Source organism: Schistocerca serialis, chromosome 9, assembly GCF_023864345.2.
Source record: "Schistocerca serialis cubense isolate TAMUIC-IGC-003099 chromosome 9, iqSchSeri2.2, whole genome shotgun sequence".
Lineage (NCBI taxonomy): Eukaryota > Metazoa > Arthropoda > Insecta > Orthoptera > Acrididae > Schistocerca > Schistocerca serialis.
Window position 1 is genome coordinate 285,120,148 of NC_064646.1, and position 72,089 is coordinate 285,192,236.

Consider the following 72,089-nt stretch of genomic DNA (forward strand, 5'->3'; position numbering starts at 1 on the left):
TAAACTGTTCTCGAAAACGCCTCTGAGTCACAACAAGGCTTTTCGTTTCATGAAAAAGTAACAAAACTGCCGATCGTTGCTGTGTCGTCAGTCTTCCGTTGTCAGCCATTGCTGCTTACTAGTCTCCTAGCGGCAGTATCATGAATTACACGTCATTTCGTAACTCATTTGTTTTTCCAAGCTCTGTTGGTACTGCTGTAGAGATCCCAGCGGGATATCTAATGTGTGTCGTAAACTGTGAAAGAAACAATTGGTAACACATTTCGTGCGCCACCCTGTACATCACTGATTCTGTGTATAAGGGATCCAACAGTTAGTTGGTAGGTTTTGGACGTATTAGATGTCTACGCATAGGTCACGCCACTGATTATTTGCGTATCCGGTGATGCACCCCCTCCCCCCCCCCCCCCCCTATGGGTTCCGTAGGATTACATCAGGTGAATTTGGTCTCCGACACATCAACGTGAGTTCACTGTAGTGTTCCTCAAACCAATGTAGTACAGTTCTGGCCTCGAGACATGGCCAATTATACTGCTGAAAGATGACATCACTGTTGGGACACATAAAATGAAGGAATGCTTGTGGTTCGTAGCTGTCAGCGTGTCTTTGATTAATACAACAGGTCCCATGCAAGCGCAGGAGAATGTCTCACATAGCACAATACTGCTCCAACAGGCCTGCGTCCATGGCGCACTGCACATTACGAGCCGCCATTCACCTCGATTGCGGTGTTTCTGACATTGACTTACAGTAATAAATATGTGGTCCGCAGCTCGTGGTCGTGCGGTAGCGTTCTCGCTTCCCGCGCCCGGGTTCCCGGGTTCGATTCCAGGCGGGGTCAGGGATTTTCTCTGCCTCGTGATGACTGGGTGTTGTGTGCTGTCCTTAGGTTAGTTAGGTTTAAGTAGTTCTAAGTTCCAGGGGACTGATGACCATAGAGGTTAAGTCTCATAGTGCTCAGAGCCATTTGACCCGAGGAGCCTACAAGTTTCCATTGGTCTACGGTCGAATCCCGATGGTACTGAGGCCACTGCAACCGTAATTGACAACTTCGTTTGGTCAAGGTGTGAACATGTAGGGTTGGCCTACCGCTGAGCTTCATATTCAGCAATGTACGATGTATGGTGTGCCCTTTGGGTAGAGGCGCGGAAGATCACCATCTGCCCTATTTTACAGAGCAGACAAGACTCCGATCTCCACATTCTGTGAAGAGTCATGGATGTCCAACCATTTAGCAACTAGTGGTGGTTTCACTGTCCTTCTGCCTCTTCCCGTAGATACTTAATACAGTAGCACGTGAACATTCGACCTTCGCCGTTTCCGAGATACTGGTTCACGGGCTCGGGATAATAATGATCAGTCCTTTGTCAGAGTTGCTTATCTCAATGGATTTTCCCATTTGCAACGCATGTCTTCGTAGCGTAACTGTCTGTCCGAGTGCTACGCTTGCATAATTTTGTTGCCGCGTCACGCCCCCGCAACGAGACCAACAACATCCAACGTACGGTGGACACTAGTCATAATGTTTTGGCTTATAAGTGTAGGTTGGCTCTCGGCACTTATTTAGTTCCGTCGAGGACAAAACAAGAGAGGGAAAGAAAGTAAAATTGTTAGAACTAGAGAAGAAGGTGGACAATTCCACTCGATATTTTACAGTTTTTACAAAATCAGGCAATCCACTTTCCAGATTGCTGTATAAAACAACATCGGACTTTTTGCCGTCTCGGTTCAGGGTAAAACCTTGAGCTTTCAAAATGGTTCAAATGGCTCTGAGCACTATGGGACTCAACTGCTGAGGTCATTAGTCCCCTAGAACTTAGAACTAGTTAAACCTAACTAACCTAAGGACACCACAAACATCCATGCCCGAGGCAGGATTCGAACCTGCGACCGTAGCGGTCTTGCGGTTCCAGACTGCAGCGCCTTTAACCGCACGGCCGGTCCTTGAGCTTTCGTCGATTACCTGCATCGTCTTCGTCACGAGCAACTGACTGTCAAAACTGTTTCTGTAATGACTTTATATAGCCCAAAGACGGTCTCTGATTGGTCGGCAATTACGTCACGCTATCGTAGGTGGAGTCAAGATTTGCGCTAGTGGCGTCAACGCTCCCAACGTAACATTAATAGTGCGACGAATATCTCTGGCTCTTCCCTGCAACAGTAGCTCGCTTCCGCGCACCGCTAAGATTTTATCCGCTGCCACAGTTGAAGGTACACACATTCTTACTGACACAGCCTCTTTAATTGCAGACTACCGGTTTATAGGAGCCTGTGAAAAATGTTTTGTTTACTCAACCAGTATTTTATGTCTGTTTGTGAGGCTGTGCTCAGCGACTGCAAATTCGGCCAGTTCTCGATTTTTAATATGCCGTTGACGTTCCGCACAGCGGTCGGAAACGGTGCTGATGGACTGAGCGATGTAATCACAAAGGATGTTGTAAATCCCAGGGATCCTGAGGCCGTCGCTCTCCGTAAGAAGCAGTAGCTTCTCCTTTGTCTCCTGAGGAGGTCGGAAAATGCATCTGATACTTCGTCTTCGCAGAACTGTACCTATTTTTGTGGATGTAGCTCGTCAGAATCAGTTTTGACGTCGATGAAGGGAATCACCGAAAGCTCGAGATTTTACCCTAAAGTGACGCGGCTAGAAGTCCGAGAATGTTTTATACGTTAGTGCCGTCGCGAAAGACTTCATTCTCATATTCTAGATTTTTATTAGCGCTTCCATGCGATATCAAAGACCCTTGCCTTCTTTTTATCCAGCCAGCACACCTTAGTGTTGTAGAACTTGTAGGAGAGAATTACTGCGATCCACAGAGGATGGACTCACCTCAACATGTTTTCTTCTCTGTTTACAACATTGTCTAGGGAAGTTTGAATGTTGGTGAAATTTTCATGGCTTAGAAGACACTGAATTTCATCTTCGAGTCTCCATTTCTAACAGTCTGGCCGGATGTCGTTTTCAGTCCAGTACGAGCTCGAATAAAATATGACTTCAGTAGCGCCATTTGCTTGTGCATTCACCACCTGCAAGTAAGTAAAATTGCAGCTGTATGCGAAAGATGTTGTCACTGTTATCTTCAGGGAGTAAAACAAAAATCTATCAAAGAAAGGAAAACAAAACCTACACTTCCTGGATTTGTTAAGCTTCTCTCCAATGTCCCTCGATATATTGTCTTGGACAAGAGATTTTCTGTAATAATTATGCGACAAATGGCAGAGTTCCGGGTGCTGCTGAACGGGTATTACAGGCTCCTCGTCCATGTCTATAAAAAATGCGGAGCCTAGTATGAGGGCGGACAGTCGAGGCGTGTTTAAGAGACAATCGTAGCAGTTCGGGGAAAGCTGGAAAGAGCCGAACACCGAATGACTTCCAACAGGCCATGTACCGGCGTCATGATGTCATTTCGACACGACGTACTGTATTCACGCTCCACGCATGTCACCTGTCGTGAAATAGGTCTTCCGACGGATAGCCCACAGCACGACAGGCTTACGCCATGGACACAACAACGACACAGCAATCTATGTGGAAGCGTGGTACTAGACTCTTATACAGTGTGAATAGGACGAGCTCAGTCGGGATCACATGCTTCGTGATACAATCGATGCAGAGTCGAAACACATTCTTAACACTGTACCTTATGTGGAAACCGGCACTTGGACTGTCGCCTCACTGCTAGCTGAAATGATGAATAATTCTCATTGCCTCTTAGCGGCCCATTTAACCGTACCTACACGACCCTCTGTTCGCTAACATCATCGCCAAGTGATGACATCAAACTGGTTTGTGTTTCACGCAGCTGCCATCACCTAGTGATGAGAAAAGCCTAATGAAAACAATCGATTCAGTCGGTTATTGGAAAGCAATCGACTCATTCGGTTGTAACTTTACTTATCGGTTAAATTATTCGTTGGTTCTTTTCAGTGAAACCCGTCTATAAAAGCAACCGAATGGAAAAAACAGAATCAGTCGATTGTAGTTTTACATATAGGTGGGACTTTTGTTCAGGTATTTCTTTTACTTAAAATCAGTCTCAGGGAGCAAACGAATGAAAACAGTCGACACAGTCCAGGGCATTTGCGTGCTACTATTCATTGCTTCCTCTTCAAGAGATGGCAGTATTTAGTTTTGCTGGCGTTTGGAGCTTGTATTCATTCGTTCAATCAACTGGAAGGACTTTTTGGCGGTTTATCAGACCGAGTTATCCACTTATTCTTCTGAGTGAAATCAGTCCATAGTGCTTTTATTAGGTAAGGTACAGCAGTGGTATACAAAAATAGTGAAATTGCATGCTTATAAAATATCGTGTCAGTTATGTGACTGGATTAGTGATTTCCTGTCAGAGAGGTCACACTTCGTAGTAACTGATGGAAAGTCGTCTAGTAAAACAGAAGTAATTTCTAGCGTTCCCCAAGGTACTGTTATAGGCCCTTTGCTGTTCCTTATCTATATAAACGATTTGGATCTGAGCAGCCGTCTTAGGTTGTTTGCAAATGACGCTGTCGTTTATCGAGTAATAAAGTCACCAGGAGATCAAAACAAACTGCAAAACGATTTAGAAAAGATATCTGAATGGTGCGAAAATTGGCAGTTGACCCTAAATAACGAAAAGTGTGAGAACATCCACAGTATTGCTGAAAGGAATCCGTTGAATTTCGGTTACACGGTAAATCAGTCAAATATAAAGGCCGCAAATTCAATTAGATATCTAGGAATTACAATTACGAACAACTCAAACTGGAAGGAACATATAGGGAATGTTGTGGGGAACGCTAACCAAAGACTGTGTTTTATTGGCAGGACACTTACAAAATGTAACAGATCTACTAAGGAGACTGCTTACACTACGCTTGCCCGTCCTCTTTTGGAATACTACTGCGCGGTGTGAGATCCTTACCAGATAGCATTGACGGAGTACATCTAAAAAGTTCAAAGAAGGGGCAGCACATTTTGTAGTATCGCGAAATAGCGGGAAGAATGTTACTGAAATGATACATGATTTGGGCTGGATATCATTAAAAGAAAGGCGTTTTTCGTTGTGCGAAATCTTCTCAAGAAATTCCAATCACCAAGTTTCACCTCAGTATGCGAAAATATTTTGTTGACACCAAACTACATAGGGAGAAACGATCACCACGATAAAATAAGAGAAATCAGAGCTCATACGGAAATATATAGGTGTTCGTTCTTTCCACGTGCTATACGAGATTGGAATAATAGAGAATTGTGAAGGTGGTTCGATGATCCTTCTACCAGGCACTTAAATGTGATTTGCATAGTATCCATGTTGGTGTTGATGTAGATGAATACAAACTGGGGTGTACGTACTGCGGCGGCGCGGTTCTTTCCGTCCCTTAACGACGAACCTACACCTACCTGCGAACATTGTCTCAGCAGATCATGAATAGGAATGCCGAGTGAAACCTATTGTACTTCGAGGTGAACCAGGTTGCAATTAAAGCCACTAATCTACGTTTCGGGAGAAACAAGAAATGAAAGGTTGGAAATTTTGTCCTCAATTAATATATTCTGAAACATAGGTGAACAAGTATCACTGCCAAGCCCGTGCTAGTCTTAACACAGTCACACATAATCCCTTTCACCAGCGTTAGCTAGTTTATGGTGTTGCATTTCCCGAAAACGTAATAGCTACAAAATACTGATTGTTTTTGATTGATAATGCTCGCCAACTATTAAGTCTGTCGGTGCCAAATGCAGTCACAGTTTTTAGCCACCGACTTGCTCAATACGCCAAGCGGAATATATGTCTTTTCTCGTCACAAAATTCACTTAAAAATTCCGAAATTTCTACACACACATCGGAATAATTATGCCGTCACTTTTCAACACTTTTGATGTATGAAACACTGCTAGAACCGGCAACTTATCGTTTCCATCGGAACGACTACTACACACGTCCAATCTGTTTCATGGCTAGGCTTCGAGTCTTCTCTAGAATACTGTAAGTCTTCTCTACCAGCAGAGAAAGGCGCGCGAAGAATATTGCTTTACCATTGGTCAGTTTACTCAACAGCCAATAGCAAAACAACACTCTCCCGCGTCAGTCCGCACTTTTCATCCATAACCAATCGCAAAATAGTTAACCTCACGACTGCACTTTTTACCGACGTAGTTATCTAATATGCTGAAGTTTTGTTTATGCATAAAGTTATTTACTATTGTTATTTATACCTGAATTAACTTTCCCTTTACCATAAACTTACTTTACAAATCTATTCTACAAAAATCCCCTTTGCCCATATCCATACTTCTTCAAAATTTTTCCACACTAAATCCTACTACGTAACTCGTTAAACAATTATCTTCATATTAACGTTAATCCACACTCAAGCATCATTCATACTGCTAAAACACATTTATAACATTTTACATACACAAAAAGACATAATAACACTTTATGAAAATACCAGAACAGTTTATGAAAAACATTCTATTATTTTAGTGCACTCTACTGGGCACAATCGAAACTAAATCATTCCCCTATCCAATACTGTCCTCTATCGGCTGATACGAGGGCAGTTCAATAAGTAATGCAACACATTTTTTTTCTCGGCCAATTTTGGTTGAAAAAACCGGAAATTTCTTGTGGAATATTTTCAAACATTCCCGCTTCGTCTCGTATAGTTTCATTGACTTCTGACAGGTGGCAGCGCTGTACGGAGCTGTTAAAATGGCGTCTGTAACGGATGTGCGTTGCAAACAACGGCCAGTGATCGAGTTTCTTTTGGCGGAAAACCAGGGCATCTCAGATATTCATAGGCGCTTGCAGAATGTCTACGGTGATCTGGCAGTGGACAAAAGCACGGTGAGTCGTTGGGCAAAGCGTGTGTCATCATCGCCGCAAGGTCAAGCAAGACTGTCTGATCTCCCGCATGCGGGCCGGCCGTGCACAGCTGTGACTCCTGCAATGGCGGAGCGTGCGAACACACTCGTTCGAGATGATCGACGGATCACCATCAAACAACTCAGTGCTCAACTTGACATCTCTGTTGGTAGTGCTGTCACAATCGTTCACCAGTTGGGATATTCAAAGGTTTGTTCCCGGTGGGTCCCTCGTTGTCTAACCGAACACCATAAAGAGCAAAGGAGAACCATCTGTGTGGAATTGCTTCCTCGTCATGTGGCTGAGGGTGACAATTTCTTGTCAAAGATTGTTACAGGCTATGAAACATGGGTTCATCACTTCGAACCTGAAACAAAACGGCAATCAATGGAGTGGCGCCACACCCACTCCCTTACCAAGAAAAAGTTTAAAGCCATACCCTCAGCCGGTAAAGTCATGGTTACAGTCTTCTGGGACGCTGAAGGGATTATTCTGTTCGATGTCCTTCCCCATGGTCAAACGATCAACTCTGAAGTGTATTGTGCTACTCTTCAGAAATTGAAGAAACGACTTCAGCGTGTTCGTAGGCACAAAAATCTGAACGAACTTCTCCTTCTTCATGACAACACAAGACCTCAACAAGTCTTCGCACCCGAGAGGAGCTCACAAAACTTCAGTGGACTGTTCTTCCTCATGCACCCTACAGCCCCGATCTCGCACCGTCGGATTTCCATATGTTTGGCCCAATGAAGGACGCAATCCGTGGGAGGCACTACGCGGATGATGAAGAAGTTATTGATGCAGTACGACGTTGGCTCCGACATCGACCAGTGGAATGGTACCGTGCAGGCATACAGGCCCTCATTTCAAGGTGGCATAAGGCCGTAGCATTGAATGGAGATTACGTTGAAAAATAGTGTTGTGTAGCTAAAAGATTGGGGAATAACCTGGTGTATTTCGATGCTGAATAAAACAACCCCTGTTTCAGAAAAAAAATGTGTTGCATTACTTATTGAACTGCCTTCGTACATAAACTACGTGCGCATCCAGTCTCACGTCACCATCTATCACTATCCAGCTCTGAGACACATCTGCGACTTAACCGCCTCCAAGGCAGGATCGGTGTACGGAGCTACGCCTCAGTATCCTCAGGTGTTCGCGAAGACGAGCAATAAACACATTCATTTCATTATACACAGAAAGAGGAAGTCTGCTTCTGACCATTTGAAACTGATAGATAAATGCAGTAAATCGTTATAGGGGCAATTGTTAGGGGTATAATACTGTGCAAGCGTAGGTGTTCTGTCACAGCTATATGAAGAAGAAAGGAACATTGACACATTTTTGCGACTGTTTGCATTTTGTTGTACCGACAAGAGATTATGTTCATTAGTGAAACTAAAAATTTGAGACAGCGCTCGTGAGGCGCTCGTTGCACGTCTGCGTTCTGCGGCTGCCAGGGAGGCGGCCCTGGCCCTGACCACCGCAGGAGGAGGCTACGGCGCCCGACCCCACGGGAAGAGGCGAACAGAACAGTGTGTTAGTAAAAACCACTCAAACCCACAGACTGAGAGGAAACATTCATATAAAGAGGCACCAACCGACAGACACTTGAGTCAGACTGAACGAAACCACTTAATAGCCAGCAGCTGTGACTGGGTGGTTTTAGGCGCTTCACTCCAGAACCGCGCTGCTGCTACGGTCGCAGGTTCGAATCCTGCCTCGGGCATGGATGTGTCTGATCTCCTTAGGTTAATTAAGTTTAAGCAGTTCTAAGTTCTAGGGAACTGATGACCTCAGATGTGAAGTCCCACAGTGCTCTGAGCCATTTGAACCTTTTTTTTTTTTTTTTTAACCACTCAAGCCTGGTCAGCGACTGGAAACATTCATTCACATAACGGCCACAAATGACGGAGGCTACGCCGGCCGCGGTGGTCTAGCGGTTCTAGGCGCTCAGTCCGGAACTGTGCGACTGCTACGGTCGCAGGTTCGAATCCTGCCTCGGGCATGGATGTGTGTGGTGTCCTTAGGTTGGTTAGGGTTAAGTAGTTCTACGTTCTAGGGGACTGATGACCACAGATGTTAAGTCCCATAGTGCTCAGAGCCATTTGAACCATTTTTGAACGGAGGCTACTTCCAATTGTATGGTTCAAATGGTTCAAATGGCTCTGAGCACTATGGGACTCAACTTCTGAGGTCATTAGTCCCCTAGAACTTAGAACTAGTTAAACCTAACGAAGCTAAGGACATCACACACATCCATGCCCGAGGCAGGATTCGAACCTGCGATGTAGCGGTCTCGCGGTTCCAGACTGCAGAGCCTAGAACCGCACGGCCACTTTTGCCGGCTCCAATTGTATGTCTGGCATTGAGTGAAGCCACTCAAAACCAGTGAATGAGGGAAAACATTCGTGTAGCTGACATGCCCGCATTCCGTTGCTTCGTTCTACTGCAAAAGCCAACTGGACGAAAAAACAATCGACTGACCAGTCGATTCTTAAAAACAGTCCGTTGTCCCTAACTACCATCGCCAAATGGACTGAAACGCGAGCCGTGATTGACTGCTTCACGATCACTATAGCAGTGCAGTGTTTCACTGTCTCTCGTTGAGGGGTTCCTTGCGCACCATACATCTACATCTCTTCCAACATCCGCACCCTATAAACTACTGTGAAATGCGTGACAGACGGCGATTCCATTGCACCACATATTAACGTTTCTTCCCGTACCGTACGCATAGTATTGTTGTTGTGGTCTTCAGTCCTGAGACTAGTTTGAGGCAGCTCTCCACGCTACTCTATCCTGTGCAAGCTTCTTCATCTCCCAGTACCTACTGTAACCTACATAATTCTGAATCTGCTTAGTGTATTCATCTCTTGGCCTCCCTCTACGTTTTTTACTCTCCACACTGCCCCCCAATGCTAAATTTGTGATTACCTGATGCCTCAGAACATGTCCTACCAACCGGTCCCTTCTTCTTGTCAAGTTGTGCTACAAACTCCTCTTCTGCCCAATTCCATTCAGTACCTCCTCATTAGTTATGTGATGTACCCATCTAATCTTCAGCATTCTTCTGTAGCACCACATTTCGAAAGCTTCTATTCTATTCTTATCCAAACTATTTATCGTCCATGTTTCACTTACATACATACAAATACTTTCAGAAACGAATTCCTGACACTTAAATCTATACTCGATGTTAACAAATTTCTCTTCTTCAGAAACACTTTCCTTGCCATTTCCAGTGTACATTTTATATCCTCTCTACTTCGAGCATCATCAGTTATTTTGCTCCCCAAATAGCAAAACTCCAAAAGTGTCTCATTTCCTAATCTAATTCCCTCAGTATCACCAGACTTTATTCGACTACAACCGTACGCATATGGAGCACATGAAAAACGATTTCTTAAATGCGTCTGTGAATACTGCAATTTACACAGTCTTGTCTTCGTGATCACTGTAGTAATGACATGCAGGAGGATCTGACATATTCTTAGATACCTCACTTGATACTGATACTTGAAACTTTGTTAGCAGACAGCTCAAGTTTTCCTGCACTGCCATAACGGCGTATCGTCAGTCAGACAACCCTTCGACCATTAGCGCCGTCCTTCTTTTTATACAGCTAATACCCTCTGATTGTCCTATTCCCTGTAGATCTCACATAGTTTATCATTATTCTAAGATTGTGTTTTGGAGGCAATTGTTTTTTCTTTTTTTTTGTATATTTGCTTCGTTTTCACAGTATGCTCTCAACGCAACCACCATACACACAGAGTATTTTTCGTTGTGATCTTATCAGATAAATTCCAGAATGAGAACTAGAAGTGACGTTTTTAATGAGACACTTATTTCGATTTTTGGAGACTTTCTTGACTTCAGGACTGGTATTCATGTTGTCCCAGTCATTTCATCTCGTCTTCATCGACACGCAAGTTGCTGAAGTGGCATCAAATAGGAAGACTTGCACTATGCAGCCAAACAACCTTTGATGGAGTCTCCCTGCCAACAACGCCATATCATAATTTCTTTTCAGTAGCTTATAATTAGACCCCATCTCATAACGCTGGAAAGGTCAATGTTGTATCGGACTATCTCAATGAAGAGCATTCGGTCGAAATTAAAACAAACGTCACAGCACGTACCAGTACACCTCATCGGTGTCGACGGCGCCACTACCAGTGCTGGATTTAATTCTAACAGAGATCAGTCTACCACACCACATTGTCGTTCGTGCAGAGAATGCTGTTACGTCAGTGATGCATGTGTGGTACCACTGGATTCATGAATACTGCAAGTAGAGCTCGGTAGTTGCTGCACTACGCAATGTAAACAACTGCAGGAATCTACTATTTTGACTTATTAGCCGTAATGACCCCCCATGAACCATGGACCTTGCCGTTGGTGGGGAGGCTTGCGCGCCTCAGCGATACAGATGGCCGTACCGTAGGTGCAACCACAACGGAGGGGTATGTGTTGAGATTCCAGACAAACGTATGGTTCCTGAAGAGGGACAGCAGTCTTTTCAGTAGTTGCAGGGGCAACAGTCTGGATGATTGACTGATCTGGCCTTGTAACACTAACCAAAACGGCCTTGCTGCGCTGGTACTGCGAATGGCTGAAAGCAAGGGGAAACTACAGCCGTAATTTTTCCTGAGGGCATGCAGATTTACTGTATGGTTAAATGATGATGGTGTACTCATGGAGCCGGCCGGGGTGGCCGAGTGGTTCTAGGCGCTGCAGTCTGGAACCGCGCGACCGCTACGGTCGCAGGTTCGAATCTTGCCTCGGGAATGGATATGTGTGATATCCTTAGGTTAGTTAGGTTTAAGTAGTTCTAAGTTCTAGGGGACTGATGACCTCAGAAGTTAAGTCCCTTAGTGCTCAGAGCCATTTTCGTCCTCTTGCATAAACTAATCCGGACGTAAAATACTCCCCCATTCGGATCTCCGGGGAGGGACTACTCAAGAGCACGTCGTTATCAGGAGAAAGGAAACTGGCGTTCTGCGGGTCGGAGCGTGGAATGTCAGATCCCTTAATCGGGCAGGTATGTTAGAAAATTTAAAAAGGGAAATGGATAGGTTAAAGTTAGATATAGTGGGAATTAGTGAACTTCGGTGGCAGGAGGAACAAGACTTTTGGTCAGGTGAATAGAGGGTTATACATACATAATCAAATAGGGGTAATGCAGGAGTAGGTTTCATAATGAATAAAAAAATTGGAGTGCGGGTAAGGTACTACTAACAGCATAGTGAACGCATTATTGTGGCCAAGATAGATACGAAGCCCACGCCCACTACAGTAGTACAAGTTTATATGCAAACTAGCTCTGCAGATGTCGAAGAAATTGATGAAATGTATGATGAGATAAAAGAAAGTATTCAGATAGTGAAGGGAGACTGGAATTCGATAGTAGGAAAAGGAAGAGAAGGAAACGTAGTAGCTGAATATGGATTGGGGGGAAGAAATGAAAGAGGAAGCCGCCTCGTAGAATTCTGTACAAAGCATAACTTAATCATAGCTAACACTTGGTTCAAGAATCATAAAAGAAGACTGTATGCATGGAAGAAACATGGACATACTGACAAGTTTCAGATATATTATATAATGGTAGGACAGAGATTTAGGAACCAGGTTTTAAATTGTAAGACATTTCCAGGGGCAAATGTGGACTCTGACCACAATCTATTGGTTATGAACTGTAGATTAAAACTGAAGAAACTGCAAAAAGGTGGGAATTTAAGGAGATGGGACCTGGATAAACTGACGAAACCAGAGGTTGTAAAGAATTTCAGGGAGACCGTAAGGGAACAATTGACAAGAATGGGGGAAAGAAATACAGTAGAAGTAGAATGGGTAGCTCTGAGGGATGAAGTACAGAGGGCAGCAGAGGATCAAGTAGGTAAAAAGACGAGGGCTAGTAGAAATCCTTGGGTGACAGAAGAAATATTGAATTTAATTGATGAAAGAAGAAAATATAGAAATGCAGTAAATGAAGCAGGCAAAAAGGAATACAAACGTCTCAAAAATGAGATCGACAGGAAGTGCAAAATGGCTAAGCAGGGATGGCTAGAGGACAAATGTAAGGATGTAGAGGCTTACCTCACTAGAGGTAAGATAGATACTGCCTACAGGAAAATTAAAGAGACCTTTGGAGATAAGAGAACCACTTGTATGAACATCAAGAGCTCAGATGGAAACCCAATTCTAAGCAAAGAAGGGAAAGCAGAAAGGTGGAAGGAGTATATATATTGTATATACAAGGGCGATGTACTTGAGGGCAATATTATGGAAATGGAAGAAGATGTAGATGAAGATGAAATGGGACATATGATACTGCAGGAAGAGTTTGACAGAGCACTAAAATATCTAAGACGAAACAAGGCCCCGGGTGTAGACAACATTCCATTAGAACTCCTGACAGCCTTGGGAGAGCCAGTCCTGACAAAACTCTACCATCTGGTGAGCAAATTGTATGGGACAGGCGAAATACCCTCAGACTTCAAGAAGAATATAATAATTCCAATCCCAAAGAAAGCGGGTGTTGACAGATGTGAAAATTGCCGAAATATCAGTTCGATAAGTCACGGCTGCAAAATACTAAATCGAATTCTTTACAGACGAATGGAAAAACTGGTAGAAGCCGACCTCGGGGGAGATCAGTTTGGATTTCGTAGAAATATTGGAACACGCGAGGCAGTACTGACCCTACGACTTATCTTAGAAGTTATATTAAGAAAAGGCAAACCTACGTTTCTAGCATTTGTAAACATAGAGAAAGCTTTTGACGATGTTGACTGGAATACCCTCTTTCAAATTCTGAAGGTGGCAGGGGTAAAATACAGGGAGCGAAAGACTATTTACAATTTGTACAGAAACCAGATGGCAGTTATAAGAGTCGAGGGGCATGAAAGGGAAGCAGTGGTTGGGAAGGGAGTGAGACGGGGTTGTAGCCTCTCCCCAATGTTATTCAATCTGTATATTGAGCAAGCACTAAAGGAAACAAAAGAGAAATTCGGAGTGGGTATTAAAATCCATGGAGAAGAAATAAAAACTTTGAGGTTCGCCGATGACATTGTAATTCTGTCAGAGACAGCAAAGGACTTGGAAGGGCAGTTGAACGGAACGGACAGTGTCTTGAAAGGAGGGTATAAGATTAACATCAACAAAAGGAAAACGGGGATAATGGAATGTAGTCGAATTAAATCGGGTGATGCTGAGAGAATTAGATTAGGAAATGAGACACCTAAAGTAGTAAAGGAGTTTTGCTATTTGGGGAGCAAAATAACTGATGATGCTCGAAGTAGAGAGGATATAAAATGTAGACTGTCAATGGCAAGGAAAGCGTTTCTGAAGAAGAGAAATCTGTTAACATCAAGTACAGATTTAAGTGTCAGGAAGTCGTATCTGAAAGTATTTGTATGGAGTGTAGCCATGTATGGAAGTGAAAGATGGACGATAAATAGTTTGGGCAAGAAGAGAATAGAAGCTTTCGAAATGTGGTGTTACAGAAGAATGCTGAAAATTATATGGGTAGATCACATAACTAATGAGGAAGTGTTGAATAGTATTGGGGAGAAGAGGAGTTTGTGGCACAACTTGACTAGAAGAAGGGATCGGTTGGTACGACATGTTCTGAGGCATCAAGGGGTCACCTGTTTAGTATTGGAGGATAAAAATCGTAGAGGGAGATCAAGAGATGAATACACTAAGCTGATTCAGAAAGATGTAGGCTGCAGTACGTACTGGGAGATGAAACAGCTTGCACAGGATAGAGTAGCATGGAGAGCTGTATCAAACCAGTCTCAGGACTGAAGACCACAACAACAGCCGTAATGAACCATATAACTTTGGCGAGGCATTCGTCTTGATGGACGACAATTTGCGCCCTTATCGTGCACATCTTGTGGATGATTTCATTCAGGATAACGACACCGCTCGACTAGAATGGTCAGCATCTACTCCGGACATGAACCCTATTGAAATACCTGGGATTGATTGAAAACACCTGTTTATGGACGACGGGACTCATCAACCACTCCGAGGGATCTAAGCCGAATCGCCGTTGAGGAGTGGGACAATCTGGACCAACAGTGCCTTGATGAACTTGTGGACAGTATGCCATGACGAATACAGGCATGCATCAATGAAAGAGGACGTGCTACTGGGTACTAGATGTAAGAGTGTGTACAGCAATCGGAACCACCACCTCTGAAGGTCTCGCTGTATGGTGGTAGAACATGCAATGTGTTATTTTCATGAGCAATAAAAAGGGCGGAAATGATGTTTATGTTGATCTTTATTCCAATTTTCTATTCAGGTTCCGAAACTCTCAGAACCGAGGTGATGGAATTTTTTTTTTATGTGTGTATAATGTTAGTAATTAACTAAAAGATGTCAATGAAAAAGTCCAAGACTGTGTGCATAAAATTAAAAAGCAAACTTCTGTAAGAAAGCTACATTCATTTTTCTAACGAAACAAATGACCTGTAATGGAAACAAAGACTTCCGCTTCTTAAGTGTCACTTCTGTGGTAGCTTTCGAAATACTACGTGGTATCTTATCAAGGCACCTATTTAGTATATTCCTTATGGAATAATAACAGCGTTCGTTTATAAATATCGGTGTCAACAGTTACTGTAATGGACCTTTCATATTACCATATTGAACATGTTTAATCGTTTTCTATTTTGCTGGTAAATGCACCGGAAAATTGTGCAAAGTGACCGATTGTTTAACGCTTCGTGTCATTTAAATATTCTATTCTTCAGAAGTCTAACCTGAAGAGCTGCTTTTTCCGAAGTCCGATCAAATATGTACTACCATCTTTTACGTGGAAGCCGAAATAGTATTTTTATGGTCAACAAGCCTTCAAATAGTGATCACGCTCAATAACCACGTGGGCTTGATACATCGTGTGGCTTTACATTTTAAAAGTAATGTTGCTTCACTATCCTAAAATAATTTATTATACTTGGATGAGTGCAAAATTTGCAACCAAGTCGTGCCCTCTCATTTGTAAAGTGCCTTTCTTGAGATAAACTCATACTCATGCAAAGCATATTTTTATTAGTTTAAATAATTCTCTCACATTTATCTATCAGTATGTAAAGTTATGCTATAAGGGACTGAAATAGCATTTGACAACAGTAAGCATGCCAGGATCAAGTGTATTGTCGACGAGAAAAGAAAAAAACTGAAGTAACTATTCTTTTGTGTCAGAATTACTATCTTTATCACTTGTCCACATTGCCACAGTATGAAGATGAGGTCTAAAAAAATTAATGATTTAATGCATTATGTACCATTTATCGTCAATAAATTTTGTATTTAAATGTTATGCAAAGAATGTGAAAAATCGTATGAGTTAAGAAAATTATGTGTCTATCTACCAAGATCAGACATTATGGACATTGGACAAATCACGAGTAAGTAAATGTTAAAGTCATTATTTACAAAAATTTTGCACTGAACTTAAGTTCTCCCTGACATTTTAGTAATGATACTCCTGGAGAATATGAAATAATGAGAGAGTTCGCCCAAGATTGTTGTGTTTCCTGAGTTCTGTTTAAGATATATATTCCAGAATGAAATTTTCACTCTTCAGCGGAGTGTGCACTGGTATGAAACTTCTTGGCAGATTAAAACTGTGTGACGGAATGAGACTCGAACTCGGAACGTCTGCTTTTTGCGAGCAACTGCTCTTCCAGCAGAGCTACCCAAGCACGACTCACCAGCCGTCGTCACAATTTTACTTCGTCTCCTACCTTCCGTACTTCACAGAACAACTCACTCGAAACTTGCAGGACTAGCGCTTCTGGAAGAAACCGCGCGAAAGGCAGAGGTCCTGAATTCGAGTATCGATCCGGCACACAGTTTTAATTTACGAGGAAGTTTCATATCAGCGTGCCCTCTGCTGCAGGGTGAAAATTTCATTCTGGAGACATCCCCCTGGTTGTGGCTAAGCCATTTCTTCGCAATATGCTTTCTTCCAGAAGTGCTCATCTCAGAAGTTACGCAGGAGAACTTCTGTGAAGTTAGGAAGATAGGAGACCAGATACTGGCGGAAGTGAAATTGTGAGGATGGGTTATGAGTCGTGCTTGGGTAGCTCACTTATTTGTTTGCGAAGGGGGGGGGGGGAGCGAACACGCGGTCCCTAAGCAGTGGACGCTGAAGCTTCATGAAGAGCTGTCTCTTCTCTCTCAACGAATGACTATCAGTGGGGTGGAGACAGGTATCAAGCTGTCTACAGTATCTCTGACTCGTCGTTGCCAGCGGACCTTACCAGCACCACCCAAAGGTAGGCATCCGACGTCAAGAACAACACAGTGGCCTCGGCCATCCCAGACGATCACATGATGGACACTCCTCAGGATAAAAACCGGGCAATGGAGCCTCTTGCTCGTGATAACATACCATCACTGACCCCTTCCCTGCTCGGTGACTGGACTACTGAAATGGCGGCAGAAGACGCACCAGACTCCCTTGACACTCCTCTGACAGACGGGACTGGCGAGGAGTCTGACACTTGCAGGAAGGGCCTTGTTAAACATTCCTGCCAGAAAGCTGAATAGACAAGTGGCCACCATTTGCACCTACATATTCCGGCTTAACATGTACCATTCTACTGTGTTGGTATGGTCAATGTCAACGGCACACATACTCTGTGTGGCAGACCTGGATATCACCTTCCTTCAAGAAGTCAACCTACAGCTGTGACTGGACATTTATGTGGGCTACAGCATTCCATCTAGCGATGGGGCCAGTGGAACTGCCATCCTCTTACGTGACAGCACCAAGGCATTGGATGTCTCGTATCTGCCATCAGCACGAGGCCTGCCCATTACGCTGGGGGCAGTCGATATTGTCAATGTACACTGCAGCATTCATGCAGCATTACTTGAAGTTTTACACCAAGGACCCACAGACCATCTGGCAGTATAAAGAATCCTGTGCGAATTTCAAGTCCCCAGCATAGTGGCCCAGGACAACGTCCTGCTGTCTCATATAACTGCTGAAGACTTAACAGCAGCCTAGGCAAGTGCGTCTTGAACAAAACACTGGGACCAAACAGCTTACTGAACGAATTCTACCACGCCTTCTAGTTCCTGATGGACCCTCAGTGGATTCAGATATTTCAAAACCTCCTCCGCGACAATTTTACCATCCCCACACATTCCCTAAAGGCATCATGAGCCAGTTCCAAAACCGAGCGATTCACACGACTGTCACGACTATCGTCCTCTTACACGCCTGAATGCAGATTGGAAACTTTTCGCCTGTATCCTGTGCACACGTCTTCAGGCCACAGTCAGACACACGATACATCCTGACCAGACATGTTTAGGCAGTGACAACATCCAGAGGGCGCCTACTGCAACGTCGCGGTGCTGGCGGTGGTATGCCACCTACGAGGCACCCCTGTCGCCGTCGATTTTGATAACGCCTTCTAACGTATCGTTAATGGTTTCCTGCGCGCCGTACTTGAACGTATGGCCTCTCACGAGCATCAGCAAGGGTAATCTTATGGTGCGCGCTCCCAATTTATGGTCAATGGCCGCCAGACAGAACTCGTTGCCGTTGGACGGTCAGTGTTAGAGGTCTGCATTATCTCCGATTTTTACCGGCGAGTGCCGCTCGCCCCTCTGGCTCTCGGGAGTATGCGGCCGAGCGTCCTCTTCCGCCGGCTGTGGGCAGCCGATCGCCAGCGCTCGGCCGAGTGCGCAAAACGCTCGGCCGGTCGCCAGTAACCGGTGGACTCAGTGCAAGCGAGCGGCGCTTCGTCACACTCCTTGAGATCAGAGGCCACCGCTTCACATTAACCGCTCACTTATTTCTTTTACAAATGTCTTTCGTTGTTTACTACCAGTTCTATGACGTAAATAATACACTTGTGTATGTTACATTTGATGTTTGTTAATATGTTGCAGATTACTGGAGTTTCGCCTTTGAGGTTATCATGTATTCCAGTAATTGTAACGTTAAAAACTGTAATGTCTGTATTCGGTATTTTGTTCCGTTCGGTAGACAAACGGGAACACAGTAGTCTAATCATGGACTATGTGTAGCCTATCTCCAAACTCGGCCACATATACGTTGTACTAATACTGAATGCAGGATCGGGAAGGAATGACGGAGTTAAAAGTAATACTCACGAAATTTTGTTGCACAAACGTAAATTTCTGAATAAATTATGACCTGTAAATAACGCTACAAGTGAATCATGACTATACTATTCGTTTTCGTCATTGGTGCTCCCTGATACACAGGCGTCGTTTGTGTTCCTGGAGCTATTACTACAGCTGGCGGTTTGAACTTCTTCCTGTGAAGTCAATGAAAGTGGAATCATACATTTACAGAGTTTGAGGAATGTTTCCTTCCTTGTGATTACGTGGTATGTTGTGAATACTTACGTAATTGTGATGGATCAATAAGAGATCGTCCACTTTGTCTGATACCAGGCACGATCTTTTGCTGGACAGCAGGAGACCGGCCTGGCTAAAATTTCTCTCGCTGGCAGCACTAGTGGCAAGAATACAGAGCTCTTCTGACTACTACCGACAGCCTTGGAAATAACCCCGCGTGCGTCTTCCACCACTGCAAAATTTGTCCTTCGGCACAGCTACAGTCGGATTTGGAGAGCGAAAGGTGAAACGTCCCCTTCTGAAAAATTATACATGCCTGTGCTTAAACTGACACACAATATTTGTTAGCGCAACGAAATCTGACTTTCAGAAATCCTTACAAAAGAATGGCCCTGACTAACATTAACCTATACCTTTCACAAATCACTTACCTCACAAAAATCTTCGTTACTCAAGCTACTGCAATACAGCGAGCGCCATTACTGTCAGCTAAATAAAAGATTCAAACTACGGAAGGCACTAACTACTGATAGGCATAGTTAGCAAATGAAAGATTTTGATAGAGAAGAAACAATGTATTTACCTTAATAGTGTTCAAAGGTCATAATATACACTCCTGGAAATGGAAAAAAGAACACATTGACACCGGTGTGTGAGAACCACCATACTTGCTCCGGACACTGCGAGAGGGTGGTACAAGCAATGATCACACGCACGGCACAGCGGACACACCAGGAACCGCGGTGTTGGCCGTCGAATGGCGCTAGCTGCGCAGCATTTGTGCACCGCCGCCGTCAGTGTCAGCCAGTTTGCCGTGGCATACGGAGCTCCATCGCAGTCTTTAACACTGGTAGCATGCCGCGACAGCGTGGACGTGAACCGTATGTGCAGTTGACGGACTTTGAGCGAGGGCGTATAGTGGGCATGCGGGAGGCCGGGTGGACGTACCGCCGAATTCCTCAACACGTGGGGTGTGAGGTCTCCACAGTACATCAATGTTGTCGCCAGTGGTCGGCGGAAGGTGCACGGGCCCGTCGACCTGGGACCGGACCGCAGCGACGCACGGATGCACGCCAAGACCGTAGTATCCTACGCAGTGCCGTAGGGGACCGCACCGCCACTTCCCAGCAAATTAGGGATACTGTTGCTCCTGTGGTATCGGCGAGGACCATTCGCAACCGTCTCCATGAAGCTGGGCTACGGTCCCGCACACCGTTAGGCCGTCTTCCGCTCACGCCCCAACATCGTGCAGCCCGCCTCCAGTGGTGTCGCGACAGGCGTGAATGGAGGGACGAATGGAGACATGTCGTCTTGAGCGATGAGAGTCGCTTCTGCCTTGGTGCCAATGATGGTCGTATGCGTGTTTGGCGCCGTGCAGGTGAGCGCCACAATCAGGACTGCATACGACCGAGGCACACAGGGCCAACACCCGGCATCATGGTGTGGGGAGCGATCTCCTACACTGGCCGTACACCACTGGTGATCGTCGAGGGGACACTGAATAGTGCACGGTACATCCAAACCGTCATCGAACCCATCGTTCTACCATTCCTAGACCGGCAAGGGAACTTGCTGTTCCAACAGGACAATGCACGTCCGCATGTATCCCGTGCCACCCAACGTGCTCTAGAAGGTGTAAGTCAACTACCCTGGCCAGCAAGATCTCCGGATCTGTCCCCCATTGAGCATGTTTGGGACTGGATGAAGCGTCGTCTCACGCGGTCTGCACGTCCAGCACGAACGCTGGTCCAACTGAGGCGCCAGGTGGAAATGGCATGGCAAGCCGTTCCACAGTGAAACGTCCCCTTTCAACAATTTATACATACGACTGTGCTTAAACTGACACACAATATTTTGTTAGCGCAACGCAATCTGACTTTCAAAATTCCCTACAAAAGAATGGCCCTGACAAACATTAAACTATACCTTTCACAAATCACTTACCTCACAAAAATCTTCGCTGCTCAAGCTACTGCAATACAGCGAGCGCCACTACTGCCAGCTTGATATCATCATATATAAATATAGCAGTTCATGACAAATTACAAATCTCCGCCATCTCTCTCCCCACATCCACCACTGCTGGCGGCTCACCTCCAACTGCGCAACGCTACGCGCTGTTCACATCCAGCTGCCGCTGCCCAACACTACAATGGCAGACAACAATGCAAACTAGCCACAGACTGCACACAGCACAGCCAGTGATTTTCATATCAGAGGTGGCGTTACCAATAAAAAAACCTAAACAGCCTACTTACATAGAGAAAACATAAACAGCCTACTTACATAGAGAAAACATAAACAGCCTACTTACATAAGAACCTAAACAGCCTACTTACATAAAGAAAACATAAACAGCCTACTTACAACAGGACTACATCCAGCATCTCTACGTTCGTCTCCATGGGAGAATAGCAGCCTGCATTGCTGCGAAAGGTGGATATACACTGTACTAGTGCCGATATTGTGCATGCTCTGTTGCCTGTGTCTATGTGCCTGTGGTTCTGTCAGTGTGATCATGTGATGTATCTGACCCCAGGAATGTGTCAATAAAGTTTCCCCTTCCTGGGACAATGAATTCACGGTGTTCTTATTTCAATTTCCAGGAGTGTATATAGCAGTTCATGACATCCAGTCTTACAAATTTCAAAACTCCACCATTTCTCTCCTCACATCCATCACTGCTGGCGGCTCACCTCCAACTGCGCAACGCTACGCGCTGTTCACATCCAGCTGCTCAACACTACAATGGCAGACAACAATGCAAACTAGCCACAGACTGCACACAGCACAGCCAGTGATTGTCATACAGAGCGCTACGTAACGTTGCCAATATAAAAACCTAAACAGCAACTTACATAGCCCCCATGCTCCCCACAAAAAATTTTACAAATTGTTTTGGGCAGTGGCCAATAATGATTTGATAAAATTTTTCATAATTACAATAACAAAGACATCAAATGCACACACTTATTGATACAATGTTGGTCAAAAGCTAAAATTTTCTCACAGTCCATCATAAAGACAGTCCTGATCATTCATCACAGTGAAATTGCAGTGTTTTTCTCAATGTCTGAGCAGTAAAAGAAAATGCACACGGAAGTAGTGGATTTCCATGCAATCTTGAAGAAGTAGTGTTGTCCTTCCAACGGAAAGACAGTGCTGACTCTCGACATGCAGACAAGTAATGGGTCACAATAGAGCAAACCCACAACAGAGTCATTCGAAGTTCTGAAGAATATTGATAGGCAGGTCATCACAGAGTAGACCCACTGTAGGCCTGGTAGAGATTACGGTATTGGTGGGCCACCAGAGGTGCAGACCCACTGCAGTCCTTGTAGAAATAATGGTATTGGTGGGTCATCAAAGATGCAGACTCACTGTAGTCCTCGTAGAGATGGCCAGCAGCCATCTGTTGTGACTGTGCAGGTGCACAATCACCATTGAAGAGTCTTGCGGATAATATAGCAAGTCCATAACCACCACTTGTGCACTCACAAAGTTTTTGGAATTGTCCTTAGAACCAGCAATGCTGTTATCCAGCCCCTTGCTGAATTAGTAACACATGTGCAAACACTAACAGTTCCTACTTCTCACATATTGTGTGTTACTATGGCCAACAGAAACATGTGCAGTGAAATGTAACCTAATTTGAAGAACTGGTGTCTATACAATTACAACATAAGAATACAATTACAAAGGTACAAAATACATCATTAAAGAACATAACAGTACAGATAACATTTGTAGTAGCACAGACTTTACAAAATAATAGAAATAAACATATACATCAGTGTTACAGGAATTATGAAATAAGTAAATAAATAAAATAATGGGAATAGTTTTTGAAACATTAATTTCACACATGATAATTGAAACAGAACAGAATTAATAATGTCTAAACATCTTTACAAAAGAAAATAACATATTATAAATGCAAATTATATTTGAGGATAACAGTATTCCTCATCAGATTAAATGTAGCTGAGTATTAGAGAAATTCTACAACATAAATCTTATTAGCTAAACACATAAAGACAGGAAGAACACAAATACACAATGGTACACAAAAACATAGCGAAATAATACAAAAGGAAAGACAGGGTTCGTTTTCAGTGTGACATTTGGTACTTCAGTCCAACCCAAAACTTCGTTCTGTAGATCTTTCCTCTGATTTCAACATTTGTTTCCACCAAAAAAGTCCTATCCAAGCATGCTTTCTATATTCTGTTCACATCCTCTTTCAAAATTCTTTTTTGGCCAAATCATTTTCTTATAGCTTCTCAATGCATTTATTCCAGTTCATCACAACTTGTTCTCACATATAGCTTACCTCATCATAAGCTAACTTAAATCTACTGAGCTCAGATGCTAAACTAAGGAACGGGGCAAATAGCAATGACAAAAAAATGCAGAGTGCAAAGCAAGCAGCAGTAAATCTAAATCAACAGATAAAATGCAAAATTACAACTAATATGAGCCAATGTGCAGCAACAAGAAAAATAAATCAGTAGTAAAACTGGCTTAACAGAGTAATGTAAAGTGAAATTTAGTAGCACTATGCCTGGCAAACAGCAGCAGCAAATGCAATAACTTGTATCTAAACATGATATAGCTCAAGCAAAAAAAAAAAAAAAAAAAAAAAAAAAAAAATAGTACACTAAAGACAACAATGCAGATAAGGGAAATGTATATTCACATCTTAATGTCCATATAATTAAAGTGGTGCACCACAAAAACTAATTGTACAAAAAAATTACCAAGCACTTGAAAAGAAAATTATATATGCAGTTACTGTTATTGGTCCCTTCTTATTGTTCTTTCCATTCCAAGAGCTCCTTTTTCGAATAATGTGGATCAGAAAATAATTATTTAATAGATCTGTTGACAGAAAGTGTTCACATTAGCAGATGCATTTAAATTTATTTTATAAAACCAATGCTGCAACACAGCTCGAGACCAGATATTAAACAAAATGAGCAATCTCTCAACTAGAAAGACAATAGATGTAAAATGTAGCTCATCATTTCATTAGGCATTTTAGTACATGTCATAAATTAAGAGCGCCACAGTGTTATCATATATTTTCAAGTTTGAGCGTGTCGTATTTGCGATGCTTTCGACAAAGAAATGTCAATAGCGAGGATAATGGCCTCTTTTTTTTTTGCGCCTAATGGCTTTCTTTTGTCAGACGACTACCTCTCAGCTGGGCGCCCAAAACGCATTACATCAAGGTCACTTACCTTTCTTACTGAAATATTTACGACAGCAGTTTCCGCTACAGTGGCAGTCTTATAAAAAAATTCACAGGTTGAGAATTTGCGTTACAAATGTGTAGAAACAAAATAACAGTGTCCAAAAAATATTCGTCGGCATTGTGATACATTCATGCATTTAGACACATTTCATAACTTAAAGCACGATTCTTGGTTTCCAACAACCTTTTCCACAAATCAGAGTCCCTAACCACTACTCATTATTCCTTACCTTATTATACATATACATATCATCGACACTTCTACAATATTTCATCATAACTGATATGTAGCATAATCAAATTCCTCATATAGCATCAGCTTATTGATCATAAACATACCTCAACAGCATAATACACATCGTCGTCGTAATAATGTCATAACACCCCAGTCAAATCTCAAAAACGTCGTAGCTTTCTGCAATAATGTCAAAACCTAAAGAAAATTCTCTGCTCGTTTCAGTAGTGTCACCTACCTCAAACGTACTTTAAAAATCATGATCTCATACCAAATACATCATTCAACACTCTCATAGTATCACAATGATTCTGAAAAAATATGAACAGTTCACAAAGTACAGACAAAATACAATTTCGTAAGTGTGAAGTAATCCAACTGTGTAATTGCGTAAACATCTGTCACTGATGTAGTAAAAAAAATGTTTGTTTCTCTGTTAAAGAATCAGATAGCTGTGTAATTCTGTATTAGAGGAATATGGCACCGATGTGTAAAGTTGTATAAGCAAATTCCATATTAGCTAGGGCTCCTTGTGCTTGCCAAACACATGGTACACAAAGTAGGCGTGTACCCCCTGAGGATTAATGTAATTATACCCTCAGGTGTTACAGATTACAGCAATGGAATGAGATGTATCACGGAAAACTTTCCTTGTAATTTAAAAATCTTTAAAAATAAATGTTTCAAGTATAAAATTAATCAGTCAAATACGTGTACTGTAGCGCTAAACTGTTCGTCTTGTTGCAACATAATCTCTGTGGAAGTGTCGTAGTTATCGTCCTCCGAAAGCTAAGTTCTGCAGAAGTCAATGTACTTACCTCATGATAAACAAAAGTGAAATGCTTTGCGTATAGATAGCGTAGTTATTATGCTTATTGGCGTGATGAAGAAAGTACTGTACAGTAACGTATTGTTGTGCCACGAAAAAGGCTGTCTCATTGTTGCTATACCACAAAAGTTACTACTAAAACATGTTTTACGTTCCAAAATAATGCAGAAAAACTGTACAGATATAAAACAGAAACACTGCAAAAGCAACATTGTAAATTGTCACTCATTAGTAGCGTCGTGATAAAACCGTGTAGTTGTCACATAAACTAACGACTGTGTCGTCTGGTATCTCACAGAAAGTACTTTAAATCCAGAATGTATTTTCAAGTAAACCAAAATGTTGCATTAAAATCTCATTAGCAGTACCAGTATATGTTCTAAGTATGTAAGCCTTATAGTCGTTACGTAATCGTGCAACTAGCAAGCAAGAATGTACACACACAATAACACTGTGACGTCTTTTCACTATAACAATGCATTCGTAATTTCTGTTTCAATAAGTTCTCTTAGTTCTTGACTGGATATTTAACTTCAAACATTGTTGCATGTTAACGGATTCTAAGTCTGACAAGCATACTAGTAATGTAACGTGAAAAGTTATATGGCAAAGACAAAGTTAAAAAGCAGATTATCTTTCAATAAACGGATTTTCATGTGAAATGTCGTGCAATCCTTTACTCTTCCTAGTACGCAGAGTTTCAACTTCAACGCAATTATCATGTGGTATACGTCGGATTCTGTAAGGTCCATTGTAAACTAGAAAGAATTTGTGACTCAAGTGTTTCTTCTTATGTGATAATGAGTGAGCTTTAATGAGAAGTTTCTGACCAATGTATAATTTCTTTGCATTTGCTTTACCGTGTAGTTTTCTCCTTTTGTCTGCTGCAGATTTTATGTTTTTAATAGCCAAATCAATTATATCCTTGTGTCGAAGTTTACGTGTATTCGGGAAAGGTACAAGCTCTCTGATTCTGTTCGGTGTTTCTTCATTCTTCAGTACAAGAGTAGGTGGTAAAGCAGTGGAATCATGAGGCATTTCATTCAGCACATTTTGAAATAAGTGTAAATATCTGTCCCAATGCTGATGCTTTCTGTGACAATAAAGTCTGCAAAGCTTATTGATTTCTTTCATAATCCTTTCAGACGGGTTACAATGTGGTGAGTACAATGAAATAAAAACAGGTTTGATTTTATGATTCCGAAGCATGCGTGACCAAAAAAACAGCCTACTTACGAAGGTACCTGTCGAGTTCATTGATAGTACTGTGTGTCCATCTTCGTCGTCCTCATCCGAACTCCAGTCCATCCTTGACTTTTTCATGGGAAGAACTTGGTCACTGTTTGCTTGAATGGACTCTAAACGTGAATGAAAACATCCGTAAAATATTCCTGTCACACCGTAGTTAGTATTACTGGTTACTAAATGACTATGTTTACGGTGACATATTATATATCTCGCACAAATTACATCAAAACGCATTGTCGAATGTTTAAGCTGCGAAACCATTCAAAAAAATATCACATTGTAGACGTAATAAATGTTGATCTAACGAAAGATGGCAGATTAGACAAACAAACATTCGTTTACTAATTGGTTTCAGTGAATGAACATTACCATTTACGGGCAGTTCCGAGTACAATCGTCGAACTTCAGCATACGCGGCTTGCTTTTCGTCTGCTGTTGAGTTTCTTCAAATGACGCCGTGATGGCCATAGAACCGTTGCAACGTAATGGATAGCCTCAATTTTGCACTTCTCTGTGATGAAGTATGCTGCTCTCCTTTTTATTTTCGCCATGAGCTGAAAAGGAAGCCCAATATACATAACTGCACTCTGATAATTCAACAGTTCTATAAAGGATCGTAACCTATAGAAGGAGTTCTTACCTCGTTGTCACTGTCTATTGGTTCACAATGATGTAACAGTCACTTGTACCCCACGGCAGCACACGTTCCAGCGTTGTTATCTTTGCAGTTTCCAAATCCAAACTCGCTTCTTTAAAAGGGATTAGAAAAGCGACAACGTCTCGTACGCACCCTTCTTGGAAGGTTTCTAAGAGTGTCGTTTGCCCCCGGGATTCTGGTAGATCTCGAATATCGTCGATTTGACTTATGACGGAATTGAGCATTAACAGTACACTGATCCACCGAGTTACAGCTTATTGCTTCACAGAGTGCCGCAGACGCCCCGAGTGACCCCATCTCTTCAAATAGCCTACTATAGCTCTTGCTGATAGTAGACACGACAGGATTTCAGGGGCTTCGTCTTCTATAAACGTCTCTTGAAATGTGTAACGAAGCGCAGTCATCAAGCAATGATCAAAGCAAGGCAAACGGTCGTAAGATTCAAGTGCCTTCTTCATATTAGGTCCTTGGTCGGTGACAAAGTAACATTTCGTAAGAAATTCTTGTTAATTCCTAACTCAAGCATCCGCTCTTCGATTTCGTGCCGTATGTTCTCTCCTGTCTTAGGTAAGTCCGGAAACTCGGTTGTTAACAAAACAAGCGTTTCTAGCTGCCACTCATCATTCACATAATGCGACGTCACAGTCAAAACATTTCTCTTCTTGTAGTTCTCAGACCACAGATCAGCATCTAAAGCGCACGTTTTGTTCTTTAAGGCACATATTAGCTTGGTCACCATTGTCACCCGTATTTTGTCTGCCTTTTCTTTAATATGCCGCGATACAGTGGTAGGGTGCGGAAGAACATCTTCTATACTGACTTTGCCGTAAGTGGCACCAACATTGATGAGCTCCTGCAAATAATTCTTGAAGCCAATCTTACTATAAGTATTAATGGTAGCAAATCTTTTCCACTCATATCGACCAACCTATCAACAACAACTTTCTTTATGCTACTTGGTACTGCAAGTGGCCGGTGGACTTCTGCTCCGCACATTACTTTTGCAGTGCCGAATCATACCTGTTGTGCTTGACTGGTACGAAAGTATGGTATCACATGTGGTACATTGCACGAAACCAGCAGAAGCCTGCGTGACAGGGTCCACTACAAGTGCAAACGATTTCCAAGTTTCACTTTTCGCCTCCTCTTCCGACATGTCTTTCTTCTTCAGGACTAATGAGCCGCTCCTAATTCTCTCCATAATACTTCTCTTCGTTTCATGAATGGAACGTATACGACCTATACTTGGTTTATCCATAACGCTGTCTGCGCTGCTCAAAGCCAGGTCGTCAACTGCGTTTACACACGGTTTCTAATGCGATTCGGCACTGTAGAGCGCGCGGCGGCTGTACTGTCACCGGCAGAGAATGTGAGTACGCTCGAGCGCCCGGCAGTGCTCGACAGTCCAACCGATAACCGAGAGGTGGAGGGCAACCGGCCGCATGGTGCATTAGACGGCCGCAGCCGTATCGCAGCGTGGGCCTTTCCCAGCCGTCGAGCAGCGCCACTAAATGGGAAATGCTCGAGCAGTTGTTTTCATCGAAATGCAGACCTCTAGTCAGTGTGACAGAGATGTCCTCTATGAGAAATCTAATTCGCGGCAGCCCTCGAACCCACGCTACATGGCCTTACACAACAACTGGAAGGCATCTCCATTCGAAATGTGACGTCTTAATACAGTTGCTTCGCTGATGGCCTGGTGTTCTCGGAGCCGACGAAATCTAAGCGACGCTTCAGTGGTTGCGTCGCCGCGTCGCTGTATCAGGCGTGTCGTCATCATGTGCAAGACGATTTACACGAATGTCGGAAGAGGTCTTCTCCGCCCAACAGCGATTCCCTTCCAGATAGCTCCCACAATGAACTCATTGGGAGTGTAGTCCTGCAGTACATTTTGCTGAACTACTATGGCCACATACCACCGGCTACTACAATGGACACTTACGCTGTTCTGTGACAGAAAATTCCGCTACGTGGATATAATTCTCCGGATACGTTACGTCAACACTTACCTAGCGTCCAAACTTAATTATTTTGCATACGTTCTTCCGTTAATGGTCACCGTGGCCCATAGTTTCATAGTTTCCAGGTGGCTTACAGACGTTTTGTGAGTGGAGGTCCGCTACACTACTTTAACGAGGCCACAACTGGCGGGACGCCTGGGGTTCACTCGTGTCCACAACCGTGCGCAGGCGCTATACCTATGGTCTACGCGGCTCGCATGGATCGTGACTGGTATCTGTTTGATGGGGACGCTGCTTCAGACTGGCAGTCCTGAGTTCTTGATTTTTGATCGCCATGGCACATATAATCCCATCTTTCGCCCACATCCGAGATTTCTTGGTACAACTGAATTACATGACCGAGGATCTACCGACGACGAGAGCGCCGAGCACGAGAGACTATAACCGCCTCTATCAAGCAGGACAACCCCGCAGCAAGATAGAACAGCAGCACCCGACAATGCGCTGGACCAGGGTGTGGCGGGCTGTCCACACGCCCTACCTCACCAGGTACGCTCGTTCCCTGTGGTATATGGTGGTGAACGGCAAATTACCCACACGCCATCCCCTGCATTACATCCATCTCACAGTCGACCCTTTGTGGCTGCTCTGCACTGCGCAGTCGTCGAATCGGACGCACACGACTTGAGACGTCTGCAATGGGCAGCTGCTGGGATATTATATAACGTATTCTGACGCGCCTGTTGCGGTGACAGCCATACTCTGCCATGCCGGACGAACTCCTACTCCCAGATACTGTTTACTTTCCCACCGCCAGAACGGACGCCGCCAACTGGCTGACGGGCGTGGTTGTGTATTACGTTTTGCATGCCGCGCCCGATAGCTCTCTCGACTTGTGGTTTCACCTGACAACGACTCACGACTAGCGAATTATTTTGGCGCATTGTTTGAGGATCCTCCTGCCCGTTGGGGCGTTCCGAGAACTAGAAGGCACATTTGAAGAAGCCTGACGGAACATAATTGATCATTCAAGGAAACGGTTTAGAGGGAGTCCCCCTTCATTAATTTGCGTGGAAACGACTCAGCCAGTGAAAAAGAATATACGTTCATATACAAATAAATGGTTAAAATATGTTCAAACAAAGCTCTCTTGATATAGTGAGACCCCTTTCCTTTCATGACTCCGTGAGGCGAGAAAGGAGCATCGCTGCCAGGCCTCGGACCTCAACTATTGATCCGGCACACATTTTTAATCTGCCGGAGGTTTCAAGATACACATTTCACGTGGTCTTCCTAAAATGGCAAGCAAGTGGTCGAGCCATATCTCTACAGACTTTTTTCCTTTTTTTCTGTATATTGACTGGCAATTTATTATCATGATTGCGATGGACACTGCATAACATAAGTATGTGAAGACATATATAGGAAATGATGTTCAAAAGCTAATTAGAAAAGACGGACACTTTTTGTAATGGAAGAGATTGGAGAATGATTGAAAAATTGTTAAGGAATAAAATACAAATTTTTCTGCATTGACTCCATATTGAATGAATAACCTGTTTGCTTCAAAACTCGTGGAATACGAAATCAAAAAGAAACTGAGAGCCTAAACAATTTAATGTTGTCTGCTGAAATAAAAGATTAAGAAAACCAAACAAGGAAGGAATGAAAAACTGTTATTGCTGGGATGCTTTTACGTAACTTAGCAATTTGCGAGATTAATCCTTCTCATATTAACTGACGATGTTATAGCACGTAGGAAAGCCCAACTAATACAATATGGACAACTGAGAAACAGTGGAGGAGTTAGACAAAATGAATACATCCTATACAGAAATTATTTCAGCACATATTTTTCTGACTATATGCAGTTTGTTGAAGATGTCACTTATGTGCCCTTTTTACAATAACAAATGCGACTGTCTCCTGTACTTCCAGTGTGAGTCGCCAGGTGTGGTGTTACGTTGATCCGCTGTGAAATCTGAACTAACATACTTCCAGAGACTTCTAATTATCGGTGTATGATTGACTGGTAGACAGCTCACAATAAATATAAATACATTAATGGTACACAGAAGTAAATATATGTTGTGATTGTAAGCATAGTTCATAAGAGTTTCGTTTGGTAAACGTAACAGTGGAAGAAAAAACAAATGTACTATTTCAGTAAAACATGTTTTTAATAAAGATCGGTCTTAATTTATCCCAGAATCGAAACCAGACCAAATCACACAGTTAAGAATTTTTTCAATATTTCATTAAAAATGTTGTTGTTTAAAACTGTGTTATGAAAATCTAAGATTAAATGTATGTGCAGTTTTGTTTCTACCAAGCACTTGGGAGAAAGTTTGACAAAGACTTCGTTGAGAATGTGAGGTCTCATTTTGCAAGAGCTGGGAAACTGTCAGCTATTAATGTGCACTGAAAAGCTGGAATAAAGAGAACATGACGTACGCAATGAAGGTTGCAATGGAGACACTACAGTAATAAAGAAAATGTACAAAGCATGGAGTTCCCAAAATCAGAAATACCCAAAATACAAGAAAAAAGGGAAGAGGCCAGAAACAGCACTGAGTGCAAAATTGTAAAGTCGTTACAATATTTTATAGTTTGCAAATATGTCAAGGAGAATTAAGAGTAAAGTATACAAATAAATCAATTGTGATTAAGGAAAAAGTGGTTGTGTAAAACCCAGAAGAAAAATGACCAGTAAATATATATAGCAGTTTTTCAACTGGAACCTGGACCGTCTGAAAGGAAAAGCAGGTACCATAACACATGAAAAATAATATTAATCGGTATAAGTAACTTCCAGAATGTATCTCAATGTTTGTAACGCATGTAGTGTCAGTATTTCAAAAAGTGCCAACACTGAGGATCTTTTGTTAATCACGTGGGGCAAACGTGGAGAAAATATGTCCCCTTTTCCACTGAATAGTTTGTGTCGCTGTGGACCCTCATAGTCGTATCTAATGTTACGTCTTGGTAAGTGGTTAAGGCGACTGAGAATGAACTTAGTGGGCTCCAACGTGGCGCAACCTGTCCTTGTTCAGGGAATGTAGTACTGAGATCCTTGGTGACCACATACGTGTACTGACGTAGCGCTGACCACGTTTCAGCAGGCCTACCGGAGAACAGAGCTCATAAATGCGCAGTTCACTTAGAATGAAAGAAAGCAAAATAATAATTAAAATGTTAATACTGGTTCTTCCATCTTAGCCTTACTAGTCAGAAAGAGTATTTTTCTCGAGGTGCATTTTGCTTTTATCGGAAAAGCGTCTTCTGTGGTCATTCTGGAGCTATGACATAGACAATATCACACTACATTTCGATATTTACTGGTTGAAAGAGTGTTTCTTTATAATGTTACTGTACAATTTACTTATGGCATTTTCGCCTTTTGTTTACGTATTCTGAAATGCACTGCTCTTACCTTCATTGTTACCGGAAGCTGAGGTTGGGCAAAACGTTCCTTTTTCTCAGTTTTTCGTCTTTTCTTAACGCCCTTTCTCTTACGCTGCTTTTGTATTTTTGTTGCTTCCACCCACTTTTGTAAACTTCACAAAAGGAACAGCACCTTAGTGTTCTGTGTAGGTTGAGAGTAAAGCCAAACTGTTATTACAGCTATTTTTTCCCTATTAATGTGTGTGTATGTGTGTGTGTGACTGCGTGTGCGAGTACGCGTTTTGTATGCGTGTTGAATAGTTTTGTGTGTGTGTGTGTGGGTGGGGGGGGGAGGGGTGGGGAGGGGGGAGTGTCTGTCTGCCTGTCTGTCTGCGTGCGCAAATCGCTATTCCCTCGCTGCTTCCGAAATCCGATCACCGCTCTCGAGCCTCTCACCCCACACAATTTACACTTGTTGAACATCTAATACACCCTCTCCGATGCACACATGTTTTATAATTTTCATATAGTAAACCTTTTTCTCAATCTATTTTAGTCCTATCTTTGCACAGGATAAACTTTACCTATTGTACTGTTCTGCACATTAGGACATAATGGCTAGGTCCTAACTTCCCGTAATCCCAGCCATACAGCTAGCCAGTCAGATATTGTCTTGAATATCTTCAGCTGACAAATACATACAGGAAAGTATTACCTGATTAATTCTGCTGTCATTTACACTTCACCGTGGATGTTATAAAGCTTTGTCAGTCTCCATTATAAGGTAATTTTACACATACACTACTGGAAATGGAAAAAAGAACACATTGACACCGGTGTGTCAGACCCACCATACTTGCTCCGGACACTGCGAGAGGGCTGTACAAGCAATGATCACACGCACGGCACAGAGGACACACCAGGAACCGCGGTGTTGGCCGTCGAATGGCGCTAGCTGCGCAGCATTTGTGCACCGCCGCCGTCAGTGTCAGCCAGTTTGCCGTGGCGTACGGAGCTCCATCGCAGTCTTTAACACTGGTAGCATGCCGCGACAGCGTGGACGTGAACCGTATGTGCAGTTGACGGACTTTGAGCGAGGGCGTATAGTGGGTATGCAGGAGGCTGGGTGGACGTACCGCCGAATTCCTCAACACGTGGGGCGTGAGGTCTCCACAGTACATCGAAGTTGTCGCCAGTGGTCGGCGGAAGGTGCACGTGCCCGTCGACCCGGGACCGGACCGCAGCGACGCACGGATGCACGCCAAGACCGTAGGATCCTACGCAGTGCCGTAGGGGACCGCACCGCCACTTCCCAGCAAATTAGGGACACTGTTGCTCCTGGGGTATCGGCGAGGACCATTCGCAACCGTCTCCATGAAGCTGGGCTACGGTCCCGCACACCGTTAGGCCGTCTTCCGCTCACGCCCCAACATCGTGCAGCTCGCCTCCAGTGGTGTCGCGACAGGCGTGAATGGAGGGACGAATGGAGACGTGTCGTCTTGAGCGATGAGAGTCGCTTCTGCCTTGGTGCCAATGATGGTCGTATGCGTGTTTGGCGCCGTGCAGGTGAGCGCCACAATCAGGACTGCATACGACCGAGGCACACAGGGCCAACACCCGGCATCATGGTGTGGGGAGCGATCTCCTACACTGGCCGTACACCACTGGTGATCGTCGAGGGGACACTGAATAGTGCACGGTACATCCAAACCGTCATCGAACCCATCGTTCTACCATTCCTAGACCGGCAAGGGAACTTGCTGTTCCAACAGGACAATGCACGTCCGCATGTATCCCGTGCCACCCAACGTGCTCTAGAAGGTGTAAGTCAACTACCCTGGCCAGCAAGATCTCCGGATCTGTCCCCCATTGAGCATGTTTGGGACTGGATGAAGCGTCGTCTCACGCGGTCTGCACGTCCAGCACGAACGCTGGTCGAACTGAGATGGAAAGGTGGAAATGGCATGGCAAGCCGTTCCACAGGACTACATCCAGCATCTCTACGATCGTCTCCATGGGAGAATAGCAGCCTGCATTGCTGCGAAAGGTGGATATACACTGTACTAGTGTCGACATTGTGCATGCACTGTTGCCTGTGTCTATGTGCCTGTGGTTCTGTCAGTGTGATCATTTGATGTATCTGACCCCAGGAATGTGTCAATAAAGTTTCCCCTTCCTGGGACAATGAATTCACGGTGTTCTTATTTCAATTTCCATGAGTGTATATATTACGATTTATGATCTTGTTACTAACAGAAATTAGCCAGATGATGTCTATGTATTAGAAACTGGGTACTAAATAGCAATAAATCATGATTTGTACAGTTTTATGTGGAATTTATTTTTATTTTAAATAAGTTATACTGTGAAACTGATAATTAAAAAAATGCACATTTTGATCGACGAATTTCTGTTACTTATAAATTATAATTAAAAAATCTATAAATGTAAATATTTCGCTTTGTCATTCAGTACTTTCTTTTACATCATTTTTATGTCATACATCGTAGTTCGAAAGGCTGATTCAGTTAAAAGTAATGATGTAAAAAGACAATAAAATTTCCAAAGCGTATTTTCTCTAAACATTAACACCAAAAGCGCGTGCCATTACACGGTGACTGTACAGCAATGTTTACTTTTGCTTTCATCACAGAGACAGTTGTCACAAAAGTGAGTTCTGGCTTCAATAGAGGTCTAGTGAGCTCGGCCACAGTAAAAAACTAACAAACAAAATACTCATGTTTGAAATGGTTAGCCTTGTGATTGTAAACAGTGTATAATGGTGTAAAAAAACATTTGACGAGACTACATTTGCCTTCTGTCTTTCTGTAGGTCATGTCACATTTCAAGAATGCTAGGGAATAGTACATTACAGACAGTCTTTTCCCAACTACTAAACAAGACGAAACACTGCACATTGATTTGTGAGATATGACTGGGGGTTCTGTGCTTAATGGTAGGAAAAGATCACTGATCAAGCTCACTGTGACCGTTTTAGATGACCATCTTCAGTTATTAAAGTGATCAGAGAATTTTATCTTGCATACAGCAGTTCCCCGTTGCCGGTGCAATGAATGTTCAGTTTGATGAATGCAAAACGAGTGATAGATAAAAATATCATGGAGGGAAAGAGTTTTTAGTTTCATATGTTTTTGTATACTCTATGAAATGGTTTTTCAATGTATTGTATTCCACCCCTGGAATTTGTTTACTGACAGTAATATTCCTCTAAATACTGCACAACTTCGTCAGCTGAATCAGGCAAACGTTTCAGCAATTCGGACTTCAAAACAATCAGTTTTTTTCGATGTCCGAGAAGCGTTGCAGGCAGGTACATTACTTCTGGAGAGAGATAATCTTTGTTTTTTTTTTTTTTCAACTGCGACCCCTTTTCACGTATTTTTAATAATAGGAAGCACTGGCAGCAGACGTGGGTGAATGCTGATCGCGACACAACGAGAGTAAATTGCCTCCTGCCCCTCCATCACTTTACTGCGGCGTTCACCTGTCCACCCGGCGGGAAAATCAACTTTTAGTGTGGTGGGAAATCTGAATAAGCTACTTAAGAAAAAGCTTTGTGTTGAGTAATCTCTTCATTACTTTTATTTATATGATTAGCGCTGGAGGTCACACGTTTTATCTTTGCACGACTTTTCACCCAAGAGAACGAGACAAGCAAAGATATTTTAGTTATATCTAAGATTATACACATCTTTCACACCGAGAGATCATATAAAAGTTTACATTTGACGGCTTTACTGTAGCGTGTATGCAACCAAGAGCTACTCCGACGGGAGTAAACAGCCACCGACATTTAGGCAAGGGATCAGTGTGATCTTCCAACGGAAACTTTTTGATCACCCCTTATAGTTTCAACATTTGGAATTGTCATTTTCTTACTGTCGCATCCGCAAGTGTTCACCCCTCATAGCTCTGGATGAGATTTCCTAGTGGCATCCTTGCATCATTATCAGCATTTTATCACTTAGCCCCACGCAGGTGTTCCATTACTCTCACCGACCGAGACTGGACTCAAGGGGACATATTTGAGACCAAGAGACGATGTCTGTATTTTTAGCGATGGCGGGTGAACATATTGTTGAGACGATCAAAAAATGCAATTTTAAAACAAGTATTCTTTATACAACAGGCTGCTAAGGTTAGATTAAAATGCAATAATTTTCAAACGATACCAAGGACACCCATTTAGCAGACTATATAGGTGGGCTTTAGACACGTAAAGGAGGCCAAAAATGGGTACCTGGTGCTTACTGGGAGACAGGAGTGGCAAACGTGGCGCCATTATCTCGTGTCATTTAATCCTGCGCTGGATGGAAGCTGCCAGATGCTGCCAGATGCTGCCAAACGGGCTCTGCCGCTGGTGTGTCATTTCCGCCCTAGCTTGGAAGATTCCAGAAGCCGCTGTCACGCCGTGATAACCTCGGCAGCCTGTAATTTTACCCCTGACGCAAATAGCGGAAACCGCTATCGACAGCTTCAGTATTTCAGGCATGCCTTGCAAAAGACTCTGAGGGTACAGAAGTTCTATATAATGTGTTCAAAGGGACCATTTCTTATGGGTGACGAGATGCTATAGGCAACACCATTGCCATATGCGAGGTGTTGCCGTGGTTTCACACTAAAATGAAACACTGTTAATATCACCTGCACTGTGGCGCTATTATATCGACGTGTTTCCCTTGCGTTACCAAATTTCCTCTCTTAGACCTTCAATAGGCGATAATTCAATTGCCGCGAGGGATTAGCCGAGCGGTTTAAGGCGCTACAGTCATAGACTGTGCGGTTGATCCCGGCGGAGGTTCGAGTCCTCCCTCGAGCATGGGTGTGTGTGTTTATCCTTAGGATAATTTAAGTTAAGTAGTGTGTGAACTTAGGGACTGATGACCTTGGCAGTTAAGTCCCATAAGATTTTACACACATTTGAACATTTGATAATTCATTTATTCTGTTGTTGTAAGGCGTGCTATTTGCGTGCAAAAGGCTGATACCATAGTTTTTAGGATGAGTGATTTATATTTTAACAAATTGGTTTGCGGTTCTGAGCGTTCGTGTTGACACACTTCTCTTGCGACTAGCAATTTAACAATGCTGTTACTGTTGTAAATAAACTTTAACATTTCTGCGAGGCTATTGGAAATATTTCCAACATATGAAATGGGGGATAATCTGGCACCATGAGTATTTTCGAAAACTAGAGGCTATGAGAAACAGATTCAAGATTTTCGGAACATCTTTTAACAGAAAATCAATCATACAGTGTAGAATGTGACATTCTGCTCACCGTTAAGGAAAGCATAAAGATGACACTACTGAATATATTTGAAATCAAACTTTCGACACAGCATGCCATCTCAGAACACAATATCCTCTTTTGCCACTATTAAATTAAGTTTCAGTTATGCAAACGTTAGTTCACAATTGGTGAGTTCAGTTTTATTTTTCGATTTTTGTCAAATTTGGCGATTTCGACGTAACATAAAAATTGTATTTTCATTTTTATTAAATTTAATAATTGATACGTAACCAACATGACAGGAAGACTTTCCTTTGGCAATACTCGGCGTCTCACCGTTGTATGTTGCTCCTGCATCTGTATCAGTAATACATATGTAAGTTCACGTTATTCAATGTGTGGTTGCAACATTCAGTTGTCATTTGACTGTGCTCGAAGAAGATATAATCCGATGTGTGGTCAAATAAATAATGTTCTACAAACCATAAGGAAATTGTTTCTTAATACTGTTGTTATGTTCTATCAAGCACAAACGGAAAATTCAGTTAATGTTGTGGTTGTATTTAACGTCCTGTACTGTCATCACGAAATGATCCCTGCCATCCCCTTAGGTATATTACTTTTTACAAGACGTTTCCAACAGACGATAAAAAGATAACCACGTAAATGCTGTCTATTTGCTCTGTGCGTCTGGAGCCTACAGACGTTAAGCTGACTTGCATAATCAGCGTTCAACGAGGGTTCGCCGCAGGACTGGACGGGACGTTACTATTACGCAAATTCTCGTGATGAGATGTATAGGTATGAAGCTGTAAAAAACAAAATACCAGCTTCATTGAAGCAAGTGCTGAAGTACTAAGACTAATTATGCAGACAGCAGCGAAAAGCGGTCCAATTATTAAATCGAAATCTGGAGAGCTGCAACACAGTTGCAATTTCCTTACATGATCTCACAAATTCAAGACGTGATAGTTTTGAGATGAAGAGTAAATCACAAAATACTTCATTTCCTGCAGCTTCATGATCAAAGAGTGCTGCTGTATATAGTTGTCAGCTTCTGAGAGATCAGCCAATTTTCTCAAAATACAGCAACACAATGAAAGGTTATTAGTTGGCAGGCCAGTAACGTAATGTGATAATTCAAACTTTTCTGTCGGAATTTTCAGTTTCCTGCATTGTGTGCGAAGGGCGAAAGCAGACGATTTAACGCCCAGTCAGTGGCTTGATTATTAGCACGGAGCACAATTTACGATTGGACCTAGACGGAGAAATAAATTGTCTTTGTCATTTTAGGAGGAATCGTCTGATATTCATTAACCGATCTAGTGATACCACGGGAAACGTAGTTCTGGATGAGCAGAAGGAGGTAAATGCTCTCGAATACCAAAACCAGCCTGTTTTTGTATGTACGTAAGGACTTTAGGAATATAGTTAGACGTCTCATCTCACACTAAGAACATGTGCAACAGGACTGGTGCATTGTCAAGAGAGTGTAGACGCAGTTCTGCAGCGGTAGGGTAACAGGTTCATCAGAGTGAGCAACGGAAATGGAGCACCAACTGGAAACGTACTCCGAAGCTGAAGTGCGTGGGACAGCACGATTATTATGGTCAATACGTCTTAATTACAGCCAAATAAACCCCTAAATTATGGCAGTGTATGGGTCGAATGCAACGTCCCGTCCAAGCGTTGACAAATGGTGCGTACATCATGTACGCAAAAAACACGTAAATTCTGTGGAAGAAGAATATTTTGTTAATATGTCACTCCGAGTGTCTAAGTCCAATGATCAGGAGCAGGAAATCTCCTTCGCTTTAGCCTTATGTCCTTTTTACGTCACGAATTTGGTATAATTTTCTTCTGTATTGCTATGAACATCTGCTTAGGAACGTACTACAACTTTACAGAATCTTTAGCAAATTATTCCAGATTACATATTAGCAACGAAGTGCTATCGAAGTTTTGTACAAAGACATTTGTGTAGCTCGTCGTATGACGTATGCAGAAACTTTATTTATGCAGATGAACGGCAACGTCATAAATTAGAAGGTAGCAGTCTAAATTATGAACGACTAATTTATCTCGATTGGGGCGTAAAAAAATAAATGCTAGCAATTTCTTATTGTGGCAGCAATATGAAAAATTAGAATATGTTGACGCTTCCGCCATTACCACAGTGAGCATGATGCAGCAGAATCAGCGAGGTCAAGATGGAGACAGTTGCGCTATCGATCAGACTACACCGTCCTTGCGTCAGCGACGTTCTTTTTTTTTTTTTTTTTTTTTTTTTTTTTGTCCTGGGAAAGATAAATTGCAATTCCAGCAGATTATTCTTCAGGGAAATGTACATCAATGTGACATTCCCGTTAGGGGAAGTTGCCAGCAGACATCCTGAGGTTTCAGAATCTATATAACGGCGACACAAGTCTCTAATGGCTGTCTGGAAAGCCCTTAATAACTAACACAAACGCACCTATAGTGCCTTAGTTTTCATAATAAGCATTAAAATAAAATTGATCGTTGGTGCAGCTAGTTCAAAATATTTCAGTACACGAGAGTAAGCGATATTGGTCGCAATAAACAGTATGTAGAAAAGCATCTAGTTTCAACATATCAGATGTATGAGCTGCCACAATAAAGTAATGAGGCCGACGTGAAAAAAAAATGTTGTTTACCATTTTAGTCAAGGTTAGTGTTGTGTTCTTCAAAGTAGTGTAACGTTACGAGTCAAGACAGCTGTAACGGAACTTGAATAGCGTAAAGTTATCGTTAAAAACGCACGCCGCGCGATTTGTTACGATTTGGTCGGTCATAATAGTAGTAACATGCTTTTGAATACAATTAAAATATAACGGCGATACCTGTTTAGCGTTATTGGAAATAATATGTAATAAATTAATGAGTAAGGTAGCCGATCCTATAAGAAGAGGTAAAATTGGGCATATTAAGGTGTTTTGCTTTATATCGACTAAGCCGATGATACGGCTTTTTTTTCCGTTTACTCTTAGAAGAAAAAAAAAAAAAAGAAAACAAGTAACGAAGTGCTAATTGTGCGTTGTGAAAAATATAGGGGCGAATTTTAAATAGCTACAGTGTATAATCAGACTAACAAATGGACATTCAGTTACGCGAAATAGTGGACAGTGAAGTGTGGTCATTAAATTGAGTACACCTACAGGGCGGTCAATTCCGGGATAAGTCTATTCGCATCTCATGAGGGACGCGGAATTGAAACCGGTTTTTTTTTAATTATATCACGGAGAGCGGGCTTCAATTTATAAAAAGGAGAAAAACTGTATCATTATCATTGACTGTTGGTGTTAAGCAACCAAAACTGTTCATCCAAGGGTTTCGGTGAATGAGTGGTGAATGCGAAATGAAACTGTGAACGAAGTTATGTTAAATAAAGCAGAAGAGACAAGACAGTTTGGTCGTATCTGTTATTATTCCATCAACCGTAACATTTATTCTCGTTGTACGAAGCCTTTATAGACAATTTGCTTTGAAGGGATCTCGTTACGAGTTAAGTTTTGGGGACCTGGTCAACAGGGGATAGTTCGTAGATCTTAACTACTGCAGCTATTCTGGAATCAGGTGCTACCGTGACCGTTGTGTGTTGTCAATGGCTTAAGGTCATCATATCTCATGCTCTAAGATCGACGCGCCTTTCCTCTTGGTATAACGGTGTCTCACGGTAACCACGACAACGCCGACGGCGAAAGAAGATACGGTAGAGTAGTTCCATGTGATTACACACACTTTTTCCAGCGCCTCTGCCATTGATGGTAACATTTCTGGAACTTATCTTCTGTAATATTCTCCAAGACCCTCGTCACAGATTTTTGGACATCTCGTGTTATTTGAAAATCGTGTCCCTTGACCACCGTTTTGGCTCTTGGAAATAGAGAAAAGTCGCACTGAGCGATATCTGGTGAATAAGGTGATTATGGTAATACTGAAATTTGTTTTGAGGTTAAAAATTGCTGTACTGACAGAGCAGATGGAATGACGCATTATCGTGATGCAGAATCCAATTATCAGCGACGTTGGCGCAGACACGAAGAACTCCTTCACGAAGTCTTTCTAAAATTTGGTTAACTGCTTGTCCAGGAGACATCCACTCTTTATCAACAATTCCCTTGCAATCAAAGAAGCACACAAGCGTGCATTTCACTTTTGACTTTGACATGCCAGCTTTTTTTGGTCTGGGTGATCCCTTTGAGCACCATTGCGAACTTTGGCGTTTTGTCTCTGGATTTTACTTAAAAAACCAACTTCATCATCAGTGATAACAGGGCTAAACAGTTTTGGATTGATTTCCGATTGCTCTAACAGATCGGTTGCCACATTTTTCCGTGTTTCTCGCTGTTATGGTGTGAGATTTTTGGGGACCATTTTTGCACAAATCTTTCTCATAGCAAGATCTTCAGTTATTATTAGACGAACCGTTTCTCGATTGATGTTCAGTTCTTCTGCAATCATTTTCATGTATAATCTTCGATCAGATATTACGAGTTCATGCACCCTGGTCAAGTTGACATCCGTCCGTGAGGTTGATGGTCGTCCACTGCAGTCTTCAACAATCGTTCTGCCTTCACTAAATATTTTATGCCGATGAAAAACTTGAGCATTTGACATAACCTCCTCTAAAGGCCTTGTAAAGCTTACTGTAAGTTGTCGTCGCGTTTTCACTCAATTTAACGCAAAAACAAATGGCATACCATTGCGCAATATTATGCGGTTCCATTTCCGTGACGAGAGACACAAACACATGTTAAGTTATTACAACACACCTCACTACTGAGCAGCTACATCGATGTGCCTCTTAGACTAGAAGCAGCTTAAAGACCAAGGTCAAAGATATTGTGCCTATGCAAGCCTGCAGGGTTGCCACATCTTGCAAAGAAAATCAGTCTCATTACTTTATTGTCGCACCTGGTATGCATACAAACTATGAATTGCAGTTAGTCACTATAACAACACGAAAGCACAGCACATTTACACTCAATTAAGATTAATGCTAAGTGCTGATGCGACTTGAGTTTCACTGAGAAACTAGGTGGATACTGAGAAGCTCTTTCATACTCTCTCTAAAATCACACTATAACAAAAAAGTGACCTTAACATTTGGAAATGTAGAACGTATGTCCAAAGAGTAAGTACTGTTTTGGAAAAAACTCATAAAACAGTTCTTTTCAAACGGTATTTTATTTTTAAAAGAAAGATCATTTTTTAAAATTATTTTCTACATATTTGTCAATATTGTTCAGACATTTTTCATGACAGTAAAGAACTTTTCTGTGGCCTTTTCGCAAAAATCTACTGCTGAAGACAGATTTTTGCGTCGACATCGCTGTCAGAATACATTCCTCCAGAATCATGCTTCAGTTTTGAAAACAAGTGGTGGTCAGGAGGAGGTCGGGACTGTACGACCGGTGATGGAACTGCTACCAACCGAATTGTTGAATGAGATTTTGAGTGACACACGCGGAATTGGGACATGTGTCGTCATAAAGCAACGCAGTGTCTTTACTGAGCATTCCGCGCCTTTTGTTTTGACTGCGAGCCTAAGTTTTTCCAGTGCTTCACAGTATTGTACCGCATTGATGGTCTCACCTCTAGCAAGCAACTCAACAAGCAGACAACGAAGCAAGAAACTACCATCAGCAGTAGCTGTGTTCACTGTTGGCATCTATCTATGAAGTGGGCGTAGGAAAGCAGGCTTGCTTCTATGATAAAATACTTTTCAGAAGCACCACAATTGCAGCACTATTGAGAAGCAAATAGTCTCATTAAACTTATACATAAATCGGCTAACATACATAGGTTTAAAGCACACACAGATGACGACCACAGTTTCTGGAAGTAATTTACGCCTGTCAAATTTTCAGAATTTCTCTTATATGTAAGAGTGACCTTAACTTCAGGTAAGTTTATTCCCATATGAAATTATGCTACAAAGACGAAATCTGCATCCAGTGTTGACTACAATTTCATTAGAATTTTTATATTTATAACGCTACATAAAGTTATGCACAAAAACGGTCTACAATCTCATATACTTTGTTATCCAAATACAAATTTTATCATGGACATTGCAGAAATTCTAATGTTATTCGAATGGTCAGTGACAGTAAGTGAGTCAGGTCGGTGTTCTACTATTTTTTCCTGAGAGAACAGTAGTAGTACTTAATATGGAACACAGCATCAGTAATGACTAACTGGAAACAATAATAATAATAATAACAATAATAATGTTCCGTATTACGTCAGCATGGTAGTTAACATTTTGAAAATAATAGCCCATTTAGATTAATTTTATATATTTCCGACCGTCGGAAGAACACATTGGCCTTAACTCTACGTTTCAGGTACTACACATTGGTACATGGGTTTTATCTGCATGTTTTGTTCCCGTCTGCTTTGATGCGCGTTGTTATGAACATGTGCCACAATATTGCCGACTGAGGATTATTTCCAATTCCCCAATGCCCCCATCAGCCCGCCCATTCTTATTCCTGGTCGAATGACATTCGCTACAAAATTTTATTAGTACATTTGTTCTTCTTTTTGGTCGCTATATAATGCTGAAGCAGATTTTAAATACATAGTGCGCAGTCCTTGGTGGACAGTCGTGATCTGTGGCTCCTCCGTGGAATACCACAGACTGCGTATAGGCATCCACTGTGGCGCCGCCAATGTCGATGCAGCACGCCTTTATTCGTTGTCGAAAAAAAAAGCAGTCCGCTAACAGGTGCTCCACACTCATTTCTTGTTCAAGAAATATTTATTGCAACGACTCGATCATTGTCTTGAAATACTCATTTTAACATTCTCTGTCGTTTCCATAATGTTGACGCAGAAGATGTGGGACGCTCTGGTATATGTTATATTCTCGTATGACAAAATGCGATAAGCAACAAAGCAGAAAATAATGGTACATGCCAAAACTAATCGTCTTCGTGAGTCTATAGTGTATGTAAAGGTGTTTCAAAAATGACCGGTATATTTGAAACGGCAATAAAAACTGAACGAGCAGCGATAGAAATACACCGTTTGTTGCAATATGCTTGGTACAACAGTACATTCTCAGGCGGACAAACTTTCGAAATTACAGTAGTTACAATTTTCAACAACAGATGGCGCTGCAAGTGATGTGAAAGATATAGAAGACAACGCAGTCTGTGGGTGCGCCATTCTGTACGTCGTCTTTCTGCTGTAAGCGTGTGCTGTTCACAACGTGCAAGTGTGCTGTGGACAACATGGTTTATTCCTTAGAACAGAGGATTTTTCTGGTGTTGGAATTCCACCGCCTAGAACACAGTGTTGTTGCAACAAGACGAAGGTTTCAAAGGAGGTTTAATGTAACCAAAGGACCGAAAAGCGATACAATAAAGGAGCTGTTTGAAAAATTTCAACGGACTGGGAACGTGACGGATGAACGTGCTGGAAAGGTAGGGCGACCGCGTATGGCAACCACAGAGGGCAATGCGCAGGTAGTGCAGCAGGTGATCCAACAGCGGCCTCGGGTTTCCGTTCGCCGTGTTGCAGCTGCGGTCCAAATGACGCCAACGTCCACGTATCGTCTCATGCGCCAGAGTTTACACCTCTATCCATACAAAATTCAAACGCGGCAACCCCTCAGCGCCGCTACCATTGCTGCACGAGAGACATTCGCTAACGATATAGTGCATAGGATTGATGACGGCGATATGCATGTGGGCAGCATTTGGTTTACTGACGAAGCTTATTTTTACCTGGATGGCTTCGTCAATAAACAGAACTGGCGCATATGGGGAACCGAAAAGCCCCATGTTGCAGTCCCATCGTCCCTGCATCCTCAAAAAGTACTGGTCTGGGCCGCCATTTCTTCCAAAGGAATCATTGGCCCATTTTTCAGATCCGAAACGATTACTGCATCACGCTATCTGGACATTCTTCGTGAATTTGTGGCGGTACAAACTGCCTTAGACGACACTGCGAACACCTCGTGGTTTATGCAAGACGGTGCCCGGCCACATCGCACGGTCGACGTCTTTAATTTCCTGAATGAATATTTCGATGATCGTGTGATTGCTTTGGGCTATCCGAAACATACAGGAGGCGGCGTGGATTGGCCTCCCTATTCGCCAGACATGAACCCCTGTGACTTCTTTCTGTGGGGACACTTGAAAGACCAGGTGTACCGCCAGAATCCAGAAACAATTGAACAGCTGAAGCAGTACATCTCATCTGCATGTGAAGCCATTCCGCCAGACAGGTTGTCAAAGGTTTCGGGTAATTTCATTCAGAGACTACGCCATATTATTGCTACGCATGGTGGATATGTGGAAAATATCGTACTATAGAGTTTCCCAGACCGCAGCGCCATCTGTTGTTGACAATTGTAACTGCTGTAATTTCGAAAGTTTGTCTGCCTGAAAATGTACTGTTGTCCCAAGCACATTGCAACAAACGGTGTATTTCTATCGCTGCTCGTTTAGTTTTTATTGCCGTTTCAAATATACCGGTCATTTTTGAAACACCCTGTATCACACAAATGATTAAAGAGTCGAAGAAATAAGCATAAAAGGAATGCTGACGAAAAGAAAAAGTGACAGATAGTACATGGTTTGAAGCACCTATGGTAATAACTCCGAAGTGTAAAGGAATAAACAGCGTTGAAAGTTTGTGGAGGTGGAAATCAGATTTATGACAAGGGTTCTGAACTTTACTCTGATAGTCATTTACCGAAATTTGTGAGCTGCAGACATAGATCACAGTTTTGTGCTGGAAAAGACGTTCCCTCGTTTCTCCCTTGTAGTGCGCTTATCTACCAGCACAGCTGAGCATATACAGGGTGTTACAAAAAGGTACGGCCAAAGTTTCGGGAAACATTCCTCACACACAAATAAAGAAAAGATGTTATGTGGACATGTGTCCGGAAACGCTTAATTTCCATGTTAGAGCTCATTTTAGTTTCGTTCTTCCACCTACGCTCAATGGAGCACGTTGTCATGATTTGATACGGGATACTCTACCTGTGCTGCTAGAACATGTGCCTCTACAAGTACGACACAACATGTGGTTCATGCACGATGGAGCTCCTGCACATTTCAGTCGAAATGTTCGTACGCTTCTCAACAACAGATTCGGTGACCGATGGATTGCAAGAGGCGGACCAATTCCATGGCCACCACGCTCTCCTGACCTCAACCCTCTTGACTTTCATTTATGGGGGCATTTGCAAGCTCTTGTCTATGCAACCCCGGTAACAAATATAGAGACTCTTCATGCTCGTATTGTGGACGGCTGCGTTACAATACGCCATTCTCCAGGGCTGCATCAGCGCATCAGGGACTCTATGCGACGGAGGGTGGATGCATGTATCCTCGCTAACAGAGGACATTTTGAACATTTCCTGTAACAAAGTGTTTGAAGTCACGCTGGTACGCTCTGTTGCTGTGTGTTTCCATTCCATGATTAATGTGATTTAAAGAGAAGTAATAAAATGAGCTCTAACATAGAAAGTAAGCGTTTCCGAACACATGTCCACATAACATATTTTCTTTCTTTGTGTGTGAGGAATGTTTCCTGAAAGTTTGGCCGTACCTTTTTGTAGCACCCTGTATTACCTCCATACTCGAAATACTCCACTCTGCGATCAAAACAGGATACTTTGTCTATGGTTCCCTCTACTATCATCGTAACGGTGTCTCTGCCCATGTATCTGAAGAACCTTGTCTTTGTTTTTCCACTCTTATTATGCAGGGTGGCTGTAAAGTCAATAGGCGGCCGCAGTGACCAAGCGGTTCTAGGCGCTTCAGTCTGGAACCGCGCGACCGGTACAGTCGCAGGTTCGAATCCTGCCTCGGGCATGGATCAGTGTGATGTCCTTAGGTTAGTTAGGTTTAAGTGGTTCTAAGTTCTAGGGGACTGATGAACTCAGATGTTAAGTCCCATAATACTCAGACTTGAACCACTCGTAAAGGCAATACCTTTTTTTTTTAACTTTGGTTCTCCTAGAAAGCACTATCACCTCTTGCTGGTGTCTAACAACGTTCACTAACTTGAAATTCACCATTCTGATTTCAGAGGCTGATCCAATGAAAACTAAAAAAATGGCTAACCTATCCACAGTAGAAGACAGAGCTGAGATTGTTGCCAGATAAGAAGTTTGGAGGTAGGCGGTGCAAGTGCAGAGATGGTGGAGGGAAGAGCGAGGTTGGAATGCAATTCTTAGCCTTAAGACAATAAAACAAAAACATAATACTGACATAAGAAATTAATGACGACCGGTAGCGTCGAAGATGCAAGTCGATATGGAAGGCCGCCAGCATACAAATCGGAAGGCAATGTGAACAGTGTTCAGCACAACTTTGAACAGACTCCTACAAAGTCGACAAGACAAGCTGCCTAGAGAAACGGGACTGTCATGTGACATGGTAATGACGACATTAAGTGCAACAACTGTTCGAAGAGGACTCGGACAGGAGAACGAAATTTTGCGAGATCATGCTTGGTTGGCGAGATTATATCCTGATCTGCACCACAATATCCCGTGGTCTGATGAAGCATTATTTCACGTTGGAGGTTTCTTGAACCGTCACAGTTGTCATTGTTGGTAAAATCTGGATCCAAATGTAAAGGTTGAAAAATTCACTCAAGACCAATGGAACCATCTGGTGCGGGACGACTTCAAGCAGATCCTCTGGCCCATTCATGCTACGTGACACCATTAATGGTACACAGCACTTGGAGATGCTTCAAACGAGCGAATGGCGTGTGATTCAAGAATGGGAAAATGGAAGGCAATTGCTGTTTATGCAAGGTGGAGCTTTGGACACTGCGCAATTCTAGTGAGAGAATGTCTTGATGACAATTTCCCTGACGGGTGGAGTGACCGCCGGGGACCAACAGCATGGCCTAGAGGCAGCCCTGATCTAATCCCAAGCGACTTCTTCCTTTCTGGTTGTGCTAAGGAGTAAGTGGACAAGTTAAAACCAAAGAAAATTAACAGTTCGAACAAAATATCCGCGAACTGTTTGCAAATGTCTCAGTTGAGATGCTGAGTAAAGCTGTGCTTTCTTTCACTAAAAGATGGTTCAAGTGGCTCTGAGCACTATCGGACTTAACATCTGAGGTCATCAGTCCCCTAGAACTTGTAGTTGTTGTTGTGGTCTTCAGTCCTCAGACTGGTTTGATGCAGCTCTCCATGCTACTCTATCCTGTGCAAGCTTCTTCATATCCCAGTACCTACTGCAACCTACATCCTTCTGAATCTGTTTAGTGTATTCATCTCTTGGTCTACGATTTTTACCTTCCACGCTGCCCTCCAATACTAAATTGGTGATCCCTTGATGCCTCAGAACATGTCCTACCAACCGATCCCTTCTTCTAGTCGTGCCACAAACGTCTTTTCTCCCCAATCCTATTCAATACCTCCTCATTAGTTACATGATCTACCCATCTAATCTTCAGCATTCTTCTGTAGCACCACATTTCGAAAGCTTCTATTCTCTTCTTGTCATAACTAGTTATCGACCACGTTTCACTTCCATACATGGCTACACTCCATATAAATACTTTCAGAAACGACTTCCTGACACTTAAATCTGTACTCTATGTTAACAAATTTCTCTTCTTCAGAAACGCTTTCCTTGCCATTGCCAGTCTACATTTTACATCCTCTCTACTTCGACCATCATCAGTTATTTTGCTCCCCAAATAGCAAAACTCCTTTACTACTTTAAGTGTCTCATTTCCTGCTCTAATTCCCTCAGCATCAGCCGACTTAACTCGACTACATTCCATTATCCTCGTTTTGCATTTGTTGATGTTCATCTCATATCCTCCTTTCAAGACACTGTCCATTCCGTTCAACTGCTCTTCCAAGTCCTTTGCTGTCTCTGACAGAATTACAATGTCATCGGAGAACCTCAACGTTTTTATTTCTTCTCCATGGATTTTAATACCTACTCCGAATTTTTCTTTTGTTTCCTTTACTGCTCGCTCAATATACAGATTGAATAACATCGGGGATAGGCTACAACCCTGTCTCACTCCCTTCGCAACCGCTGCTTCTCTTTCATGCCCCTCGACTCTTATAACTGCCATCAGGTTTCTGTACAAATTGTAAATAGTCTTTTGCTCCCTAAATCTTACCCCTGCCACCTTCAGAATTTGAAAGAGAGTATTCCAGTCAACATGGTCAAAAGCTTTCTCTAAGTCTACAAATGCTAGAAACGTAGGTTTGTCTTTCCTTAATCTAGCTTCTAAGATAAGTCGTAGGATCAGTATTGCCTCAGGTGTTCCAACATTTCTACGGAATTCAAACTGATCTTGCCCGAGGTCGGCTTCTAGCAGTTTTTCCATTCTTCTGTAAAGAATTGGCGTTAGTATTTTGCAGCTGTGACTTATTAAACTGATTGTTCGGTAATTTTCACATATGTCGGGACCTGCTTTCTTTGGGATTGGAATTATTATATTCTTCTTAAAGTCTGAGGGTATTTCGCCTGTGTCATACATCTTGCTCACCAGATGGTAGAGTTTTGTCAGGGCTGGCTCTCCCAAGGCCGTCAGTAGTTCCAATGGAATGTTGTCTACACCCGGGGCCTTGTTTCGACTCAGGTCTTTCAGTGCTCTGTCAAACTCTTCACGCAGTATCGTATCTCCCATTTCATCTTTATCTACATCCTCTTCCATTTCCATAATATTGTCCTCAAGTACATCACCATTGTATAGATTCTCTGTATACACCTTCCACCTTTCTGCTTTCCCTTCCTTGCTTAGAACTAGGTTTTCATCTGAGCTCTTGATATTCATACAAGAGGTTATCTTTTCTCCAAAGCTCTCTTTAATTTTCCTGTAGGCAGTATCTATCTTACCACTAGTGAGATAAGCCTCTACATCCTTATATTTGTCCTCTAGTTATCCCTGCTTAGCCATTTTGCGCTTCCTGTCGATCTCATTTTTGAGACGTTTGTATTCCTTTTTGCCTGCTCCATTTACTGCATTTTTTTATTTTCTCCTTTCATCAATTAAATTCAATATTTCTTCTGTTACCCAAGGATTTCTACCAGCCCTTGTCTTTTTACCTACTTGATCCTCTGCTGCCCTCTGTACTTCATCCCTCAGAGCTACCCATTCTATTTCTACTGTATTTCTTTCCCCCATTCTTGTCAATTGTTCCCTTACGGTCTCCCTGAAACTCTTTACAACCTCTGGTTTCGTCAGTTTATCCAGGTCCCATCTCCTTAAATTTCCACCTTTTTGCAGTTTCTTCAGTTTTAATCTACAGGTCATAACCAATAGATTGTGGTCAGAGTCCAGATTTGCCCCTGGAAATGTCTTACAATTTAAAACCCGGTTCCTAAATCTCTGTCTTACCATTATACAATCTATCTGAAACCTGTCAGTATCTTCAGGCTTCTTCCATGCATACAGCCTTCTTTTATGATTCTTGAACCCAGTGTTAGCTATGATTAGGTTATGCTCTGTGCAAAGTTCTACCAGGCGGCTTCCTCTTTCATTTCTTAGCGCCAATCCATATTCACCTACTACGTTTCCTTCTCTCCCTTTGCCTACTACCGAATTCCAGTCACCCATGACTATTAAATTTTCGTCTCCCTTCACTACCTGAATAATTTATTTTATTTCTTCATACATTTCTTCAATTTCTTCGTCATCTGCAGAGCTAGTTGGCATATAAACTTGTACTACTGTAGTAGGCGTGGGCTTCGTGTTTATCTTGGCCACAATAATGCGTTCACTATGCTGCTTGTAGTAGCTTACCCGTACTCCTATTTTCTTATTCATTATTAAACCGACTTCTGCGTTACCCCTATTTGATTTTGTATTTATAACCCTGAATTCGCCTGACCAAAAGTCTTGTTCCTCCTGCAGCGAACTTCACTAATTCCTACTATATCTAACTTAAACCTATCCATTTCCATTTTTAAATTTTCTAGCCTACCTACTCGATTAAGGGCTCTGACATTCCACGCTCCGACCCGTAGAACGCCAGTTTTCTTTCTCCTGATAACGACGTCCTCCTGAGTATTCCCCGCCAGGAGATCCGAATGAGGGACTATTTTACCTCTGGAATATTTTACCCAAGAGGACGCCATCATCATTTAACCATACAGTAAAGCTGCACGCCCTCGGGAAAAATTACGGTTGTAGTTTCCCCTTGCTTTCAGCCGTTCGCAGTACCAGTTCAGCAAGGCCGTTTTGGTTAGTGTTACAAGGCCAGATCAGTCAATCATCCAGACTGTTGCACCTGCAACTATTGAAAAGGCTGCTGCCCCTCCTCAGGAACCACACGTTTGTCTGGCCTCTCAACAGATACCCCTCCGTTGTGGTTGTACCTACGGTACGGCTATCTGAATCGCTGAGGCATGCAAACCTCCCCACCAACGGCAAGGTCCATGATTCTTGGAGAGGGGGGGGGGGGGCTAGAACTTAGAACTACTTAAACCTAACTAACCTATGGACATCACACACATCCATGCCGAAGGCAGGATTCGAACCCGCGGCCGTAGCGTTCTCGCGGATCCAGATTGAAATACCTAGAACCGCTCGGCCACTCCGGCCGGCTTTTACTAAAAGATTCAAGGTTTGTGTGAAAAATACGGGTGTATAGCTTGAAATGTAGGTTAATGACCGAATTGTATAACCTAATAATGTGTTCAATAGTAATAAAACTATGTTATTTACTTTTTGAAGTATTTGTTGTTACAAATAGGTACTGACTTTACAGCCATATGTTAGTTTTAAGTCAGCTTCAGTCCTCGCCAGTCGAATTAGAAAACAAAAAATGATAAGTCGAATCTCCTATAGAAACATAAAATAACCTCTGCACGTAGCTAGTAGGGGTCTTTATTAATCGTTATTACACTTACAGAGTAGTGATGAACAAAGTTTTCAAAACGACGACATCCTCAAAAGAACAAATACCTTACTCTTGCGTCATCGGTACTTCATATGTATGCACGACCAATTAGTACGTGCCACGCCGTTGTTTCCTGAATGATTCTTCCATTCTATAACTAAGCGTACACGGTAATGAATTCCGCCGCGACATTATCCCAAGGGTCGTAGACTAGCGAGACATATCAGGTAGCCTCTGGGTATATTGTAACACAGAAGAGAGGTAATAAGAGTGAAATTTCAAGTCTGGATCACAACTTATAATCGTCCGCAGCTCGTGGTCGCGCGGTAGCGTTCTCGATTCCCACGCCCAGGTTCCCGCGTTCGATTCCCGTCGGGGTCAGGGATTTTCTCTGCCTCGTGATGACTGGGTGTTGTGTGCTGTCCGTAGGTTAGTTAGGTTTAAGTAGTTCTAAGTTCTAGGGGACTGATGACCATAGATGTTAAGTCCCAGCTCAGAGCCATTTGAACCATTTTTGAACAACTTATAATCATTTATCGGACTAATCATCCGGTAGGGGACTCAATTCACCTCCGATATGTTAGAATCAGTGATCGATACTAGCGAGCATCTTAGCGTCTTGCGCTAACTGGCGATACTTAGCTTCTAGGACTTTCTAGTCTCCCGCCTTTTCTAGCGGGACAAAGTGAATAGTAGCGAGAGCGAAGCCAGTAGTGGGGCAGACCCAGTCGAGTGAACATGTAGCCCTATTAAGAGAGTCGAGAGTTACAAATATTTATGAAATTGTGGAAGTTAAGGTTAAAGTGTTCAACAGGCCATTGAGAGGAATATTTCGATGATTAAGGAATGCGAAATGTCGAATCATGCGTTCTATTTCTTCTTCTTCTTCTTCTTCTTCTTCTTCTTCTCTCCTTCCTTTTCTCTACAGAGTAAACGGAATTTGTAAATTTGTGACTGACTGTAATGTGAGTAGGCGTGTTTTCTACTACTGGAAGTTGAATAAATTAACTTATTAGACATCATTTTTTGTTCCAGAAGAACATTATCAGCTTTCACAATCAATTTTGTGTAAATAGGAAGAGTCACTTCAAGTACAGTTAGGCTGCAGTTTAGTTTCCTATGCGATCGTGGCTAATATTTGCATCTCCCTATAGTCCGCTAGCCAACCAATAGGATCACGATCCGTTCACTTGACATCAGTTGTTTGTCAGCTTGTACGTGGTGTTTGGTACCTTGAGGGAGTTTTCGTGTTCGATAATCACAGAACGGGACTGTGCAGGACTATGCAGTTAACATGGGGAAATACCAGATGAAATGGAGAAAAAGATAAGTCAAAGGGCCAGATACCTTAAAAAAAGTTGGCGGAAATGCAGCCAGAATGAGACAAGTAAAAAATGAGTAAGGAGATGGCAACACTAAGTGAAAGGAGCAGATCGAAAAACACGAGGAAACACATCACGTGCACGGACTAACAATTACGCAGGTTGAAGCAGTTGCTACGAGCTGCACCGAGAATAATAGGCAGCTCATCATACAGGTAATTAATACCTGTACGAGCCGAAGTACAAACTTAGCAGAAAAGGCAACAGAAATTAGCCACAGAAATGAGGCGGAAATCGCCAAGGTCAAGACAGAAAGGTTGCTGCTAGCAGTAATAAATTGGGAAACTTCATAATGGATATTTTACAGAAAGAAGCTACAAACATCAACACAGGTGTAAACAACATAGTATTAACTGCTTTAGAAGAAGTCCAAGAATTCAATAAGGCTTGAAGCAGATTCCAGATGGAAGGCAGGATACATCCAAAGGCATTTTATTTCAGACTTAAAAGAGCGATACCCAAGAAATAGGCTGAAACATGAAAAAGATAGATTTCACGGTGAAGCGGATGTAAGAAGGAGCAGCGAATTGGGTATATTCCCTAAATTTGGACTAGATGACGCAAGGTGTATTTGAAAAAGTCTTCACAAAAGGACATAGGAAATGCAAGAAGAAGTCAAGGACGAGACTGCGAATACGTTACAAAAGACATTCTAATGAAATTGATATTCAGGCACGTAAGTGGGAGAGTCCTCCATGAACCATGGACCTTGCCGTTGGTGGGGAGGCTTGCGTGCCTCAGCGATACAGCACCGTAGGTGCAACCACATGGAGGAATATCTGTTGAGAGGCCAGACAAACTTGTGGTTCCTGAAGATGGGCGGCAGCCTTTTCAGTAGCTGCAGCGGCAACAGTCTGGATGATCGACTGAACTGGCCTTGTTATACTAACCAAAGCTGCATTGCTGTGCTGGTACTGTGAAACGCCGAAAGCAACGGGAAGCTACAGCCGTAATTTTTCCCGAGGGCATGCAGCTTTACTGTATGGTTAAATGATGATGGTGTCCTCTTGGGGAAAATATTCCAGGGGTAAAATAGTCCCGCATTCGGATCACTGGGTGTGGACTACTCAGGAGGACGTCGTTATCAGGAAAAAGAAAACTGGCGTTCTACGGATCGGAGTCACATCCCTTAACGGGGCAGGTAGGTTAGAAAATTTAAAAAGGGAAATGGATAGGTTGAATTTAGGTATAGTTGGAGTTAGTGAAGTGCAGTGGCAGGAGGAGCAAGACTTCTGGTCAGGTGAATACAGGGTTATAAATACAAAATTAAATAGGGGTAATGCAGGAAAAGGTTTAATAATGATTAAAAAAATAGGAACGCAAATAAGCTACTATGAATAGCATAGTGAACCCATTATTGTAGCCAAAATAGACACGAAGCCCATACCTACCACAGTAGTACAAGTTCATATGCCAACTAGCTCCGCAGGTGATGAAGAGATTGAAGAAATGTATGATGCGGTAAAGAAATTATACAGATAGTTAAGGGAAACGAATATTTAATAGTCATAGTGGACTGGAATTCACTAGTAAGGAAAGGAAGAGAAGAAAAGTAGTAGGTGAATATTGACTGGGGGTAAGGAATGAAAGAGGAAGCTGTCTGATAGAATTTTGCGCAGTGCATGAGTTAATCATAGCTAACCATTGGTTTAATAATCATGAAAGAAGGTTGTATACGTGGAAGAAGTCGGGAGACACTGGACGATTTCATGTTGTTGTTGTGGTCTTCAGTCCTGAGACTGGTTTGATGCAGCTCTCCATGCTACTCTATCCTGTGCAAGCTTCAGATTATGTAATGGTAAGGCTGAATTTAGGAACCAGATTTTGAATTGTCAGACGTTTCCTGAGGCAGATGTGGTCTCTGACCACAATTTATTGGTTATGAACTGTAGTTTAAAACTGAAGAAACTGGAAAAAATGTAACAATTTAAGGAGATGGGATCTGGATAAACTGAAAGAACCAGAGGCTGTAGAAAGTTACAGGCAGAGCAAGAGGGAACAATTGACAAATACAGGGGAAGGAAATACAGTAGAAGAAGAATGAAATAGTCAAGGAAGCAGAGGATCAAGTAGATAAAAAGGTGAGGACCAGTAGAAATCATTGGGTAATAGAAGAGATATTGAATTTAAATTATGAAAGGAGAAGATATAAAAATGCAGTAAATGAAGCAAGCGAAAAGAAATACAATCGTCTCAAAAATGAGATCGACAGTAAGTCCAAACTGGCTGAGCACGGATGGCTAGAGCACAAATGTAAACTTGTAGAGGTATATATCAATAGGGGTAATATAGATACTGCCTACAGAAAAACTAGAGAAACTACAATGAAATTTTAGCCGGCCGGTGTGGCCTTGCGGTTCTAGGCGCTTCATTCTGGAGCCGCGTGACCGCTACGGTCGCAGGTTCGAATCCTGCCTCGGGCATGGATGTGTGTGATGTCCTTAGGTTTGTTAGGTTTAAGTAGTTCTAAGTTCTAGGGGACTGATGACCACAGATGTTAAGTCCCATAGTGCTCAGAGCCATTTGAACCATTTTTTACAATGAAATTTTCACTCTACAGCGGAGTGTGCGCTGATATGAAATTTCCTGGCAGATTAAAACTGTGTGCCGGACCGAGACTCGAACTCGGGTTCGAGTGCTAGTTCTGCAAGGTTCGCAGGAGAGCTTCTGCGAAGTTTGGATGGTAGGAGAGGAGGTATTAGTGGAATTAAAGCTGTGAGGACGGGCCGTGAGTCGTGCTTGGGTATCTCAATGGTTAGCAGACGAGATAGCCGAAAGTCCGCTGTTAGCAGCGGTGGGGCAAGGTCGTCGTGCCTGTGTCCCCCTGTTAGCGCACCGCGCGCGCGAGTGTTTACTGTTTACCTTCCGCTGCGGCGAGTGTCACGCGTCCGTGTCTCGGTAGCGCCATGGCGCACTCGTATCGCAAGTCCACAATTGAGATCACATTTCAAGCGGACCACGCAAGACCTCGAGCACTTGACATTGAACGTTTCATCCGGGAAGAACTTCATATTGCACCTCAAGACATCATTGGGATCCACTTTTCTATAACACAAAGTGTCGTCTACATAAAAATGACCAATGAAATGAAATGTCGTGTGACGAGGGCCTACCGTCGGGTAGACCGTTCGCCTGGTGCATGTCTTTCGATTTGACGCCACTTCGGCGACTTGCCCGTCGATGGGGATGAAATGATGATGATTAGGACAACACAACACCCAGTCCCTGAGCGGAGAAAATCTCCGACCCAGCCGGGAATCGAACCCGGGCCCTTTGGATTGACAGTCTGGCGCGCTGACCACTCTGCTACCGGGGGCGGACAGTGACCAATGAAAAGGCGTTCACTGATGTTGTGTGCCGACACGCTCATGGACGTAAATTTAATCATTCTGATGGTCACATAGGAACAGTCGCGATCGACCACGCTGGATTAGGCCTTCGCACTCTTGAGGGTCTTCGAGCTGCCATTCGAAGTCCCGCCAGATGTTGTGATGACTGCTTTCAAACCGTACGGCAACGTGCTAAGCCACTTGGCTGAAAAATGGCAAACGTTTGAGACGTACCCCGTCTTAAATGGAGATTGAACTGACGAACCATGTGCCATCCTATCTAGTAATTGGCGGCTGCAGAGCCATTGTCATGTACGACGGACAACCGCGTACTTGCGCCGGCTGTGGCCAGGAAGGACATGTCCGATCGGCCTGCATTCAACGCCGACTGACTCAGACACCGGTTGGTGAAGTTCCATCCCCGGCAACGCCTGCTTCACTCCCCATCACGTATGCAGCGGCTGCAACCGCTACAGCTGTTCCTGCCCAGGATCCCAACACCATATTGCAGTCAGTGGTCGATGACGGTGTGGCGGACAGCATATCCCCCTCTACGACGTCATCGGCAGACTTGCCTCAAGACGGTGATCAATTGTGCCACCAAGACGAGCCTAAAGAGAAGATGGAAGTAGAAACTGAAATTGTCCCGACTTCTGCCTTCCTACCAATGGAGACCGCATCAGACGATTGTCGCCCGCATTCTGACACAGAACAACATGTCCGGAAACAACGGTCCCCTCGAAAACGCAAGAAACGGCGCCATACGTCATCCGATGATTGCCTGCTTCGGATGAGTGACCCAGACGAATATCCGGCGTCGGACGACACTCAGGACTCTACCACCACAACTCACCCTTCCCATCACGATGCTACGGCGGATTCAATTTCTGAGCCTCGGTCTGACAACATCACTTCTGCTACTGAACATACGCGCGAGCGCTCTACTGACAACAATCAACAGTTACCAATTGCTGCATCTGATTCTTGGGCGGATGATGTCGAGGATGAGCCACAGCACCAGGAGGATGCCGAGGGCAGAGATGCTCCCTCGGCTGCACCCGGCACCAACCAACCACAGTGACTACGGCTGTATCGTCAGCCTCTGTGGGGCCGCCCCTGCCGCCCACACCTGGCCTCCTTCACAACCCAGTTGCCGACCTGGCTGACCAAACGTACCGTCTAGCGACGATTAACATGAACAACATACGTGCCCGACATAAACTAGCGATGCTACAGGATCTACTCAACGCAGCAGACATCGACAATGCGCTCCTTCAAGAGGTGTATGTCGCAGACTTCAAGGGACCGTATGGCTACAAGACTTGGGTCTCACATGCGTCTGCCAATGGCAGTGGTGTGGCGATCCTCCTTCGCGAAGGTATATCTGCAGAAGACGTCGCGTATCTCCCTGACGCCAGAGGCATGGCTCTTACTTTTGTGTCTAGACAAGACAGCCTAGACACAATGAGAGGAAGCCGAAAGGCACGCGCTAAGTTAAAGCAGGATGGCGTGAGGTCTGAAACAGGATACGTAATGAATGCTATAAAGAAAAGTACGTAGCTTCTGGAATACTTAACTTTAATCCATCCTTTTGGTACATCTGGAGATTGTGGCGATACAAGTGAGACTCTTTAGATACATGCAATGTTACTAATGGCGCCTTGCTAGGTCGTAGCCATTGACTTAGCTGAAGGCTATTCTAACTATCTGCTCGGCAAAGGAGCGAGGCTTCGTTAGTGTAGTCGCTAGCTACGTCGTCCGTACAACTGGGGCGAGTGCTAGTCCGTATCTCGAGACCTGCGTTGTGGTGGCGCTCGGTCTGCGATCACACAGTGGCGACACACGCGTCCGACATGTACTAATGGACCGCGGCCGATTTAAAACTACCACCTAGCAAGTGTGGTGTCCGGCGGTGACACCACACTTACTATCCAAGGAGTCAAACTTATTAACATCTATGCACCGTCAGGATCTGGTCGGCGTCGCGAACGATCCACCTTTTTCGCTCATACAATCACGCCCCTCTTTATGGGCCGTCAGGACGCCTTGATAATGGGAGGGGACTTCAACTGTAGCCAAGCACCTAAGGATCAGTTACCACATCATTCTCCCTGCGCAGAACTTACGACAATTATAAATAATCTTCAATTGGTGGACTCGTGGGAACATGTTTGTGGCGATCGGCCCAGATTTACTCACTACATCAGCCATTCCTCCAGCCGCATCGACCGGATTTACATCTCGCGCTCCATAGCTGAGGGGACAAGAGCTGCCGAAGTTTGGCCCACAGCTTTTTCTGACCACGAGGCCTACATCTGCGCTATTACCCTCGGCCGCCAGAAGGTATGGCACAGCCGTGGTTCTTGGAAGTTGAACGTCGCCCACCTAGCTTCTCAGGAATGTCGCCGCCTTATAGAGAACACGTGGGACTCTTGTAGCCGCCGGCGTGGCACCTACCGGTCGACACTGTCGTGGTGGTTACTCTGCGCCAACCCAGCCCTCCGGAAGACCTTGATAGGCTACGGCCGAGATGTTGCAGCATGGAAGAGACATACCATAGACTTTTACTACAGCATCTTAAGGGAATGTAGAACACTGCCGTACTCACCTGCACGGCAGGTGACGGTGAACCGTGCCAAGGCACAGATCATCAGATTGACACGTTGCCACTTTGAGGGTGCGATCGTCAGATCGCGCACTCAAGACAGAGTGGCCCATGAGGAACCGTCTATGTACCACGTCATTGCAGAACGACGGCGCCGACGCGGGACACTGGTCCAAGCTATCACGACGGAAGACGGACGACGCCTTGATACCCAGCGCGACATAGGAAACGCCCTTCATGCTCACTACACTAGGCTGTACTCGGAACATCGACATCCCCCAGACGTGATCGCCGAAGTCTCTCAACTCACTTATGGCTCGATCTTTCCGACAGCGGCGGCGAATTTGACTGCAGATGTAACGGAAGAGGAAATCATTGAAGCAATACAGGCTGGGGCTGCTCATAAGTCCCCGGGATCTGATGGCCTTCTTCTGGAATTTTACCGGACGTATCAAACATTGCTGGCACCAGCATGGACTGATATTTGCCGCGATCTTATGTCTCCCACGACGCAGATACCTGGGGTCTTCCTCGAAGGTCTGATTGTGCCCATACACAAACCACGAGGCGGATCCAGGATCAGTGACTATCGGCCCTTGACCTTACTCAACAGTGACTTGAAGATTTGTCACCCGGCTTCTGGCGGCACGCCTAAAGTGATCAGTACGATGTGTTGTGTCGCAGGACCAGGCATCGTTAGGTGGTGACCATAATATTCGCACTGCATTGTGCCGATATAGAGATATGATCGCGCTAGCCAAAGCTCGCCAACTGCCAGGAGTTTTGGCCTCACTCGACTTTAGCCAGGCCTTTGACAGAGTCGACCACACATTTTTGATGGAGGTACTGCGACACATGGGGTATCCGGACGTCATAGTTAATGTAATGATGCGTTTCCTACGCGGCGCGACGTCCAAGGTGTTATATAATGGCCGTCTTACGCCGCCGATACAGATCCAGCGATCGGTGCGACAAGGCTGCCCTCTTTCGGCGATATTGTACGCCCTCGTCTTGGAACCACTCCTCTGCGGCCTCCGACAACGCCTGACTGGGATGTCTCTTGGTGGACACACTTTTTGCTACACTGCCTATGCGGATGATCTGGTACTCCTTCTTCGCAATAATGACGATGTTCGTGCAGCACTGGCGTGGGTGGCGACCTAAGGCGCGGCATCGGGGAGCCATCTCAATCTCCACAAATCACACGCCCTGTCTATAGGCAGAGGCCTACCCGACGAGAGCGTCGCACCGCTACGAATCAGTGACACAATCCGCTGTCTTGGCATTGATTTCACATCAGACATGAAGCGTTCAACAGCTCTTAACTGCAGGCGTTTATTGAATCAGATGAGAGCAGGAATAAGTGACCACCGTCTGAGACATCTAGACCTCCTGCAACGGACACGATATGCTAATGTCTATTTGGCGTCACGTATCCCCCATTTTGCACAGATACTCCCCATACCACCTACCCTGGCTCACCGCATGTTGGCGGTTTTGGGATCCTTTGTTAATACGGGCATGTTATTTAAGATTCGTTACGAGTCCCTAACCCTCCCGAGGAGCAGAGGGGGTTTAGGCCTTTGTCATGTTCAGAACAGAGCGAAGGCCCTGTTCGTCAGCTGTCACCTGCAACTGTGGCGACGAAGTCCGACGTGCCTCACAAGTCTCTTACTGGAAGCCTTACGACCAATCTCACTCGCACCCCCTGTGATGATATCGGACATCCCAGCACCTTTCATCTACATTAGCCAATTCTTCCTTGAATTAAGCTACATCCGCACCGCACTACTACCCACACGCTTGATGATGACGAGGGCGATATATGCTGCCATGCAAATGAACAGGACACCGAATGTGATTGAAAGCAAACACCCCAATACAAAGTGGCGCGCTGTGTGGCAGGCAGTGAATGCCACCACCATTGATACTGACGTGCAATCTGCATGGTACGTAACTGTTAATGGGAAACAGTTGTGCCAGTCCCGCCTACATCACATCCACCTCGCTGATTCACCCTTGTGTGCCACATGCCAAGTGATTGACACGGATGAACATCGTTTCGAATGCAGGTCGGCAAAGGACGTTTGGTATTTGGTGCGTCAGATATTGGCTTTTCTCACACGCACGACTCCCGACAGGATAACTACCCGATCACTTCTTTTCCACGATAAGATTTATTTCCCAAGACCAAAAACGAACTCTGTGACGTGGATCAGCGGCCACGCTGTTCACTACCTTTTGGGTAATGGCGAAAAGACAGTACCCGATTTTTGGTATTACCTCAACGAACGACATTGTGCGATCGTCAAGAACCCTAAATATAGGCAATATTTTTCTAATTTCCTTTGGAGCGCATTCCATAATCCGCCTCGCAGCTGGATTATCGATGACATGAGAAGATAACCATAGCACCTCTTCCCAGCTCCTTTTTTTATGAGATTGAAGAAACAACGGAAACAACACAGCAACGAGAAGACAGTCATCGAAAAATTCGCAGCGGGCTGTAGTATGGAGCATCCTTTGTCGTAACGGGACGACTTCCTATTATTCTGTTTATGTAGCCGAAGAGGAACGGCCTTCCTTTTATCCATTTGTATAAAAATAAAATAAAATAAAAATAAAAATAAAAATAAGCAGAAAAACAAACCTTCCAAAATCCTTTTTCCTTTTTTTCATTTTTGTTAAAAAAAGTGGCTAGGATAGCTGGCTATTAAAAAAAAGATGCCAAAAAAAAGTGGTAGAGCACTTGCCCGCGAAAGTCAAGGTCCCGAGTTCGAGTCTCAGTTCGGCACACAGTTTTAATCTGCCAGGAAGTTTCAAACTAGAGGAACCTTTGAAGAAAAGAGAACCACCTGTATGAATATCAAGATCGCAAATGGAAAACCAGAGTAGTAGGGCAATGCGGTTATAGGTGCAATTTTGATATCAAATTGATATGCAAATTAATTAAATTGATCAAATAATCATCCCTTCCCCCACCCCTGAATGACATCATGTGTTTTCCTCAGCTTGCAAGTGGGTCCCAGTCCCCTCCCTCCTCCTCATGCTCCCCTCATCCAACCTACCCTGTTAGTTGGAATTTCGAATTTTGGCAGGAATTTCGAATTTTGGTGGGAATTTCTTTGTCGCAGGGCTGTATTAACATCCCTCCTCATCCCCCACCTGGAAATTGACAGGAAATTAAAATTGGCGGTGCTCTTTCCAAGACTTGAACCCTGGTGTTCGGTGTTCCTAGACAGAAAGCCCAGCTGTACCTCCCCCCCCCCCCCCCCCCCAACACAATTATACCACCAGAGGCTCTTGGAGTGGACAGGAAATTAAAGTGGTGGTGTCCGTTTGGGTGCTGGATGGGAAGCCCAAGTGCACCCTCTAACACATGGAAACTGTCCATGTGGGGGAGAGGAAAGTTAGGGTACTGCACTTTATTTTTTTTGGTCGGGAAACAGACGCAAAGATCGATTCTAATTACATAACTAATCACAAAGATTGGGCCTAATTACACAACCATATACATAGTGCTACACAAGGATGGCATAAAATCGCAATACAACTTAGAAACTGATGATACCGTAGAAGTGGTGTTTTCCTGCCGGGAAAAAATTTCGCAATACCACTCGAAACTAGCGACAGACATACTTAAAAGTTATCCTGCACCTACAAGCTTGCAGAAAAGGGCAGGGCTGTAAGGTACTACCTCTTTTTTTCTATTTGGGGGGAAATATGTTCAACAGACCAGATGCTGGTGTTGGACAGAGAGGAGTTTAAAAAGTGTATTACCTATAAGCATACAGTATCTATCGCTGTTTGACGTCAGAATTCGCTACAGACGCCTGCTCAAAAACCATCCTACGGCTCAGGTAATCGAAGCCAAAACATGATACTACAACTGATGAAAAAAATGCGACATAGATTTAAGTACACCTCAAAATTGTAGTGAAAAGACCAGCACTCATTATGAATCGGTCATAATGCAGCGTATGTACTGGGGAAAATCATCATCCTGAAAGACTGCAAAGGAGGGGGTAGCTGAACGTACGTTCTCCTCGACAGGCATCCACAAACAACCGAAACTCGAGGCCCTCTTCCTCCCTCCCTCCACCCCTCCCTCCCTCCAACCACCTACGGGACTATTTCTTGAATCAGTCAGCTTCTCTGCCGAGCATATTGTAGTTTCTCTGTGCCCTCGCTGCCTGCCCTTTGCTGCAATCCTCTGCAGTTGCTGGCCGCCACCTTGGGGTGACGTTCCTAAGCAAACACAATAAAGTGTAACTTGTTCATCTAAAATACAGTGACAGAGCCCCCACACACCACCCCTAGGCAGAGAGCGGCTGGGTCTGGCATCCACTCACGGCAGACATGCCTCCACTGCCGCCCCCTTCGGGCCACTTGTAATACACAACATGCCAACAGGCGGTGGTCCTAGACAACACAAAAGAGAAATTAAGTAGCATAGCCCCACTCATCCGGAGAATGGTCCAGACGGCTGGCAGCACTCAGCTTTCAACCATGTGGCTGCTGCCTTAAGGCGATGCACCTACACCAACACAGTAGCGTGTATAGTCAACCAAACAACAGGAGGTAGAAGGACAGCCACCTCAAGTGCAACTTGTTTGTCTAAGGTATAGTGACACAGCCGCCCCTAATGGTTAGAGAGCGCACCTGTGGTGGCGACCTGACACAGACTAGGTGGGTCCCCAACGCCTCCAATCGACCTCTCTTTCTGCAATGGAAAACACTTGCTTTTGATGTCAGCGCATCTATAATCAAGAATGGATTTAAAAAACAGGAAAACACATTTACGATCACAATAACTGTCCTCCTCCCACGAAAATAGGTAAAGTCCACTTTATTTTAGTTTTATGAGCTAGGTCGGTATCATTTTTATGTTCAACTGCTGGAAAAAATCTATATTAAGCAACTTCTTTCAGCTTTTTTAACAAACTACACGCCCTGAGAGCATCTCTCACGTTCAGTGTCCGTAAATAAACTGTCATGCACGTATGTATTAAAAACATTTCAGACAATCTTTCATGCCATTGGCACACATGTCAGAAAGAAACACGTTCACTTTATGTTTGACAACAAGAAGCTATAATTCAAGAGGACATGCTGTTTTGTACATTATGACAGGTCCGCTTTTACCAATGCGATTCTGTATGACACCAGCTTTAACGAAACAAATAGTGTGAACCTGTCTCGCCCTGTGTAGGTGAGAGACTGAAATTGCGTTAAAAGATATCGCCGCAATGAAAAAAAACTTACTTGTCAAGAATCATTCCGTGGCGCCCTAGCCATCTCTTCCAACTGCCAGGCAGCATCATCATTGATATCAGTTTAATAGGCCAATTAATTAAATTGATCATAAAAGTCGCTTTGCATGGCAAATAATTTTGTTTTCAGTAGTGGGATTACACTCGCCAAGTAGGACAACTGAGAATCCATGGAGGGAACACGAGGTTCTTTTAAGGAACACAATTGAGAAATGACATCTGAAGCTGACCACAGAGGGATTCTACAGTCCACAACATACATTTAGCATGAGAACTGCACTATTAAAAACACGATCATAACGCCTATGTTACCATCACCCTGCATACTTTGATGATCTTGAATCTACAGACACACACATGGGTCGCTGGTAGTGTTATGCTTCCAGGTGGAAATGCTCTCCAAAATGCTGTCCGCTATTTGGAATCAAGTCTATCCATTTAACCACATATTTGCGTTGGATCCTGTAGAGACGTCTCTTACTAATTACAGCCACTTGTGAAGCATATTCGTGCCACTCTCATATCTCCAAATGAGCCACCTTTTCTTTTTCGAACCTGTTTGCTTAGGATCCCATTCACCAAAAACTCTAGCACCGTTTTTAGACAGTCCCTCTGCATCTTGTAACTGCTCCTAAGTCTCTTCCCTGCCTCCCTGCAACTTAGTGTATGTGATCGCCAGAGTTCAAGTCTGACCTGAACGGAAGGCAGAGATTGCTACGTCTAAGACCTTCTGCGCCCTATGGGGAAACAGGACGAGCTGAGTTAATGCAGCCGGCCGAAGTGGCCGAGCGGTTCTAGGCGCTACAGTCTGGAACCGCGCAGGTTCGAATCCTGCCTCGGGCATGGATGTGTGTGGTGTCCTTAGGTTAGTTAGGTTTAATTAGTTCTAAGTTCTAGGGGACTGATGACCTTAGAAGTTAAGTCCCATAGTGCTCAGAGCCATTTGAACCATTTGAGTTAATGCAACAGGAGCGCGTTTTGACCACCCAGTGGAAAGAGGAACATGGTGTCATAGCTCCGCCAACTGTGTACATCTACATCTACATCTACATCCATACTCCGCAAGTCACCTGACGGTGTGTGGCGGAGGGTACCTTGAGTACCTCTATCGGTTCTCCCTTCTATTCCAGTCTCGTATTGTTCGTGGAAAGAAGGATTGTCGGTATGCCTCTGTGAGGGCTCTAATCTCTCTGATTTTATCCTCATGGTCTCTTCGCGAGATATACGTAGGAGGGAGCAATATACTGCTTGACTCTTCGGTGAAGGTATGTTCTCGAAACTTTGACAAAAGCCCGTACCGAGCTACTGAGCGTCTCTCCTGCAGAGTCTTCCACTGGAGTTTATCTATCATCTCCGTAACGCTTTCGCGATTACTAAATGATCCTGTAACGAAGCGCACTGCTCTCCGTTGGATCTTCTCTATATCTTCTATCAACCCTATCTGGTACGCATCCCACACTGCTGAGCAGTATTCAAGCAGTGGGCGAACAAGCGTACTGTAACCCACTTCCTTTGTTTTCGGATTGCATTTCCTTAGGATTCTTCCAATGAATCTCAGTCTGGCAACATCATATGATCATTCCATTTTAAATCACTCCTAATGCGTACTCCCAGATAATTTATGGAATTAACTGCTTCCAGTTGCTGACCTGCTATTTTGTAGCTAAATGATAAGGGATCTTTCTTTCTATGTATTCGCAGCACATTACACTTGTCTACATTGAGATTCAATTGCCATTCCCTGCACCATGCGTCAATTCGCTGCAGATCCTCCTGCATTTCAGTACAATTTTCCATTGTTACAACCTCTCGATACACCACAGCATCATCTGCAAAAAAGCCTCAGTGAACTTCCGATGTCATCCACAAGGTCATTTATGTATATTGTGAATAGCAACGGTGTAAATTGTGTAAGGCCAGCACGAAACGAAGCTTTCCCCTGCAACATGAGGTAGTAGAAGAGATAGCATGAGCAGTTATGGTGATGTTTCTTGTTGGGAAAGTTGGGAAGACTACACATCATACATGGCATGGAGGTAGGACAAAGATTTTGCTACTGCATTGCGACACATCTCCAACCTACATACAGGTGGTCTGAAAGAGATCTGTGTCTCTCAGGGTGCATTCATGTCTATCACCCACACATATGTGGCGATCCTATTAAATATACAGGTATTGGTTCATTGGAGCAGGTGGTTTGTGATCGAAGTCGCTTCCACAGACCGGTGTAAAGTTTCATCACCTGTACTGTAGGATGACCATATCCAACACACTATCAATCACAGGAGAGGGTTCCTGTATTGCTCCCTCATAAGCAGTTTAATACATTGTTCTTTTAGGTTGTGACACACCCAATCAGTGTACACCAACATACACTTTGTTTTTTCTGCCATGACTTAGAGATCCGTGTCAGATGCTGCTAAACCAACATTGACACGTTTCGATCCTCTGGCTCTCACAGAAAACTGAACATTACATGGCATAAACTATACAGCTAGCACAACACAATATGGTAGGAATAAAACACAGACGCGGTGTTTCTCATTGACAAAAATGTGGAAGACATCGCAAGATATGGAAGCTGGACGAGTTTGCGGTATTTTAGAGTGATTCCAAGAGCTATTCTAAGGTGATGACCTGTACAGTTGATCTCATCCTTCCATCGACAGGGTAGCATATGCTCTGTTTTGAAACGCATTGTTCCTTCATTTTGCAGTCACATACATGATTACTGTTCCAGTGCTGACCATCGCTGGAAGGTACTGTTGACAACATGCATGAGGCAGCACAAATAAAAAACAGATACTGTTATCTTATTGGAAAAAATTAAAAAATAAAATTAAAAATATGTGGAGGGTATCGCACCATATGGAAATAGGACGAATCTATAGCATTGAGGAACGCTTCCAAACAACTGTATTAAGGTTGTGACCTCTACATTTAAACCCATGTTCCACAGCGACAAGTAGCAGTTATCTAGTGTTCCGCAAAGGTTCCATCCATCTCAGTGGAGTAGTGTCAGTTAATCATTATGCATTATGGACGGTCAGGATGGGAGAGACGCCATTGATATGGAGCGATATACCGTAATACACACTGTAGTTCATAGCGAGATCAGTATTAGCAATTTTACCCAGAAGTCGGAGAGAGAAATATCTATCACATTCTGCAACCTGCGTAGAAACAGAATGAGTTGAGTTAATGCTATAGGAGCATGTGTTGACCACTCGGTGGAAGTAGGAACACGTTGTCATAGCTCCACCACCCATGTACGATGTATAACGTCAGAGCCAAATGAAGCTTGCTCCTGCAACATGACGTAGTATAAAAGACAGTGCGAATAGTTACGGTCGTGTTTCTTATCGCGAAAATTAGGAAGACTCAACACTGAAGCAGATCCGCGTCCCTCAGGACCCATTCACGTCTATCACCCAGACATTCTGTCATCGTTATTCTGTACCATCCAGAACTATAAAAGCTCCGTTAATTCCATCTGATAGATTTTTACCCCACCTCTCTCTTCCAAAACATCGAAAACGAATACCGTCTAAGTGCCGGCATCGAGCATATGCGGCGATCCTATTGAATAAACGGGTATTCATCCAATGGAGCAGGTGGCCAGTGACTGACGTCGCTTGCACAGACTGGTGTAAAGTTTCATCGCCTGTACTGAACGAGAACCTTCTTCCACATGTTATCAGTGGCAGGCGAGGGTCCCTGGTTTATCGTTTGATACACCGCTTTTTTTTTCTGTAACACGCTTTGTACACTGCCATACTTTTTTTTCCCACCACTACTTCGACGTCTGTGTCAGATTCTAAACTGACATTAACACATCTGGACCATTGACTCTCCGAAGAAACTAGACATCGCATGGTGTAAATCATATTATGTGGTAATCAACAGTGTACCAGTGGACTGTTAGGGTGGAAAAGACACCATCGATTTACTGTAATAATAAGCATCATAGCTGATAGTATGATAAATTTTAGAAATTTTATCGTAATTTCAACACTGACCAGTGATGTGGCAGCATGCTTACCAGTTTCTGTATCATTGCTAAACAGCCCCTCCACTATTTTGTGAGTACCATTGCGAATGTAAGTGGATGACTGTGCAGTGCGTTCATTCATTATTAATTCTCGAACATATATACGAAAGTATACCAGACAGCGAACTACATATCTCTCGCACTTCGGTAATAGTGCGTAATTTACGATCTTTCTAATGTGGAGGGGAGTCACAGGGCATTGTCGCATTATCAGGATAAAGTTAGGGACCGAAAGTCCTCCTCACATTGACCAACGCTCCCTGCAGCTGGCCAGAAGTAGAACGCTACATTCCACGTTTCGTGCAGGAACAGTGCGAACCAAGGCTGTAACTGCTGTCCTGCACACATCCAAGGGCACCAGATTTCTCCACATGTGCGAATGTCGAGGAGGTTAGCACCCCTCATCGGTGAACAGTAGATGTGAAACTGTTGTGATGATATAACAGACCGTTAAGAACAAGAAACGGGTGGTTTTGATGCATGACGGAGCTCCAGACGGACGGAGTTTGCTGCATTTTACGTAAATCAGCTACGCTAGCAATTCGAAAGGATTGTTCTTGTGTCTCGGGTCATTATCAGGAAGGTGTTGGTAAGAGAGAAAATAAACACACGCACTCGTAAGGCTACGATGTTCTGCACTTAAAACACGGTATAATGGTACATCATTGCGATTTCCAACATATTAGTCGTACGGAATGCAACGCTGTTACTATCCCAACGCAAGAAATGTATTTCCAGTGCATGACACTCATTCTCCTTGCAGGTTTCTCTACGATAAACTATGGTGATGTAAAATGAAAAACTACTTCCTTAAAACATCTATTCCTTGTGACACACGTACCTTATAACTTTCCAGAGGTGTATAGCCCCCACTAATCACATCCGATGACGGTTCATAAATTATACTATACTCGCATCAGTCCTATATAAAATGATCGTTAGTAACGGGGAATGCCTCTTACAAAGAAAGGGATAAACGCATAGCAGTGGTGTTTGACATGTGAAATTACACGTCATTCTGCTACTAGCTCCATAAACAGGACATCTGTCAAGCAGATGTATAGACAGGTTTTATAATACCTCATATAGGTACGAAAAGCGGGTCACTAAACTTTCAACTACCTACTTTCAACTACTTTTCAAGGTCATCCTACTACCCACTTTCCACAACCGAAATATATGCCCATGGATAATTGTATATAGGAACTGTCTTAGGGCTCTTGGTAGGTTAACGAATAAGACAAACAAATATTCTAGAACCAAACCTTTACTAACTTTTGCATTTACATTTACGTACAGAAAACAACTCTTTCTATATTTTTGTTAGTTGCAGTTTTAATACTGTCCAATTTAATTTTTAACTTATAACTTAAATCCACATCTGAATCATCTGTTTCTTTCTCCAGCCAGTTATTTGACAAATACAGAGAAGGTATGTTTTCGAACTCCAGTATGTATCTAATTTTTTTCCTGTAAACGATCTCTTTTATGGTTTTAACAATTAGTTCTGTTCCTTCCGGCAGTTCTTCTAGACGAGAGCATTCGGGAATTTTAATTTTTCCTCTTATTTCCAGCATGATCCTGTTGTTATAACATTCCACATCCTCTTCTGTCCGGTACAACTAAATACAGAGCTACATTGCAGCCCTGAAGTCAAATGTCCATGCACATCAATAAACGAACAACGTCGCACGGTCACAACTCAATGTCAAGAAACTAAGTTAATGGACATAAACTTAATGAATAACGGCCTACTACCACAACTCAATAGTAGGCTACCACTTCTCCTGCTGCACATTCTTACAGAATTTCGGTATAGAACTCTATGTTTACAACTTTTGCAAGGTTGTTATTCCGTTGGTTTTAAGCTCTACAAACGGTTCTTCTGTTGCTAAGTGTATGACATGAAGCCCACCACATTTAGGTACAATGTATCCCTCTTTTTTAAGAAGATCCTAGGAGGAATGGAGTTTGATAAAAAGATTTTTCGTGTGCCCTTTAACAGAGTAAACGTGATTCAGTCCGTCGCTTTCGGTCAGTACTCCAACATATGGCCACTTACCACTGTTCTTTACTGCAAATGCTTTTATCTTGAATTGCCGAGTCGTAGCCAGATTTCACCATACACTGTGTTTAAAGCCATATGTAAACCTGGCCTGCACATCCGCAATAGACTCTTCCTTTTCATTTGTAGCTTATATTCGTCCTTTATAGTTGTATTCTCTCTATACTCTAGTTTTCTTTTCTTTACTTCGATGTCTTCCATTTCCAGTTTCCTTTTTCATGCACATAACACATTAACTGTACTTAAAGGTGTGATTTCTTAAATTGGAAATGGTTTAAGCACGTGGGATACTTTTACTCTTTTTCTTAGGACTTGTGGAATAACGTTGTTCGTGTCAACCAATCCCAATTCTGCAATATCTATATCGGACGGTATTGTGGAGAACAGTGTTCTAGACTGAGAAAAATAAGTTTCTCCTGTTTTAACATAACACTTCTGTATAATACTTATATCGCCTATATTGGAGTTAGAGTTA